Source organism: Urocitellus parryii, chromosome 5 (assembly GCF_045843805.1).
Source record: "Urocitellus parryii isolate mUroPar1 chromosome 5, mUroPar1.hap1, whole genome shotgun sequence".
Taxonomy (NCBI): domain Eukaryota; kingdom Metazoa; phylum Chordata; class Mammalia; order Rodentia; family Sciuridae; genus Urocitellus; species Urocitellus parryii.
Window position 1 is genome coordinate 74,301,818 of NC_135535.1, and position 72,089 is coordinate 74,373,906.

The following is a 72,089-nucleotide window of genomic DNA, read 5'->3' on the forward strand; positions in this document are numbered from 1 at the left end:
GAAGTGACAATGGAAAATAACTACTGATACATAGAAGATACATAATATATATATATATATATATATATGAATATTTTTCAGATTTTTGCTTTAAATATATTCCATATACATACTTGTATACCTGCATTAAAAATTAAAAATATAAAGTGAATTTCTTATAATTGTATAGTGTATCATCATTGTCTCTAGTAGACAACAAAATAATTTTTATAAATTAACAATTTTTCATAAAAGGTATAAAGACACCTCATTCCAAAAAAAAAAGACACCTCATGCCCATTAGGATGGCTACTATTAGGATAAAAGAAAGGAAAGGAGGGAGGAAGGAAGGAAGGGAGGGAGGCAGGGAAAGAAGAAAGCAAGTGTTCGTGAGCATGTGTGTGGGGAAATTAGAATCTTTTTTTGACTGTTAGTGTAAACTTAAGATGATATAGCTATTGTGCAAAAAGAAAGGTAAGCCAAGGTAAATCACCCAAAAAATTAAAAATAGAATTACCATATGATCCAGCAATTCCACTTCTGGGCACATATCCACAAGAATTGAAAACCAGGCACTTGTACACACACACACACTCTCTCTCTCTCTCCACACACACACACACACACACACACACACACACATATATATATATATATACACACACACACACACATATATATATATACACACACACACACACACACATATATATATACACACACACACACACACATATATATGAAAAGATTGATGTGTGTATATATGCTTTATTCCACTTAGGTTACTGTAACAAAATAGTATTGACAGAGTGGCTTACAAACAACAGAAATTTATTTCTCATCGTTCTGATAATTAAGAGAACTAGGAGAGGTGCTGGTGCAAATTTTATCAGTCCTCAAACCAGAAAAGTCTAAAAGAAAGTTGATGTTTCACTTCAAGACCAGTGCCCAGCTTCAAAGGAGTCAGAGAGGCAAAGTCCAGTCTTACTCATGGCAAGGTCAGCCTGTTGGTTCTATTCAGGCCTTCAACTAATTGGCCAGGGGTCCCCACAATACTCATTATACTGACTCAAATGTTAAATCTCATTCAAAAAAACACTCTCATAGACACACTCAGAATAATGTTTTACCAAATATCTGGGTACTCTATGGCCCAATCAAATTGATTAATCTTCACATTCAGCAAAAGAATTGTCATGGAATATTACAGGTCTTCACTCTGTAAACATTTTAGTTAAATGATGGTTTTGGAAGAAGAGGGAGAGGAAGAATGTGGAGATTTGGGAGTTATATCTTCATCCTTTGATTTTTAGATGTATAGAAAATAACATGTAGATGATAAATGATTTGTAGAATATATTAAATTTATAATTTTTATGACAAATACCAGAAAATAATAACAAAGTTGCTTCGGGGAAACAGAAATTGAGGGAGGAAAGATATTATATGGGGGAAATTACCTTATATTTTGAAGTATTAATGAATTTAAAAATTTTTATTGACTGCTAGGAAATTCTTTCTGACATGTTGGAATATTTGAGGAGCTGATTTATGAACTCTTTACTGAAAAGCAAGCAACTGTTACTCATGCTGACACTGGGTGTTCATGGACCCAAATCTTTGTGAGACTTCTTCATTTATTTGCACAGACAAAATAATATAGAACATAGATGTTATAAACGTAGGATTTATGTATACTTCCAAGAAGGAAAAAATACAAAGATGCACATCTGATGTTTAAGAAATGGATTTATATTAAAAATTAAGAAAAGGGTAATCACGGTTAAAACAGATTCCCAACAAGGAGAGACAGACAGTAGAATCAGTATATCACTTTAGCAGAGAATATTATAACCTCTGGAAATGCTTAGATAAAATTATAATTTGAAACGTTTTCAATTTCATGATTTTTATTTGATTTGAAATACATATTTAATTTATTCTAAAAATCAGTGAAGCATATTTAAGCTTCTTATAAATACATCTGAATAATACATTTTTTTAAAAGCTACTGTTATAAAATAGCTGACAGCAACAAATATTATCTGGCCCAGAAGCACTAAATAATAGTGGCAAAAATTGCTCAAGTCAACAGTCTTAAAAATTGATAATTAAATAAAAATGCATAAAATACCTTTTGTAATGTATAGAGCACCACTAAAACATGGGGGTGGGAGGCATGGGCCATCCAAATATTTAGGAGAGACTTTCAGAAAAAAAGAAAAACAATAAATATACAATGAATCTACAGCTCATTCAGTATTTGTCTTTTTTAAACATGCCTTGTCTTGAAAATACTTTATTATTGTTAATTAGTTAAGTCAAAACTTTCAAAGAGTATAAGACATAGCAGAAGCCAAACAAGTTGGAATAAAGAAACAATGGGTTCTCAGATTCAGCTGGTCTATTTGGAGAGCAGCCATGTGCCAGGCTCCTTCAGAGGCAGGATTCCATCACAAATCTTCAAGACGGGTATCCTTTTCCTCATTATTACAAATGAGGAACATGTAACTCAGAGAAAGCAAAAAAACTTCCCCATGCTTATAAATCTATGGGTGTCATGGTTGTAGTTTTACATCCAGATATTTGACTCCAATTCCACTATTCTCTCAATAACTTCATGCTGCTTCTGGAAGGATTGCTCAGTGCAATAGTGCTAAGGTCAGCAAGTCAACAACTGCTTTTATTTTCCTCCTTTGTTGTGCTAACTTTCCCAACCTCATCATTTCAGCGAAGAATCAAATCAACACAATAACATGTGCACTGAGCTTAAGTAAACCAGATGCATGCACTTACAAGATGGAGTAGCACAGATTTTGTGCTATCAAGCCTTGGGCATCAATCTTAACAAATCTGAAAAGGAGAGCAACAATAACTACTCCTAAATTTCCCTTACATTCTAGGAATAGTGCCAAGTGAAATTTTGCAGCCTACACTAAAAAAAAAAAAAAGAATAAATAAAGTTCATTTTTTATTTAATTTAGTAAACACACAAACTATTCCATTATGTATAACTCATACTAATAATAGCCAATAAATTTCCTATTTTATTACAAAAATTCTATATACAAAAAGTTTGTATTATTTCTCAAACTACGAGAATGTAAGACAAAAATATTCGCTTCCCTGAAGACACAAAAAGAACTGCCAAATTTTCTGTATGTGCAGGTTTCTCTAGGTATTCACATTTGTGCATCCACATGGTGGTAATGGGACTAAAAAAAGATGCCTCTTGTAGTACATTCACCCATCTGGTCTGCACCCCATCCAACTACTCATCCTAAACAGGAGGTTAGGATATTTGACAAAACAGGTCCTTGAAGAATTGAGGTGTACAGTTTATCAGGTAAGAACCTTAATCCTCACATACACTGGGAATTTAGACCAAAAGTTGTATATCAAATACTTATTATATTAAAGAAGAAATCCAAAATATTTACCAAAATCTAAAAAGGAAGATAGCTATCTTGACGTGCTGTCAAGTATTTATACAAAATATCAGAGCAGACTAACAGCAGTGAGGTGGTATCCTGTTTCATTAATGCTTTTCCATTTATGTGCAAATGTGCCTATGTCTCCAGAAAACATAGGTATCCCAAGTCAAATTTTTTTTAACCTAATAGATAGCTAATGCAAATGGATTTTTGTGTGTATGCAGTAAGAAAAATATAGATTAAAATGACTTAGGTGAATACATCTACAAACCATATACAAACGTATATGCCTTCATCACTTTATGCCCTGGCTAAGAAGATCCAAACTGATGGCTAATAGCTGCTCTCAGACCAGTGGGGTAAATGCTATTTCCACAATATTGTTCCCTTTTAAGTTTTCCCTAGTATTAGTAATTATCGAGTGAAAGAAGCCATGAAAATAATTTTACACAGGCCAAATTTCAGTTTTTCTGTGGCAAAAGATGCTTCCATATGAGTTATGTGTTTTGTGAGAAATATATTTAAAAATATAATATATCCAGAATCCTGGGTATCTGCCTCCATTTGGACCCTAAGCCATCAGTCCACCACACAGCCATAAGTAGCAAGGATGATAATGTTTACAACATAAATAGATTATGTTATCATAGCTTGAACATTTCCTAATAACATTCTAGCTCTATGAAGGAAAAATTAGTTTCTGACATGGCTTAGAAGATGCTGTATTATCTTTCCCCTGCCTATCTCCAAATTAACTCAAAGATGCCTGTGACCAGAAATAAAGTGTAAGCTTTGAAACACTCTCAGAAACATGCCCGTGAAAGAAATGGAGGGGTAGTTTTGATACTGTTTGATTCTCTAAGAATAGGAAATGGGCATAATAGGTTAAGAAAAAAAAGAAGAAAGTGGAAAGAAAGAAGAAAGGGAATTTTTCTAAGCAGAATTCAAACCCCTTTGCAAAAACACAACTGAAATTAAGGCATTTGCACATGTTGGTTAAAGAAAAACTAATTTTTTTTTCCAATTTGGAAATGACTTGTATTTGCATAATTTCAATGTAAACTTGCTTTGTTATGCCAAGCTTAAAGAAAAAAAAATATTCACTTGGCTTTCAGTGAAAGAATTGAAAAGACTACCGGCTTCTATCTCTCATTCACATTTTTTGTGGGTTTGTTTTTCAATAAAAGAGAAGGAAATTATCCTAGAGGATTACAGATGAAAATATTGAAATGGAAATGTTCATCAAGCAATTTTTTAAATTTACATACATTTGTCCAACTTAAAAAGGCTAAAACTTCTTTATAGTACAAGAATGCTGTCCTCAATAACTTTGAACACAAGGGCATAATTTCAGTTAAAATTTTCCAATGATAACGGTTTTTTTTTCATTGTAAGATTTTTCCCATCACAGTTTTGATGAATGAAAAGTCTGTACATTGAGGTGAGCGCCTCATTTTCATTTTCATTTTTATTTTGTTGATTCTAGATTTGTGTTCTGGGCCAAGGTAGAACACACCAAACTTCTCATGTACCCACCATTGCTCTGTGTTATCTGAGAACAACTGCATACCTCTCGCATGTGCTGTCATCCATAGACTCACCATTCCTGGGTCCCCCAGTGCTCCCTCTCATTAGATGGTCTCCATCCTTTTCATCGTATCACTTTAATTCCTCTAGATGACATAGTTTGCAGATATTTATACTAAAACATGACATTAAGTACTGACATAATATCCCAGATGTATCATGAACACCACCAATTAAAGTTATTTGCCTTTCTCAGTCTATAGAATATCTTTAGTAGTATCCAATAAACATTGCTTTAGGGACATTCCTCAACAATATCGTGAGATGTTTTATTAAAATTTCTATGGAAGTGATGAACAGTAATTATATATAATTCTCTTGATGTAACAGTCTATTTATCTGAACCCCCTAAAATGAGCATAATTTAGGTTAATTTACACTTAGTGGATCCATTACCAAAGTAAATTAACACTTTTCCTTCTAAATTCTCAGAAAACAATTGTCCTGAATTTCATTTTCTTTTACTTGATGTTTTGCTCCATTATTAGCAGAAGAGTGCTTATGAATGTGTGTGTATGTGTGTGTGTGCACACTCGTGTGTGTAAAAGACAGTTGTTTTGATCTGTCCTCACCATTTTAAACAATATGCCTCAAAACTGAAAGCTTGAATACACCTCCAGGTTTAAGAAACTACTTCAAAATCAAAGACATACTTGTCCCCTCATTCCTGTGGGTGAAAGGTAAAAAAGATCCCCATAAAAGATCTATTAGGTGGTTGAATGGATGAAGCCAGGCAGATGACTCAGAAGACCCAGCATTATTATAGCAAGTTTGGACACCATGCAGACCACAATCAAAAGGGTCATTGCTATGTTTAAGCAATTTAAAAGCATGCACAGATCTCTGTGTGAGAAATTTTAAAAGATTTCAAGGTTTTTAGTTTTGCATAGAAAAAAAATACTAATGAATATATTTTTAAAGAAGGTATTGACATCATCTACTCCTATATTTAGTATGTGATTTTAAGCAACAACAAAAGAGGGGTCCTTTGTTTTAAGTTGCTTAGTAAAAAGGCTTTAAAAACTTCCAAGTCATGATTGATCTCATAATTGACTAACATTCAGTTCAAAACGGAGAACTCTTTTTTTCAGCCATACCCACTTCCAGGCCATAGGAGCAACATCCTTAAACTAAAGGAGTTGCATACCCTAAGGAGACCATGGCTTCACACAGGGAGAAGTCAGGGTGGATCCTGGGGATGGGGACTGCACCAGGAGATGCAGAAGCAGTTGGTAGAATAGCTGAGCCTTACACTCAGGTAACAGTTACTGGGCATCATCTAGAATCAGAAGACTCTCCTGCAGTCTTAGAATAGGACATTGGAGAACCATTTCAACACCAAGAAATTTGGATACAATTATGTGACCCTGGTTCCATATTCCTAAGAATATGCCAAACTCCCACCAAGGCAACTCTCTCAAGGCAGAGATTTTTGTCTCCTTTGTTTCCCACTGTATCGTACGTAGAGCCCTGCACAGCACAGAGGAAGAGTTTCATGAATGTTTATTAAATGTATTAATGGGGATAGCTTCATGAGGAGATGACATATGAATAGTCCTATCCCGTATTTATAATCTTTCTTATTCTTTTCTATGCTTAATTTACTTTAAAAATTAAACACTACCACTAATAATAGCTAGCATACATTGAATGGTATGTGCCACACACTGTTCTAAGCTCTTGACATACATTAGCTCATTTACTTAAGCAAATTAAGTATGAGTTCCTAGCTCCTCTCATTGCATATTTCACAATCTTAGCTCATTCTCTGACTTTGCTACTTTGACCACAAAATTTCCTTCACTAAAAATCACTTCAATATGCTCAATTTCACCTTCAGTCCCCATAACAGTTACTCCGAGTCCTGGCAGATCCAATAGCTCTAGCAACTATCTTCATTATTGTGTCAAAATAGAGGGACTTATAAAATGTCAGTATTGGTCTAAAGAGAGAGAGAGAGAGAGAGAGAGAGAGAGAGAGAGAGAGAGAGAGAGAGAATTCCAAAAGGATAGATTTTGTTTGTAAGTATGTTGTTGATACATTTCAGCTTTTGAGTATTTAAGATAGTCATCTAAAACAATCACTCACTATGGGGTAAATTACATACCAGGCATTTCATAATCTAGTTTCTGTTCTCTGCCTTCTATTCTCTGGTACTTCCATATGCCTGCATATATTTTTTTCTCTCTGAAAAAGATGATCTCTTGATAAACATACTTCTTGACAAATTTATTCATCTTTAAAAAATCCAGCTGTTATTGCCTCTGTGGGATGCTTTTCCTGATGGACCAACAGTATTTTCCACATGTTACCTCTATACCTGTTGACCTTGACCTGTTGTACCACTAATTATACTCTGGGCTGGAGTCTTTGTGTTTCCTGAGATTTTGGCACGGTAATATGCTTGGTGCTCATTAAAGCTTTATTAGATAAATGAGGGAATTAATTAAGATTCATTTGCAGATAATAATGAACTTTTTCTGCTCCTCTTAGACTGAATTCTAATAGCATATTTTCCCAGATACAGTGTGATGAAAAACTTCCTTCAGCTCCAACATTGTTTTTCCAAAAGCATTCTCTGGAGGCAGCTTTCAATTCCATCTTTCTGACACTTTCTTTCCTCTCCAAACTCTAGATTGCTTAAAATGTTTGACATAAAAAAGGCTTGGAAAGAAACTAAGTAAAAGCAAATGTCCTCCAAAATCCTTTGTGAATGCCTTCTATGTCCTCTGCCAGAGCCCAGGCATGGCTAGTTGTATGTTTTCTGACAATCCTAATAGATGCTCTGCTGCGTACATTCATCAAACATACATAGGATGCAATGAAAGATGTAAAGGGTATATTTCTCTTTCCCACACTTTGAAGCATTTATTTTATTATTGCCATATATTTGTAAGTACAAGAAAAGCTAGGAAGAAACTTTAGTAAACACTGTGAAACATCTGTTATAATTTTAGCTTAATAACTTCAGCAAGCCTGGATAAACACTAAGTATGGACTCTTAAAGGTCAAAATATTTTGCCTCATGTGAAATGCATTAATAATATCCATATGACGATTTCAAGAACCAGATTTCAGTAGGTCAAAATATTTCCAGACTTTTTTCTTTGCCTGTCCTAATTTTACCTTCTACACACCAACAGATTGACTTCCTAAATCACAACTCTGATCATGTCCCTCATCCCTTGGTTCAAAAGCTTTTTATTAAAACCTCATTATTATGAAACAATGGACCAGTATATTCATGTGGTACTCAAGGGCCTCCAAATTCAGCTCACCTGATGTTCTCTGTTTTATATATTTATATTTCACCTTTCATTTGTGTGTTCTCTATTTTACAAACCAATTATTTCAAATCAATTATTCCACTTGCTATTCTTAATTCTTTGTTCTCTCTCTGAGATGGCTGAATTTGGAACTTACTAGAAATTTTCTACTTTTCTTTATTGTATGTAACACATGTTATCTTATTTAGCAGTCCTGTGTCCATCTGTAAGTGTGTGCATACACACAATGTTGATAAAATAATCATTTTTTGCAAGAATGATTTCCTATTTCTGTCTTCTATGACTCAGAATTTTACAGTGAAGAACTCAGTATATACACATTGAAAAATGAGGAAAGAATCATATTTCCTAATAAAACCATTGTTCTGATTAGACAAAAAGAATTTTAACCTCAAAAGTCATCATCCAAAATCAGTTGTCTTTCTACCTGTTGCTTTACCAATCAGGCAGCAGAGGCTGCAGAAACCTTGACCAAAGAATCCCTTCTGTCTTAGAGAGTGGCGCCACCTTCTGACATTGCAATTTTTTTTTTTTTTTTTTTTTTTGCTATTTTTTCAATTAAATGTGGTTATTCTCAAATTCTCAAAGAGGAGAGAATTATTTGCACCTATTTCTATAATTATGTCAATATAAAATTGTTACAAACTATGTTGACAGTTTGCAAACATACACTCTGATAATTCACTTTCTGCTCCAGAAACTTTGAAATCATGACAGTTTTAGAAACTGTCTATAGAAGGGATCATGAGTTTAACTGGGACCATCACTCCCTAAATTCACAGTGATAAATATGCATATTTAAAGATGGGATTACTGTTAGAGATTAACAGAGATGTATTCATGAAAATAAAACATTATATTCTACTCTCTTGCATTCACAGAAAGGCCCAAGTTTTGTATTTTGATTTTCAAAAATGATTCATAATCTAAAAACATATTTGCTGACTTGTGCTATTACTGAGATAAACAACTTCTTTGCATGTTGCTTGTGAAATGGAGACAGAATAGATCTTTTTAAGAAGAATGTGTGTATCATACATGCATATGTGTGTGGATTTGGAGTGGGTAAACCATTTATGAGGGCATTTTTAGTATGCAAATGTAAAGTCAATCCTACTCTGGAAAGGAAACTGTTCCCATATACTAAAATACTAAATGCTCTAATAATGTCTTTTAAGTGTAGGCTACTGGTTTCTAAGTAGGAAGGTTCTAATGCAAAAATATGTGGCCCTGGAGGAGAAATGGGTCCTTGCAAGGAGTGGCAAGTCGGGGGCTTAGGAGAGTGATGGCTGACCTTTGGACACAGAATGTGGCATGTAGATTCTGGAAATCATTGATTCTACTACTTCTGGGAAAGGAGAGAAATTGTAGGATCTCCATGTCTTGCTTCCCAAGTCTATTGTAACTTTTTTGTTGTTGTTGTTCTAAGGGATTTGGCTCAAATTATGCTAGACTGTAAGCTTTAAGGAACTATTGTATGAATGTGTTTATATATTTAGGATTGCTCCAATATCCTAGAGGAGTAATATTGACCCAGTGAGCAGTGATCTGCTCAGAAGTACAGAGAAGCAGTTGAACTGAAAGATGCCCAGTGACAGGAAAAATAGTATCTGGGAAAGAAGGAATTAGTCCCAAGTATCAAGAAAGAGATATTTGGAGAGAGGAACATTATTTAATATAGGCATTTCCTATAAATCAAGGAGGATAGGAAATACAAACTATCTTCACTTGGGTTTTTAAGAGCAAAAAGATTGTAGAAAATTTGAGGGTATTAAGTTCTTAATGATTCACAAAATGTAAGAATTCATGATTAGTAAGACTTTATCATTAATGTTAATTTTCAGCAGTTCCTCATTATTCAGAGAAATTCTATTTAGCTTCCAGGATTCAGCCATGGATAATTAATGCTGTGTCTTTTTCTTTTCTTTTCTTTTTCTTTCTTTTTTTTTTCTCTCTTTATTGGATAGAAACAGTGTGTTCAGAGGAAAGCAAATACGATCAGCCAATAAGCCCAAACCCACTCTCTTTCTTCTCTACTAAAGATGCCTTTTCCTTCTACACTGGAAGAGAAGCATCCCTTAATTAACTGTAGAAGGTAATATTTAAAAATAAAACCAGTCAAATAGAAAAAGTAAAAAGTAGAAACAGGCAAAGATAATGTGAGTATAATTAATTCCACAGAAAATATATACAGATATTTCTATAATTATAACATAAAAATTGGTCTACAGATAAATGGAATTAGAGTGTGTGCTTTATTTTCATTTTAAAGCAATTCAACAATTTGTATTTTCATTAAGCTTTCTGAGGATGCATAACTTGACATTTCTCTGACAACTGAAGTCTAACTAGTTTTAAATTAGTATTCTGTGTCGGAGAGCAACTTTTTTCCCTGCCACTCATGTACAAGACAATAAAAAAAGGTGGTAGAAAATTCATCTATCTTTTAATTTGACATTGCTCAATTGTTGCTTTTTTACTGATACATATACTGAGGAAAAATACATATCACCATGACATTCTATCCATTCCCCACTAGTATGTTTATCACATCTATATGTTCCTCATACACAGAATTCATTTGTTTTCACACACTTAAAAGCTTCTCCTATGTCAAAACTGTCCTTCTATATTTTACTGCCCATATAGAAGACATAGTTTTCTTGTTTGTGTGTTTTTAGTATGTTTGTTTGTTTGTTTTTGCCAACCCAAGTTCCCTTCTTATTATTCTGTAATGAAATCCCTCTTTCCATTGGGGAACCCGCTCTTTGTGGTTTATGTGAATCTGGTCAGTCCCCAGGAAACACAGGAGAATAGACATGATCCAGATCTGACTAAAATTCCACCATCTTCCTATACATTGTGACTGGTGGCAGAATATGCACATAACACAAAACAGGTTAAGCAGAATCTTCTCTGGAACATTTCTTCTAGGTCAAACAAAAAAGACCTCCTCTGTTGAGGTTGATATGCTACTAAGATATGAACTGAGCTGTGGAGCCATTTGGTCTACCTTGTAGCATGAGTCTACTCAAGAGATGACGGGTAAGACTGAGTACTAATATTCTCAAGTGAGGCCTTGGATCTAGCTATAACCTAAATATTGTTACATGAAACAATATATTCCTTTTTTTTTTTTTTTTGAGAAAGCTGTTTTGAGTCAACTTTCTGTCATTTACATAGGATGACTCCTGACTAATAGATCATTTCCTGAATTGGATGGTCTATGTCCTTCCTGTTCATGTGCCAGGATGCCCTGTTACTTTGTTTGAAAACATTATTCCCTATAAGATTTACTTGCCCAGATTATCTACCTACTGATTTTTATCCTATGCTATATTTTCTTTTTGGACCTATACTTGAGGGCTACCCTAATAAATGGTCCAGTAAATCTCTAGAGCCTGGCCCTGCTCACGGGTGTTAAACCGTGAAAAATGCCAGAATACTATTCCCCACAGAACAGAATAACAGGCAAAGCTCACTAAATTCCTGTTGACTACTGTGCTGATTTGACTGAGATGAATTATGCTGGATTTAGAATACAGAATTGGGCAATTGTAATAAATGCTATGTTTAGCATTAAATATTTATTAAATAGTAATAAATGATAAAAAGCCATGCTTTTTATCCTCCAAGAACTGGGGCAGAACACAGAAGCCTTAATGAAGGAGATTTTCTCAGTAGCAATGTGGTATTGTCTTACTCTTTCTTTCAGCTGATGCTCTTATAACATTCAACAACAAAGACTCTAAATGGCATTGTTTTTTTTCTTTAGGGCATTTCTTTTTGCTTTATTCCACATATTCTCTAAAAATAATAGATTACTACTTACTAAAGTTTAGTATTTTTCTGTATCTTTAGTGGTAATTTCTTACTATTCTTGATGTCAATCATTTTCAGGATTGCTGCAAACACATTGTGATATTCCCAAGAAGCATTGCTAAAGATATTTGAAGTGTGACCTCAAGTGCTACTAAAAGTTGGATGAAATTCCTCTTTCTATTCCTCTTCCTCCTATCTTGGAATTATACTTTAAATAGATCTAGATGAGTTTGCAAATGTTTACTCTTAATATTAACATCTTAGAAGAAAAAGTGTTCCAGCTTGCTAAACAACAACAATAACAACAACAACAAAAAGCTGGGAAAATAATTTTTGTTTTATCTCAGCTTTACTGTGTCTTAAAGTCTGGAGTAATATTTGGTTGCTCACAAAGTGTAGAGAAAATGATATATGTCATGAAATTGTGTGAAAGATGCATGGATAATTATAAAAATATAAATTACTATCATTATTCATTTTCCTATTCCTCCTCAGACTAGGAGAGATATGTGCTGCTCTCATCTACTGCTAAATTAGATTCTCAGAGATATGCCAGTAATTGTACTCAGGAACCACCCGCACTTCCTTTAATCTGAAAAATATGGGTTGCTGAAATTATATGAGCAAAGTCCCTGTACATGTCCAGGTCCAATCAGAAAACATAAAATACTCTGAGTTTGTAAAAGAGAAAAAAATTAAAACAGGAAATGATCACACAATGAGAAAAGAGATGAAAAGTTAAGGTTATCAGTAGCATGAATCTCTACCAGTCTTAGGCTGAAGCAGCCAGGGAGAGTAATATATCACATCCTGGAGGTGGGGTCAATTAGAAAAAGCTAGAAACTGGAAGGGCTTGAGGAATATAAAATGGATCCCCAGACAAACATCACTGTTCTCTTAAGATTCAAGAGGATAGAGAGAAATATTCACCATTCTCTTTTGTCTTCCCTCTGATTCAATGCTGCCCTTTGTCCAAACCCAGACAGAAGACAGCTATCTAGTGAACCTGGGAAAATCAGCCTGTGACAATGGACTAACAGGCTGACAACTAACAAGCAAGCTCCCATCATTTCTCAGACTCCCAAATTCCTAGTCTATAAAAGGGTGACAATACTTATCTCTCAGTATTGTTGCATTAAATAAAATAATACAAAAAAAAAGTATTTGAAATAGAAGTCATTTGAAAATCCTGCTTCTTTCTTCTAAGTTTTGATTTAGACATCTGAGTGGTTCCTGAATACAATTATTGGCATATCTCTGAGAAACTAATTTAGCAATAGATGAAATCAACACATATCTCTCCTAGTCTGAGGAGGAATAGGAAAAAGAATAATGATAGTAATTTATGTTTTTATAATTCTCTAGGCATCTTCAAGCAATTGCATGACATATATCATTTTCACTACATTTTGTGAGCAACCAAAGATTACTCCAAGTATTACTTTAAGACCGAGTAAAGCTGAGATAAAAAAAAATATATTTTCCCATCTTTTTGTTGTTGTTGTTGTTTAGTAATTTGTTAATAACTTCCTTAAGAGAATTCTGTTTATAATGGTCAGAGGGTATTAGTAACAAGACACAGTGATGGAATACGGGGAAGACAGACAATGAAAAGCAAATGAACTCGGTAATTGTTAAGTGCTGGGAGAAAATGAACATGGCCTTGTGGTGAAGTTGTATGGGGAAAGGTCAGAAGAAATCCAAGGTCCTCCTATGGATATTCTGAGGGAGGAACTAGAACTGGAGGATGAAAAGTTTTTTTTTACTGAGCTGAGAAAGTTAAAGGGTTTGTGGGAAAGTCCAAATCAAGAAAGAGTTTTTGTGTGTGGCAGAAACTTTTTAGAAAGGCAGGATTCATTAGAGATTCAAGTGAAGAGGGATAGTATGATCTAGGAGCTAAGTAAGGTGTTCCATGAAGGAAGGAGAGGAGATATGGATAGGGTGAAGGTGAGGTGCAGAACATCAAGGGGGCAGGGGTTTTGTGCTGAGAATAAGGTAAGAAGGAGATGAAAGGAAGCTCTACCATGTAATTCACTACAAGTGATTGGCAAGTGTCTATGTTAGCAGGGAAGAATAGTCATTCCCTGAAAATCCTTTAATTCTTAAAAAAATGGATTGTTGGAAACTCAAAAGCCACAAATTAAATCTTTCATATGTTTCTTGTATCTTGTGTTCTTGTTTCTCTTTCCTGAAGCCTGAGATGGGAATGGCCATGATTTGAAAGAGAAAAAGACAAAAGAATGTAAATAATGGGAACTTGTTCATTTTTTCTCTCTTGCCATATATACATTTACTACCCCCTCTATTTCTTCCAGTGAGACATAGGTAAGTTCCAAAAAGGTAAATAAATGTCTGCTGTGCCAATGCCATCATGTCTTCATGTCAACTAAAATTTCAATCAAGCCAAATTCAAGTGAAATGGTGAAATTTTTTGTCTTCAGCAACTCTTGAAGGACCTTTGACACAGTTATTCTCAGGCCCCACCATCTTTGTATTCACTCATTTTGTTAGTCAGTTTTTCTTTACTGTGACAAAAATACCTGACAAGAATAACTTAGAGAAGGAAAAGTTTATTTGAGCTCACAGTTTCAGAGGTTCAGTCCATGGTTGGTTTGTTCCATTGCTTTGAGCCCAAGAGGAAGCAGCACATCATGGTGGAAGGATGTGGCAGAGGAAAGCAGTACAGGACGTGGCAAACTGAAACAGAGCTTGAGTGCAAAGAGCAAGGGATAATATCATCCCCAAGCACATTCTCCACTGGCCTACTTCCTCCAGCCACACTCCACCCAGGAATCCATTCCAATTATTAATTCATCAACTGGATTAATCCACTGATTGGATTTCAGCTCTCATAATCTAATCATTTCACCTCTTAAAATTCCTGCGTTAACACATATGGTTTTGGAGGGACATTTCATATCTAAACCACAACACTCCCCCAAACGCACACACAAAAGAGTAAAATGTATGCTTTCTACCTCATATTAATACTAACACTCAGTTCTACCTCTTCGGGAAATCCTCAAGGCATGATAACAGCACCAGGGCCTTTCCTAGTTGTCTCCCTTTCCAGCTTCTTTCCTGGCTAGTGAACACCTAACTGGAATTTAATTCAGCCTTGGAAACTGGTATTACTTTTGAACAATGAAGGTTATTTCATGGTTCTGCAAATCTCTCTGCAGTGACTGTCACTTTCTTCCCCTGTGATTAGGGCTCTCAATGCCAGCTAAAACAGACAAAATTGAGGATGCAGAGTAGAAAGCTCAGACATTTCAATGCATAAACATGACATGTTATCTATACCAATTAAAAGGTCCACATGTCAAAACTAAATGTCAAAAAGTTGAAAGCATTATTTTCATGCATATGAAATACGCATTTAACTCATTCATGTGGGCACTAACCAGGTTTTCAGTTGATTCAAAAGAAGTTTAAAAAGACTGGTTAGGGAAATGTGAATAGAAATAAAGTCAGGTGAAAAACAGAATGTGGAAAGGATGGAACACTGAGGAACAAAATTCAAAGGACTAAAAAATTATAATTGTTGATATATTTCTACTGAATTAAAATTTATCTGTTCTACTGTTGGACAAAACAATGCTTGTATTACATCATCCTTTTCTAAATTTATATTATGGTCAAAATTTATAGAATCTGGATTCTACCAAAAATAAATGCAAAGTCTAACAAAAGTTGTATTTCCCTAGAGCCGTACCAACTAACACATAAGCCACTAGCCACATGTGACTATTGAGCATTTGAAATGTGGCTAGTCCACTGGAGATGTTCTGTAAGCGTACACTGTACACTAGGGTTTTAAAGATTTTGTATGAAAAAAAGGATGTAAATAGTTTAATTTTCATACTGATTACATGTCAAAATAATATTTCCATATGTTGGGTTAAATATAAATATATTATTCAGATTAATTCCACCAATTTTTAAAAAAAATATTTTACTAGGGCAACTAGAAAATGTAAATTGCATAGAAGACTCTCATTGCAATTCTATTGGACAGATCTGGTGGACTGGTAAGATAATGCTCTTATATAACATAAAATAAACACGGAGTACATTTTACCTTGTTTTGTTAAATTTTGGGTAGCTTTTATTATAAAAAAATAAGGAAATCCAATCATTAATTTTATAAAAATATATTTAAATAGAATAGAAAATTTAAAGCTCTGCCCTTAGTTACATATCCTTGAACAAAACTTGAAAAATATGTGCCAGGAGAAAAATTGGGCCCAGAGGTCTGTGAGCACCCTTTCAAGGCAACCTCACATAGAACTCTGCCTCTAGACTGTGAGCATAGGCCAAACTACAGTGTCAGACACTGGGATTAAAAACAAAAGTCCAGCTACCACCTAGCCATAGACAGATAAAGTTTTATTCCTTATGACCTAATAAAATTACCAGAAACCTTATATTATTTTATATATATCTATATTGTTTTTAATTTTTATTTTATTTTTCTGCCTATGACTTTTAATATATTTGTATAGCTTATTGTTCATTCTAAGAAAATACCTCCTCACCAAACAAGAGAGAGTAATATCATTATGATGCAATTTAATCATTCAACAATGTTGACTTCAATTTATTGAGATGGATACTATTTAGGCATGAGGAAACAGGGAAGACCCCTGCCTTCATAGAGAGAAGATAGCCCATAACAGAAAAAAATAAATAAATAAAACTAAACAAATGAAAAAAATGATAGAGCAGGATGCTGGAGAGGGTTGCAAGGTGTTACTGCAACTTATCACCAAGTCATGGAAGCTTTTCACAGGGAAACTAGAGCAAGCTGTGGTATGAAGAAAGTGAGGAATGGAGACATCAGACTACAGAACAGCACTCCAGGTTAAAGCCATGTTTGTAAAACCCCTGAGGCTGGAGCATGTGAGCTTTTCCTCAGAACAGCATCAAGGCTAGTAGGGTTCAGACACAATAAGCATAATACTCAGTGAGAGGTAAGTTAATAGGACACAAGTTTGAAAGGCTGGGAAGAGGAGAAAGGGTTGTATACATAAGGACTTTAGCTGTTATCTGAGTGAGCTGGAAAGTCATTGTATGGTATTGGTCAGAAATGTAATAGGACCCAGCAGTATATTTTAAATATTTCATTGTAGCTGATGTATAAGGAATAGACAGAACATACTGAAACAAGTATAAAGACCAGCAAGCAGCTTACTGCTGTTAATACAAGTAAGATTACAATGGCTTGGGTAGTAGTAATCATGGTACAGATGATGAGAATGGATAGATTCTAGATATTCTGAAGATAGTTGAGGTAAGATGAGTTCATGGGTTGAATGTGAAAGGAAATATTAATGTTCTGGCATAAGCAATGGAAGAATGCAATTGCCATTTATTGAGATGGGTAGCCTGTAGAAGAAAGAGGATGAGCCAGAGATGTGGGAAATTGGTGATTGGTTTGGACATATTGAACTTAAAATCACTGTTACACATTCAAGTATAGTTGGATATATGAGTTTGAAGTTCAGCAAAGATATCTGAGCTAGAGGTATAAAAATGGAATTCATGAGCTAGGTACAGTGGCGCACACCTATAATTCCATTGGCTCAGGAGGCTGGGACAGGAGGATCACAAATTCAAAGCCAGCCTCAGCAAAAAGTGAGGTGCTAAGCAACTCAGTGAGACCATGTCTCTAAATAAAATACAAAATAGGACTGGGGATGTGGTTCAGCAGTCAAGTGCCCCTGAGTTCAATCCCTGATACCCCCCCAAAAAAATTGATGGCATGTTGCAATTCATGAGACTGGTTGATATCACTTAGGGAGCAGGGGAAGGTATCAGAATACCAAGCTATAGGGCCCTTCAATTTAGAGTTAAAAAAGATGAACAGGAATCAGCAAAGGAGACTGTGAAGGGGTAGCTAATTAACAGAGGGAAGGGGGAGAGACTGAAATCCCACAAGTCCAGTGAAGAAAGTGAGAATGAGAAAATAATCACTCTGCTAAACAACAGATGAGGAAGATAACTGACCACTGCACATTAATCATCAGGTGTAAAAAGAGAGAATTGACCATTGTACTTGGCAAAGTACTGATCACTGGAGACTTTGAAAAGAGTTGTTTGAATTTAAAGTCAGATTGGATGGGTTCAGGAGAAGATTAGGAGAGAGAAACAGAGACAGCAAACAGAATTTTAAAAAATTAAGTTACTGGAAAGGGAATTTGAAAATGAGGCAACAGCAATAAAGGCATAGCTTAGATATTTTAGAATATTGGTATGATGTTGGGAAAGATCCAGTAAAGAAGGAAACTTGAGGATGCCAAAGAAAGGAGACAGTTGCTAAATTAATGTTTTTGAATCGGCAGGAAAGTAGCCAGATTGGCAGTAGTCAAATGGAAGGGTTGACCTTAAACTAGGATAGTGAATATTTTATCCACAGAGATGGGGGGGGGGGAAGCAAATTTACCAGTAGTTTTGCAAAGATGGTGTTTGGAGCACCTAGTTTCTCCTATTTTCTATGGAGGGAGAAAAGCCCACTGTTGATATTGGAAAGGGAGGTTCTGGTGGTAGCAGGAGACAAAATGGCATAAAGTAGCTATCTAGGGTGTGTGTGGAGGGGGACAAGTGAATGTTGTGAGAAAACATAGTAGAGAGAGTTCCTGGGCAACAATAAGGGGCCAGTTGAGAATGAGGTTCAGCACAGTGAAAGGCAAAGAGGACAAGAATACATAAGACAATAGTGAAGTCAATGAATTCCAACACTGTCGTTAGGTTGATGTTGTGCACAGTGTCCTAACTTCAGTGAGGCCCCCAGAGATTTAGGCCAAATGCAGAAAAAGGGAACCACTTACGAACCTGGACACTGGTTCAAAAGTATTTTATTTAGGGCACTATGGCCCAATCCAGAAAACACAAAAGAACTTAGGGTAAAAATGGAGCAAGAGGCACACCCAAATAAGTAGCTAAGTAGCCAAGTGGAGTCAATGATGGGAGATACAAGAGACAGAACAGGGATCAGAACAACCTCAGATAAAGGGACATGATTCAGGGAGAAAGTCCAGGTAACAGCTAAGAGTGGAATGTGTGAGGGGGCGCAGCTGGGCTTAGAGAACAAAATTGTGATTCTGTTCACTCACTCTGTGAGTGAGAGCCCAGGGTAGGAGTTGGTGAAAACCTCACAGTGTAAAGTTGTATTCCTGGTCCAGGAATACAGAGGTTAATCATAAAAAGAGTGTTTCCACAATGACATTCTTCCTTCTCAGCAGCTGCACTATTTTTATCTCAAAGCGAGATCATTATGCTTGTTTTCTTGCCTTGGAAAGCAATAGTCATCACAGAAGATTTCCCAATCAGTACTTCTAACAGTTCGATGGATTTGGATGGCTCCTTGGATTGCCTTCCCTAATTTCCACTTTGCAGATTTCATGGTTAAAAAGCACTGTACATGATTTAGAGCCAAAAACCACTGAAGTCTCTTTTCAGAATCAAGTTTTAGAAGGAAAACTGATGATTTCAGGAATTAAACTCACTTCACTGGGCAATGATTAGTCATTTAAATAGATTAATTTTTACGATTTTAAAAAATGAAGTATGATAAGATGGAAAATGAATGAGCTTAAATCATCACAATGAATTGGAATCCTGGCTTTAGATAATTTTCCATGGGTCTTGGTTTCCTTTTCTACATAAATAGGCTCATATATTTATCCAGACTATTAAGTTAAAGTTTAGATCAGGTGACATATACCTATGAGAGTACCTAATGCAGTACCGAAGCTCCATATGTGCTCAGAAAAATGCTAGTTTAGTTTGCTCTGGTTGAAAGAACACATGTGTTTTGTTTTGTTTTTCTTTTCTTTTTATGCTCTTCCCCCCACACACACACTTTCTCTAACGGTTCCTTCCTCTTCTCTCCTTTTAACTTCCTTTTTAGGCACTAAATCTTATTTCTAAGAGGTGTTTATGTTTCATATTTCATATCCAGGAATATTTGATTTAAATATATTCTTTTCCCTTTTTCCTCACCTATAGTAGGAAGTATGAAAAAACGTCTAAATTCATGGAGTGATAGAAAACCTAAGGCTGCTATTTTTCAAAGAATCCCATTACTTTAATTCTGACTTGCATTAGTCTTAATTAATTTAATTCAGTTTTATCTCTGTCCCTGAGATGCATAGTACGATCTTTCAGAATGTTCCCCATTGACTCTGTTTCTGTGAATGTCATTTTGGAGTGAGAGGGTGAAGTGAGAATATATTTTCTACAATATATCAGATATTTTCTTTTAAGGTGGCAGAATTTTGTCGTTGTTGTTTGTCTGAATTCTCTCAAAATATCTCCAATTCGGAACAAAATGGCCATTTTAAATAAGCGGCCGAGAAAGTAAATTCAGTCTGTTCTTCCTGTCACCTAGTCTGTTATTTTTGCTTAGATAAAAGTTATTGAACTCCTATTAGTCACATCAGCTTTCTCAACAGCTTGGCCTTCCATCATCTCAGAAGCATCACAAGGCTGTGGCATTACCTCTCACAGCAGGAGGATTAATGATCTTTGCTGTTGATTCCTGTCTGAAAGGACAATTTTGTTTTGTGAAAAAAATCTTTCAATCATTTTTGCTTAGTTTGATTCAAGAAATTTTATTCAAGATTCTGGACCATCTCAGGTTTAATTAAATATTTTATGATATTATTAGCTATTGTTTAGGTGGTTTATTTTAATTAAAAATGTGAAGATATATCCTAAGTAAATGTCTTTTTCAGGGCATGAGTATAACACAGCTTTACATTTTTACAGGTATCCTGCCCAAAATAATGCATTGCTATTTTGTATAAAAATTCAAAAAATAAAAAAGATATACAAGTATAAAATTATATTAAATTACCTTTTTGTCAAAAGATTATTTTAAAATGATTTTTCTACAGTGAGTCAATTTTACAGCCACATTGCCAAAACATAGCAGTATTTGAGAATGTAAGAAAATAGTTATTGAAAAATACAAAGATCTGTACTCATTTTTATGAGATACCATTAATTTTTCAAGTAGGCTCATGAAGTAATGCAAGGGAAAAATAAGATAAAACATTAAGCTGTGATAATAGAGCTTTTATAATATTGCTTTTAAAAGGTGTAGGCAACTATTATGAAGAAATAAAAATTAACCTCTGTTTTAGGAAATTTTGCTTCAAAATCACATTAGAATTAGCACTAGAGAATGTGAGGTATAGTACAAAAGAATTCGAAAGAGGGACTTGAATGTGAAGAAGCACTGCAGTCTCTTGCAGTCTCCCTAGAAGTATGTATTCAGGGGGCTTGATGTTGAAGAAGGCAAGAAAAAGATGAATGGGAAGAGAAGGGAATAAAATGCCAGAATTCCTCCCTTTTTTGTGAATCACAAAGATGGGTCTAGTCTACCAGCTAGCAATGGTAGACCACTCCAAGAGTACATAGCTGCTCATTCCAGCAAACTGCTTTCTTCTACATGCCATATGGCTAGGTTTAGGTTTTGATCCTGTACAAGACACATTAGCCCTGTCCAGTATGTAGTCACTGATGCCAGTCATTTTTAGAAGTCCATCCTTAGTTCTTTCCTGAACTGAAATGTAAATCAGTCACTTGCTCTTGGAATAATAAAAATATGTTGAAATATGTTGAAATACCTTTTCACACAGAGACATCTTTCCTTTGAGAAAAGAGTAATATTTTTTAAATCCCTCTAATAAATCCTAAGTCTATTTTTCTTCTAAAGTATAGTTTTGTTTTTAATTGAGGCATAGTAATTGTACATACTTGTGGGATATGATGTGACATTTCAATACATTGGTACAATGTGTAATGATCTGATCAGGGTATAAATCCTGAGATTCTCACCTGCTAGGAAACACTACGATTAGCCCCTGAAACAGAAAGATCGAATATGCCATGTTGCTTTCAGTTTAAATCAATGACCTGAAAGCTGAAGTTCATGCCAAGTTTTCAATCTTCAAGCATTTTATTTAATATTACTTTGAAAGAGTAAGAATAACTATTGGACCTTACAGAACGTTTTGACATTCTCTTTCCTGAAAGGGTAAATCTTACCTATAAGCCAAGGGTATTAAATTCGTTGAAGGCTTATAAAATATTAGTTTTTGATGCCAACAGAGTGTGGATTTATTTATCCAGTCAATCCATTTGGGAATTAAAATGGATAAGAAGCCCTCTGGAAGAGAGAGACTGACATCAGGAAGCCTGTCAGTGTTAATTCACTGAAGTCAGTGGAGGGAGCTTGGCAAGAGGATTTGTCTCCTCTGCATGCTCTTCCATGCACAAAGCCTCCTTGGCTCTGCAGTAATCCTCTCTCGCCAGGGAAGACAGCACTGACCACCACAGTAGGTGGTCCTTTTATTTTGGAAAAATATTTGATTGATTCTAGCCCAGGTATATAATCCTAAAATATTTATAAAGCATAATAATACTTGGTTTGCTTTACATGTTCTCTAAAATTAAGAATTTAAAACTTAATTTCCTTTGGAAATTTTGCCAATGTAACCTCATTAAAGGTTCTGTGATTGGGGAGGGGCTGGGGTTGTGGCTCAGCGGTAGAGCGTTCACCTTGCCCATGCAAGACCCTGGGTTTGATCCTCAGCATCACATAAAAAAATAAATAAGTGAAATAAAGGTATTGTTTCCAACTACAACTAAAAAATAAACATTAAAAAAGGTTCCGTGATGGTATAGATATGATTGCATATCTGGGATTGTTTTATTTTTCAACAAAACATTTACAAGAGCAAATAAAAGCATGGTCAGCAGGTGTTAGGAAATATCAAACTGAATTTGGGCAATGAGCCATTTCTTTGTCATTTTTTTTTAAAAAAAATGCCATTAAATTTGTTCTAATGAAAGTATAATTTTGTCCAACATTAGCTTGAATTCTAAGGGTTTTAAGGTTCTTCATTCATAGTTAATTGTCTTTTATACTTTATTGCCAGGTTGAGTAGAGTCTGGTAAAACAGTTTAGTTTGGATACTGCCATTATAAAATTCATCCCTATACATCAAATACTTAATACTAGGAATCCCAGCATCTAGTGAGGTATACATGAGTTTCCTTAGCCAAAGAAGCCATGGTCTTCACTCCTTATCTCCAACACTTGAGTTTTTATTTTTTAGAATACTCTTAAGTATATTTAACTAAGGAATAACTAATTTGTGATAATTTCAGGGGCAACACATTCCCACTTCTAAAGTTCAATGCCTGACATAGCTATCATCTTGTAATCAATCAAAATCTTAAGATATCTTATTAGATGCTTAAAGGCAGCATAGGAGGAATTTGTAACCAATTTCTTGCTAGTGTAGACAGCACTCTACATGCTTTCACATACACATATGGGTATGATCTCCCCACATACATAATAGATGTCTGTCTGTCTCTGTTTATGTATTTATGCAAAATTTTGTGGGAAAAAGGTTTATTCTGATAAAAGAAAATTGAGGGAATCCAGAGACATAAATTAGAATATGAAATCAATGAAGGGGATAGTGAGGACTATTTCTTTCCCCTGGAGTTTGAGATTAGTTTCTAAGACCAAAAGCTTATGGCCCTATTCAAAGGGAAATTGTGAGACTGTCACCAAGGGAGCTACATCAGGGACTCAGGACAAAGGCGAGGCTCAGGGCTGAGTCAAGACTCCACCCTCCAGGAAAACTGTCTCTGCCCAGTGCCCTGCACTGCTAGAACCTGGTTGCTGAGAGCTGTAGGAAGTCTTTTCCAAGGATCTGGGATAGGTGTAAGATGCAGTTTTCATGACACATTCTACCTCTGACCCATTGTTGCCTCCTTCTTCTCTACCCCTTCCTTTTTCTCCTCCTTTTTCCTTCTCTTCTTGTTCTTTAAATAAATTATTTATTTAAAAAAATTTCTGATTGCAGGATACACTGAACAGACTCTGGCTGGATTTGGCCATCAGTCTCTGGGTTCCCAACTCCTGTACTAAAGGGTTAGTGGAGAGTGTCAAATGATCTGGAAAAAGGGTGCTGTATTTTTGTAGAATCACTAAATGCTGTTATAAACAACTGCCAAATGCCATGGCCTAATAAAAGTAATAATTACTTTCTACTCCCATCCTTTTCCAATGTGGAGGTTAATGATAAGGAGGCAGTAGGTTCAGGATTGCTCCGGTCCCCATAGTCATTCAGGAACCTACATCTGCTATCATCTATACCTTCTGAGTATTCCATTGAATGCTTTGCATCTGGATAACAGGGATGGGAGAACAAAAGAGGATATCTTTGATATACCTAGCCTAATTATCTCATTAGATTAGAAGCCAGCTTGTCACAAGTTATGAAGGATTCATTTCTGTTTTCTGTGAAAATATCAGGATGTCTGTATGGCCTGGCCATTAGTTGATGTTGTAAAGCTGATTGGAATGCCTGCCCGTGCCCTGAACTCACCCAAGTCCGGTTTTCCCTGACCATATAACAACCCTTTCCTAAACTTTAGTGACGCCTCATAAATTCTGGCCCTCCCTGGCCAGACAACGACCCTCTCTGAGTCTCTAAGATCTCCATAAATTCTGATGCCGGGGCCAGCAAAAATGTAAACTTGTGTTATGCTCTTCAGAATGTTGTTATCTGTAACCCCCCCCCCCCATTTTGTGTAACTTTTTGGGCTATAAAACTGGGCCACAAAGAAGCCTCGGGGCTGTCCTTGGCTCCCACGATTTTGAGGGGCAAGGCAGCCCGGCCGGTCGAAATAATAAGCTTGCTTTAATTTGATTTTAATTGGAGTCAGTGGTCTTTTCTTGCGTCGTGGTCTAACATTTTGTAAAAGATGATAGCAGCTAGGCTTGTAAAATCCAGCCAGGGTCTGTTCAGTGTATCTTGCAACCTAGGTGCCCTTCAATAGATAATAGATAAAGAAAAGGTGGCATATACATCCAATGAAGTATGACTCAGCCATAAAGAAGAATGACTTTTGCCAGCAAATGGATGTATCTGGAGACTATCTTGCTAAATGAATAAGCCAGTTGCAAAGAAAAAAAAAAAAAGGTCAAATGTTTTCTCTGATATGAGGAGGGGTGGGGAAGGGAAATAACAGAAGTACAGGAGATTAGACAATGAGGAGTAGAGGGAAGGGAGGTGGGACAAAAAAAGGAAAGACAGTGGAATGAATCTGATGTAATTTTCCCATGTACATATATAAAAACACACATTGAATCCCACCATCATGTAACATCCATAAGAATGGGGTCCTAATTAGAAAAATTATATCAAAACAATATCAGATATAATACAATATAATATCAGAATAATATTGTATAGTCATATCAAAATGGAGTCTGTTGTCATGTATGATTAAAAAGAACCAATAAATTTTTTATAATGTTGTGCATCACTGAACTCAGTCTCCTTGTTCCATTTAACTGAGAAAGGGCCCAGAAAGTGTAGTGTGGCAGTGTCTGGGGGAAACAGGCAAATGGATGTTAGAGATGAAAGCAATCTCCTCAAAACTGACAGCAACAGTATGCAGGTCTCTACAGACATCTGAGATGGGAGAAGAAGCAGGAAAACTACAGAAAGAGAGAAGGGAAGACAAATTTCTACCTACTTATGAGCAATCTTGGGTGTTGCCTGGTGTATGTTTCATATGCAGGGATGTAATTTCCATTTGGAATTTGGAATCCCAGACAGATAGCTAGACATATATAGGTACAGACAATAAAATTATATGCACATTAAAGTCAAAATGTTAGAAGGTAATATTTTCCAACTTGACATTTTCCATCAACCAATTTTTTCTAATGCAGAATAAGAGTTAGGGGCAGGTTGAGATAAACAATCTCCAATATTACTTTATTTTGACCAGGGTATTAATTGAAGTTTAATTATTTTTCTAGTATCAAAAGCATATTGCTATATCCAGTAATCATTTTCCCCAATGGATAAAATATTCTGTTTACACTGTATGTATATTGCACAGGGGTATTTTAATTTTACCTTATCTTCTCAGTCAAACAGAAATGACCTTTGTTTGACCTTGTTAATTTTGTTGTGAATTGTACTCAGTTGACTTTCATTAATATCTCTTGGGAATTTCAGCAACTATAGCAAAAATTGAAACAGCACTATAGTTTAAGCAGAATATTCTGTGTAAGCATTTGCTAGTTGTAGCGGCCCATAAATCAGCACAATTATCTACAATGCACCGATTCTTTCAAAGTAAAAAAAAAAAAGGTTTATCACCCAACATTTTCACTGTGTCCTTACATAGATATATCTATGAAATGGATATATATATATATATATATATATATCCCCTAAGATATGTTATAGGTATAGATATATCTAGACATATCTATGTAATGACACAGATATAAGTCATAGACTTTGACATTTAAGAGCTTGGAATATCTTTCAAAATAAAAAAAAATCAGTTAACTTTAGAAGATATATTTACTGATTATTTTCTGTAAGTCACTGTCACCATGTGAATTATAAATGTTTCAAGAGTATCAACTTTGTTGTACATTTCATGAGAAAAAATGGCAAAACTCCACATCTGTAGCCCACAGATTTTTTTTCAATATGTGGACCTTGGACATTTATGTACTTTATGCTAGGTTCAATGGCCACCTATAAACACCTTGGAAGAGCAGTTCTACAGAGCTCCATAAAACAAGTAACTAATGTTTAAAATGTCTGGCTGGGAACCATAAACTACATCTGACAACTAAAATTTACAGGGAATCAAAATAAAATGGAAAATGCATACTTCATTTTATGGTTAGTTATTACTAATTTCAGTATTTTAAAACTATTTATGTGTTTCTGTTATTTCACTTAATTCCTGAGTATGTTTTTCTTCTCAGAAAGCTGGTTCAGATACACCAAGTTCAACCTCTATAAATATGTGTCCTGGAGCCACTATTAAAGTATAATTTCCTGTTTATTTCCACAAACTCTTATTTCTGGCTTTGAAGTTTCATAGATGATCCTATATCTAATTATGGGGGATAGTAATAAAGATTTTTGAGGTTTCTACTGAGACTTTAGACTATGTGTGGAGATTGTATTATTTTCATAAGATTCCACTGTCCCTGATTGTGAAAGAATTATTTCCTTTCCCATTGGCATCAGAATTGAAACTTTAGTGGTTTTTGTCCTACTGCAGAACACAGAAATGGCAAGACAAACTTGGAAAAGAGTCATGTAACATGATGCTAATTTCATTCTTTAAGATGAGTTTTGGAAGATGTTCTAGAAATTTCTGAAATGCTCTGCTTATTCACAGCTGCCTAAAAAAGGCTTATGAGGAACTCTGCTGTGAACCTCTTCATGGCAAACATAATGTCAATTCTTCCTAATTTGATTTAATAGATTTAATGCTACTATAATTAAATTATCAGCAATTTTGTGTAGGTGTCCATGTGGAAGTTAATAAACTGATTCTAAAATGTACATGAAAATGCAAAAGAAGTTAAAACACAAGACAATCTTGAAAAACATAAGTAGAAGTCTCCCAATTCCAAATATACTGACTTTTTATAAAGCTATGGTAATTATGACAATGTGGCCTTGCATGGGAACAGTAAATAGAGCAATAAAATGGAATAAAAATTCAGAAGCAGACACATAAACATAAAGTTAACCTAATATATAATAAAAGTGCCCCAACAATCAGTAGGAAACTATTTTTTTCAATAAATGGTGCTGTATTAAGTAAATATTCATATAAAAACAAATATTGACATCATATACAAAAAATAATTCATAGATGTAATTGTGAAATATAAACAAATTGTTTTGAAGGGAACATAGGTAAATAATTTTATGACCTAAAGCATGCAAATATTTCTGATTGGAAGAAATAGTATCAGCTAAAAAGAGGAAGATCAATACATTGTTTTTCATTAGATTGAGATATTCTGTCCTCTAAAAACACTATTGAGAGAATGAAATGTCAAGTTAGGGCTGGAAGTGTCACTTTACTTGCTTATGTGAGGCTCTGGGTTCAATCCCAGCAGTGGGGAGTGGGGGGGAAGAAAAGGTATCTATCCAGTCTGCCCTATTGAGCTCAAACTTACTAGCCACTAGGTATCAAAGCATTCACTGGATATTTTGCAGTTTGTTCTGTTTTTTTCTCCAATATTGATTTTTATTTTGTGATGTCTTTTTGCATTTATATCTATTCCTTTGCTACTTCTGCCTCTCGCTTTGGATCCTCATTTTGAATTCTCACCTCTGTTTTCCCACTATTATTTCATATCTTCTTGAAGCAGGTATCTTCTAACAATTTTTAATGTTTTACTTGTTTCTAATGGACAAAGAATGTTCATAGTTATATCTACCTCTCAGTGATTTGGATTTTAAGCATACCTGTAATCTATTTTTCTCTTTAATAATTTGGAATATAGAACAATCAAACCAGGCCTGGAATTTGCCAAAAGACAAAAATAGAATCTTTCATGTACCATTTACTATCCTCATGGGTGCTAATAGATTTTTTTTTTGTCCAAATGGAAGGAAAACTTGATGTGCTCAATTATAATATATATATATATATATATATATATATATATATATATATATATATAACCATAATTCAATATGGCTTTATGGAGTTAAAGTCAAACTTATATCCTTCCTACCCAAGATTTCAGATCAAAACATACTGTCAAAACGTCATTCCTATTTTCTATTGAGAAAAATAAGCATTTCTTCAGGCAACCCAATATCCCAGAATGCACTTAGCCTTTGCTCCTCCTTCCTGGCATGTTGCCAACTAGGAGCTATGGTCTCTGAATGAGATGTTGACATTAGTTGGGACCAGACAGTTTTCAGCTACAGGAAATGGAAACCATCTAGATATATTTTAAGCACAATTTGGCTTAGTGCAGATTATGGAGTGTTTACAAAAAAATATCACCGGAGCAGTAGAAGAACAGGTACAGGCCTGGGCTTCCTCCAGGAATGAATCCATGATCAATACAATTGAACTAACAACCCACAAGGGAAATACAGTCTTTACCACAAACAAGAAAATTTGAAAACAAAGAGGCCTTCTCTGAGAGACTGTGATCCAAAGAACAGCTGTGATCCAGAGAATAAGTAGCCAACATCTGAACAAACACCTCCTCACACCCATGAAGTTAGGGACTAGAGAGTAAAATGCTGAGTTGACCATCATTGCTGCCTGTATCTGCCTCCCAAAGCTGTGCTCTAGAAAGCTTGGTGAACAATGTTCCACAGGCCAAATCCATGCCATGAACACAGACCCATTCCACACACATGCAGTCTGTGAATACTTTCCCTACAATGGCAGAGTAGCAGTGACAGAGCTTGTATGTGGCCTTTTATTCCATGAAACCCAACATTTATACTCTCTGACCCTTTACAGAAACAGTAAGCCAACATCTACCCTAGAAGTCAGAGTTTTGAAACAAAAATCTCTATGAAATATACCATGATGCCTGCCAGAAATCACACCCAAAGTGACAGAGAGACTTCTGCCTTGCATACCTCATGTTTTAGTCAGCCTTTTTCACTGCTTTGACTAAAGGACCCTACCAGAACAACTATAGAGGAAGAAAAGTTTATTTGAGGGCTCATGGTTTCAGAGGACTTAGTCCATAGAAGGCTGGCTCCATACCTTGGGTCTCAGGGTAAGGCAGAAAAGTGTGGCAGAGGGAAGCTACTCACGTGATGATCAGAAAGCAGAGAGAGGTCTCCACTTGCTAGATACAAATATATACCCCATAGCAATGCCCCTAATGAACCACTTTCTCCAGCCACACCTCACTTGCCTCCAGTTACCACTCAGTTAATACCATCAGGGATAAATCCACTGATTAGGCTAAGGCTATAACCCAATCATTTCTCCTCCAAACTTTGTTGCATTTTCTTACACGTGAGCTTTTGGGGGACATTCACATCTAAACCATAACACCTCATGTGCTGCCATCTGATAGAAGAACCTAATTCTTGCCCTCAACCTCAGCCTCAAGGTTAGCTTTCCAACCTTTGTTTTGCTATGGTTTGGGTAAGTGGGCCCCAAAGGCACCTGTGTTAAAGGCTTGGTCTCTAGCTTGGCACTTATTTGGATGGGGGAGAATTTTAAGTGGGGACTAGTGGGAACTCTTTAGGTCACTGGAGGCATGACCTTGAATAGGATTGTGGAAAACTGGCCCTTCTTCTTCTCTTTTGCTTCTTGACCTTGTGATGAGTGGTTTTGCTCTGCATTTGCTACCACCATAATGTGCTTATTCCCTAATCAAAGGCCTGAAAGAAACAGAACAACTGATTATGGACTGAAACCTCTAAAATTGTGGGCCAAAATAAGCTTTTTTTTTTTCATTGGTCGTTCATAACATTACATAGTTCTTAATACATCATATTACATGGTTTGATTCAAGTGGATTATGAACTCCCGCTTTTACCCCGTATACAAATTGCTGTATCACATCAGTTACCCTTCCATTGATTGACATATTGCCTTTCTAGTGTCTGATGTATTCTGCTGTCCGTCCTATTGTCTACTATCCCCCCTCCCCTCCCCTCCCCTCCCCTTTTCTCTCTCTACCCCTTCTACTGTAAATCATGTCTTCCATTTGTATTCTCTTGACTTACCCCTCCTTACCTCTTATATGACATTTTGTATAACCCTGAGGATCGCCTTCCATTTCCATGCAATTTCCCTTCTCACTCCCTTTCCCTCCCACCTCTCATCCCTGTTTACTGTAAATATTCTTCTCAAGCTCTTCGTCCCTACCCTGTCCTTGTTTACACCCCTTATATCAAAGGAGTCATTTGGTATTTGTTTTTTAAAGATTGACTAGCTTCACTTAGCATAATCTGCTCTAATGCCATCCATTTCCCTCCAAATTCTATAATTTTGTCATTTTTTAATGCAGAGTAATACTCCATAGTGTATAAATGCCACATTTTTTTTATCCATTCATCTATTGAAGGGCATCTAGGCTGGTTCCACAGTCTTGCTATCGTGAATTGAGCTGCTATGAACATCGATGTAGCAGTGTCCCTGTAGCATGCTCTTGTTAGGGCTTTAGGGAATAGACAGAGAAGGGGAATAGCTGGGTCAAATGGTGGTTCCATTCCCAGCTTTCCGAGAAATCTCCATACTGCTTTCCAAATTGGCTGCACCAATTTGCAGTCCCACCAGCAATGAACAAGAGTGCCCTTTTCCCCGCATCCTCTCCAGCACTTATTGTTGTTTGACTTCCTAATGGCTGCCAGTCTTACTGGAGTGAGATGGTATTTTAGGGTAGTTTTGATTTGCATTTCTCTGACTGCTAGCGATGGTGAGCATTTTTTCATGTACTTGTTGATTGATTGTATGTCCTCCTCTGAGAAGTGTCTGTTCAGGTCCTTGGCCCATTTATTGATTGGGTTATTTGTTATCTTATTGTCTAATTTTTTGAGTTCTTTGTATATTCTGGTTATTAGGGCTCTATCTGAAGTGTGTGGAGTAAAGATTTGTTCCCAGGATGTAGGCTCCCTATTTATCTCTCTTATTGTTTCTTTTGCTGAGAAAAAACTTTTTAGTTTGAGTAAGTTGCATTTGTTGATTCTATTTGTTAACTCTTGCGCTATGGGTGTCCTATTGAGGAATTTGGGGCCCGATCCCACAGTATGTAGATCATAACCAACTTTTTCTTCTATCAGATGCCGTGTCTCTGATTTAATATCAAGCTCCTTGATCCATTTTGAGTTAACTTTTGTGCACGGCGAGAGATAGGGATTCAGATTCATTTTGGTGCAAATGGATTTCCAGTTTTCCCAGCACCATTTGTTGAAGATGCTATCCTTCCTCCATTGCATGCTTTTAGCCCCTTTATCAAAAATAAGATAGTTGTAGTTTTGTGGATTGGTTACTGTGTCCTCAATTCTGTACCATTGGTCCACCCACCTGTTTTGGTACCAGTACCATGCTGTTTTTGTTACTATTGCTCTGTAGTATAGTTTGAAGTCTGGTATCGCTATACCGCCTGATTCACACTTCCTGCTTAGTATTGTTTTTGCTATTCTGGGTCTTTTATTATTCCATATGAATTTCATGATTCTTTTATCTATTTCTACAAGATATGCTGTTGGGATTTTGATTGGCATTGCATTGAACTTATAGAGAACTTTTGGTAATATCGCCATTTTGATGATGTTAGTTCTGCCTATCCATGAGCAGGGTATGTTTTTCCATCTTCTAAGGTCTTCTTCTATGTCTTTCTTTAGGGTTCTGTAATTTTCATTGTATAAATCTTTCACCTCTTTTGTTAGGTTGATTCCCAAGTATTTTATTTTTTGGGGGGATATTGTGAATGGAGTAGTTGTCCTCATTTCCGTTTCAGAGGATTTGTCGCTGATATACAGGAATGCCTTTGATTTATGCGTGTTGATTTTATATCCTGCCACTTTGCTGAATTCATTTATTAGCTCTAATAGCTTCTTTGTAGACCCTTTTGGGTCTGCTAGGTATAGAATCATATCATCTGCAAATAGTGATAATTTAAGTTCTTCTTTTCCTATTTTTATGCCTTTAATTTCTTTTGACTGTCTAATTGCTCTGGCCAGTGTTTCGAGGACTATGTTGAACAGAAGTGGTGAGAGAGGGCATCCCTGTCTTGTACCAGATCTTACAGGGAATGCCTTCAATTTTTCTCCATTCAGAATGATGCTGGCCTGTGGCTTATCATAGATTGCTTTTACAATGTTGAGGTATGATCCTGTTATCCCTAATTTTTCTAGCGTTTTGAACATAAAGGGATGCTGTACTTTGTCGAATGCTTTTTCTGCATCTATTGAGATGATCATATGGTTCTTATTTTTAAGTCTATTGATGTGGTGAATAACGTTTATTGATTTCCGTATATTAAACCAGCCTTGCATCCAAGGAATGAATCCTACTTGATCATGATGTATAATTTTTTTGATATGTATTTGAATCTGATTCGCCAGAATTTTATTGAGGATTTTTGCGTCAAGGTTCATTAGAGATATTGGTCTGTAGTTTTCCTTCTTTGATGTGTCTTTGTCTGGTTTCGGAATCAGGGTGATGTTGGCCTCGTAGAATGAATTTGGAAGTTCTCCCTCTTTTTCTATTTCCTGAAATAGCTTGAAAAGTATTGGTGTTAGTTCCTCTTTAAAGGTTTTGTAAAACTCTGCTGTATACCCATCCGGTCCTGGGCTTTTCTTAGTTGGTAGTCTTTTGATGGTTTCTTCTATTTCCTCTATTGTTATTGGTCTGTTTAGGTTGTCTATATCCTCCTGGCTCAATCTGGGCAGATCATAGGACTCAAGGAATTTATCAATGCCTTCACTATCTTCTATTTTATTGGAGTATAAGGATTCAAAGTAATTTCTGATTATCTTCTGTATTTCTGAAGTGTCTGTTGTGATATTGCCTTTTTCATCCCGTATGCTAGTAATTTGGGTTCTCTCTCTTCTTCTCTTCGTTAGCATGGCTAAGGGTCTGTCAATTTTATTTATTTTTTCAAAGAACCAGCTTTTAGTTTTGTCAATTTTTTCAATTGTTTCTTTTGTTTCAATTTCATTAATTTCAGCTCTGATTTTAATTATTTCTTGCCTTCTACTTCTTTTGCTGTTGTTTTGCTCTTCTTTTTCTAGGATTTTGAGATGAAGTATGAGATCATTTATTTGTTGGTTTTTTCTTTTTTTGAGGAATGAACTCCAAGCAATGAATTTTCCTCTTAGAACTGCTTTCAATGTGTCCCATAGATTCCGATATGTTGTGTCTGTGTTTTCATTTAACTCTAGGAATTTTTTAATTTCCTCCTTGATGTCTTCTAAAACCCATTGATCACTCAGCAACCTATTGTTCATTCTCCAGGTGATGCTTGCTTTTTCCTTTCTTCTTTTATCATTGATTTTCAGTTTCATTCCATTATGATCAGATAAGATGCATGGTATTATCTCTACCCCTTTGTATTGTCTAAGAGTTGCCCTGTGACATAGTATATGGTCTATTTTTGAGAAGGTTCCATGTGCTGCTGAGAAAAAAGTGTAGCTACTTGATGTTGGGTGGTATAGTCTATATATGTCAATTAAGTCTAGGTTGTTAATTGTGTTATTGAGTTCTATAGTTTCCTTATTTAACTTTTGTTTGGAAGATCTGTCCAGTGGTGAGAGAGGTGTGTTGAAGTCTCCCATGATTACTGTATGGTGGTCTATTAGACTCTTGAACTTGAGAAGAGTTTGCTTGATGAATACAGCTGCACCATTATTTGGGGCATATATATTTATGATTGTTATGTCTTGTTGGTGTATGGTTCCCTTGAGCATTATGAAGTGTCCTTCTATATCCCTTTTGATTAGCTTTGGCTTGAAATCTATTTCATTAGATATGAGTATGGACACTCCTGCTTGTTTCCGCGGTCCATATGAGTGATATGATTTTTCCCAACCTTTCACCTTCAGTCTATGTATATCTTTTCCTATCAAATGCGTCTCCTGTAGACAGCATATTGTTGGGTCTTGTTTTCTGATCCATTCTACTAGCCTGTGTCTCTTAATTGGTGAGTTTAAGCCATTAACATTTAGGGTTATTATTGAGATATGGTTTGTTCTTCTATCCGTATTTGTTTATTGATGTTACTAAACCTGATTTGTTATCCTCTTTGACTACTTTCCCCCCTTTACTGTCCTACCTCCCATTGTTGGTTTTCAATGTTGTTTTCCATTTCCTCTTCCTGTAATGTTTTGCCAAGGATTTTTTGAAGAGATGGTTTTCTAGCTGCGAATTCTTTTAACTTTTGTTTATTGTGGAAGGTTTTAATTTCATCTTCTAACCTGAAGCTTAATTTCGCCGGATACACGATTCTTGGTTGGAGCCCATTGTCTTTCAGTGTTTGAAATATGTTATTCCAGGATCTTCTAGCTTTCAGAGTCTGTGTTGAGAGATCAGCTGTTATCCTGATTGGTTTACCCCTAAATGTAATCTGCTTTCTTTCTCTTGCAGCTTTTAAAATTCTCTCCTTATTCTGTATGTTGGACATCTTCATTATAATGTGTCTAGGTGTGGATCTCTTATGATTTTGCACATTCGGCGTCCTGTAGGCTTCTAGGATTTGGGATTCTGTCTCAATCTTCAATTCTGGGAAGTTTTCTCTTATTATTTCACTGAATAGACTGTTTATTCCTTTGGAATGGAGCTCTGTGCCTTCCTGTATCCCAATGACTCTTAAATTTGGTCTTTTGATATTGTCCCATAATTCTTGGATGTTCTGCTCATGGTTTCTTAGCAGACTTGCTGAGCTGTCTATGTTCTTTTCCAGTTGAAATACTTTGTCTTCATTGTCTGATGTTCTCTCTTCTAAGTGATCTACTCTGCTGGTAGTATTCTCAATTGAGTTTTTAAGTTGGTTTATTGTTTCCTGCATTTCTAGAATTTCTATTTGTTTGTTTTTTATTACCTCTATCTCCCTGTGAAATTGATCTTTTACTTCCTGGATTTGTTTGTCAATGTGATCTTTCATTGTCTGATTTTGCTGTCTCATGTCTTCCTTGAGACTCCAGATCATCTGAAGCATATATATCCTGAACTCTTTATCTGATATTCCATCTGTTGCAGCTATTACCTCTTCTAAAGTTGAGTTGACCTGCATTGCTTGTGGTCCTTTCTTTCCTTGTCTTTTCATACTGCTCGCGTTTCTTTCTGCTTGGTGCAACTGTTGTGTTTTGAAATTTACCCCCTATTTATTTATGTTGCTCTTGTATACTTGAAAAGTCTCCCTTGCAGGTGCGGGCGGCGGCTGTGCCCCTACTCCAATTGGGGTGATGTGTCTACCACGCTGGCGGCTCTCTGGGCCTGTTCCGGGAGTGGAAGGCGGCTCTGCTCTGTCCCTATTCCAATTGGGGTGTCGTGACTACAATGCTGGCAGGTCGCTGGGCCTGTTCCGGGCGTGGGCGGTGGGCTTGGCTGGCGGGATTCCACCTAATGGCAGTCCCTAACCTCCCTGCTTGCTAATTAATGGCTTCTCTGAGGCACCACGCCTTCTGTAGCTGCGGGGCAGGCCGCGCGAATCAGTTGGCCTGGATCTCCGGGGTCCTGCTGCTGGCTCTTTTGATGTTGCACGCTGTTAGAGAGTGGTGGTGTATTCTTCAGCTTTCCCGGATGGTGGCCGCTGACTGCCTGGATGGAGTGTCCGCTGTTTTGATGTTGCACTCTGAAGGAGAGTGGCGGTGTATCCTTCAGCTTTCCCGGATGGTGGCCGCTGACTGCCTCGGTGGAGTGTCCGCTGTGGGGGATGGGACTGTACCGCTTCCTTCCCCTTCTGAGATCCCGTGCTCGGCCCAAGGGACCGTGTGGGCTTGGCTGGTGGGATTCCACCTAATGGCCTTCCCTAACCTCCCTGCTTGCCAATTAATGGCTTCACTGAGGCGCCACGCCTTCTGTAGCCGCAGGGCAGGCCACGCGAATCAGTTGGCCTGGATCTCTGGGGCCCTGCTGCAGGCTGCTGGGATCCCTGGCACTCTATCACTTTGATTTTTTCTGCTTGCCCCTCCCCCAGCGCTGGCTAGCCAGGTTTCCTTTTGGCTGCTACTGGGAGGAGGAGTTGGAGGTCAGGTGTCTCTGGTTTCCCCCTAGTCTGTATGGAGGCTCAGCTTGATACTCCCTCTCCCGGCAAGCCTAGGAGAGATTTTATGCGAATTCCCGCTGTCTGGGGGGTGAGCTGAATGACACCGACCTGTTTTGATGTTGCACTCTGAAGGAGAGTGGCGGTGTATCCTTCAGCTTTCCCGGATGGTGGCCGCTGACTGCCTCGGCGGAGTGTCCGCTGTGGTGGATGGGACTGTACCGCTTCCTTCCCCTTCTGAGAACCCGTGCTCGGCCCAAGGGTCCCTGTGGGCTTGGCTGGTGGGATTCCACCTAATGGCCTTCCCTAACCTCCCTGCTTGCCAATTAATGGCTTCACTGAGGTGCCACGCCTTCTGTAGCCGCAGGGCAGGCCACGCGAATCAGTTGGCCTGGATCTCCGGGGCCCTGCTGCAGGCTGCTGGGATCCCTGGCACTCTATCACTTTGATTTTTTCTGCTTGCCCCTCCCCCAGCGCTGGCTAGCCAGGTTTCCTCCAAAATAAGCTTTTTATCTTTAAAAAGTGGATTATCTCAGGTATTTGAAATAGTAACATGAAGTTAACTAACATTGTACTCTATGAAGCCATGTTAGGAGAAAGTCTGTGTGATGTGAGTGCTATTTTAGTATATTCAACAGATTCAAACTTTTGGGTATGGAACAAGCATACACACATGTCTCCCTACACTTAAATGTCCAGTAACCATCATGACAACCTAAAATGCCCTTTGCCACACAGATATAAGGGTATTCACCCTCTTTGCAATAGGAGAGAACAACATCTCATCAGTCACTGTGTTCATCATTTGGTGATATTCATTCCTCTTCTGGTTGAGCTAAAATGCCACCTTATACATTTTTTCCTTTCCTCTTTCCCACAGGCTGAAATATGTATGTGGGCTCAAACTATCTTTGATAGTACAAGAAAGGACAACATTCTAGGAATGTGGGAACAGGCAATGGAAAGGACTTGAATTCCCCAGTGGTGGTTCAAATCACCATCTGGCCCTAGAGTGCAACCCAGATTACATACAAAAGTGAAATAGACTTATCTTAAGCCACTGGATTTTGGACTTTCTTATTGTAGCTTAAGTTCTTCTCTTATTAATTAGCTAATAAATTAGTTTAGAAGTTGCCATCAATGATACATCCTACAGAAAATAGTAAAAAGAGGAGAATAGACTAGTATGTATACATCTATACAGAGAAAGAAATTACACACCCTCACTTTTGCAAGTAAGCATGAGAATTATGCCACCTTGTCTTTTCTTCTACCCAATACCTGAGACTGTTGGTTTTGTTGTTTCACTTAATGGGTGGTTTGTTTGGTCTGTAGGTTGATCCAAACTTTATTCTGAGATGTCTGATTCCTACATAGTATCTCCTGAAAGAAAATTTGGTCAATACCATCTTCCCCAGATCAGCCAGTATTAGGTGACAACTAAGTTCACTTGGCTCTGAACCTGTGTCTTTTGTTCCTATTGTTAATCACTAGCTCTGTTTCATTTTGGAAATTAAATTAGTCACTGAAAAACATAGTTATTCTCCTCACAACTCCACTTGCTTCTCTTCTGTTTTGTTTTGTTCATTTGTAAGAAGAGACTAAAATGCAATCACCACTGTGTCCCTGTGGAAGCATTTTCCCCTTCAGTAACTTGAGAAAAATATTGTCCCAAATCTGGGCTGGTATATATTTTGCAACCTCTCTCTGAGAAAAATATTGTCATTCTTAATGAAATTACTTAGCACCATTATATATTTGCCAGATGAACTTTAATAAGCCTAAGATCTTTTCTGTAAAACTAGTCATCCACACACACCATCTAATTATCAGCCAACAGACAGTTAGAAATTTAATGATCTTTAATCAAAAAGACTTTTCTTGATTATCTACAACTGTCTTTTTTATAAATGTCACTGGAAGAAGATAAATCTTTGAATTGGTCTGTTTACATCCCTTTTCTTGGACAATCTTGAAATAAACTTTGACAAGTCCACACAATTAAGTTATAAGAACAAGTTTATTTTTTTAAAAAAATAAAAACAGTAACATAAGAGTCCAAAATGGCAGGGACTTTGCAAAGGTGACATTGGGACAAGAGGTAGAGCATCACTTCTCTTTCTATTCCTTCCTTCCCTAACTTACATTATGGCTACAAATCATTGTTTATTTTATAATTTTTTTCACTTCCTTACTTGTAAATAAAATAAGGGTGCTCCTTGCAATCCAAGTCAACTTAAATTTGATGAATCAGGGTATGAATCATTCTTTACTATTATATAATGCATTTTCCAAGACAGCTCTTAACCTCACAAGGAGCTATCTTCCAAAAAGTGCTATTACTGAGTCTTGAATATGCTCTTTCCTCATTGTTTAAGGATAACTCTTAGAGGACACTAGGAAACATGGCACAACTGGGGAATTCCTTAGGGTTCATCACACTGCAACACTTTTTTCCCTTATAAGACAAGTTTATTGGTTAGAAACAATATTGTGTGGACTCCTGATATTGTGAATGAAGCATGGTTGTTTATGCCAGCAGTGCAGACAGGAAAGGCCAAACCAAATCTAGTCCATTTCAAGAAGAACAAATTAATCTGATAGATATGGTTCAAAGTAACCGCACTTGCTCCAAATGCTTTCTTCTTCTGTGTGCAGCATTAGTCTGTTTTGGCAAGTGAAATGTTAGCAATACTGTTAGCCAGTTTAACCTTGGTGAAGGGGACCATGTATATAATTGACACCCAGTCACCATAGTGATTTTGTTCCTGAGGCCCTGGTGCAAACACCAGGCTGCCTGGAGATAGAGACTAGCTGCCTGCATTGAGTCCTGTTCATTTGAATTTTAAGTCTTCACATTGGTAATTTTATCAAATCAGTGGTGTTATAAAATATCACAGATGTCACAATATAATACCAATTTACCAATCTGTAGTTAACTGCTGCCATTTGCTGAGCATGTTTTACAAGGAACGTGACATGCCAAGTCTCTCACAGTAGGGAAAGTCCAGATCTCTAAGACAGTGGTTCCATTGCAGCCTTGGAGACAAAGAAGATGTTGTTTCTCAGACACTGAAACTGTGCTGCTGAAACAGGAAAATAATTTCTCTCCCACATCTGAAGATCTGCTTCAGAAGGATTATTCTAGTAAATATGGATCACACTTTGTATGCTCTCCAGAGATTTTATAAGCTGTGACACCCTGTTCTTGGGCTTTGAAATTAGCGTTTTGATCTTTTCATTTTTAAGTATCAAATGTATGGACTTTTTTGTTTCCGTATCTTCACTCTGAAATAAACAGCCGACTTCACAATTTCTTTTTAAAATTCTAACACAGTACTTCCAGCCAAACACATTTAATACTGAACACACACCATATGCCCTATTGCAAACTGGTTTCTGGTTTTCTTAGCAAGCTGCAAAATAATTCAAGGAGCTATGGTTAAAGCTATCTTTCTGAGTGGTATTGATAAATGCAACACATTTTTTTTTTTTAATGAGAACTTGCTTTCAATTTTCTGGCTCTTTACTGTGTAATAGGCTAGGATTAGACATTATTAGAAATTTCTCATTATGATTTAGTAAAATTTTGTTTTACTAATTAAAACCTATGGCAACAAGATTCAAGTTTTCTTCATTTTATTAATAACTAATTGGAATTTTAAAAAATCAACATTTTGGGGGAGATTAAATTTGGAGCAGCTGAGAGGAAAAGCAAAGCTGAATGTTGAAGAAATGAAGACTTTCTTTCAATAAGACAGAAAAGAGTGGCTGTACCTTTAGGAGTTGTCCTTGGCAGTTACTTGTGCTCCCATCCTTTGTCACATTCTAAGGAATATAGCCACACTTAAGTGTTAACTACTAAATAATCTTTCCTTAGATTTACATAACACAAAACTTTTAAGACCTTAAGATAACATCAGGATGTGTATTATCCCTTATTCTTTGTGTGTATCAATCAACACAAAGCATATAAATTGTTGTAATGTTTAACTTGCAGAAAAGTAATATGTTTGTAAATAAGCCCAGGAGGTCAAGGTTAATTGCAATGTTCTGGCCAGAGAGGAAAGAAAAAGAAGACATACACTGCAAATGATGAAGACCACCCCACAACATTGTCCCTTGCTCCTCCTTTCCTTCCCTATAAAAGCCTTTTTATGCACCTGAGTCTCCCAAGATAGAGCTTTGAGAAAAACAGACCCTTCATCTTCCCAGGGCTAGTCCTTGATAAAACCTATTTCCTTACCACCCACCAACTATTGGCTTCATGTGGTGAGAAGCTGGACTTAGGTCCTATAACAAAAATAGACAGAAGTAGTTAAGATGTCAAAAAAGCTAATTTATGTTCTCTATCCCAATCATCATAACCTGGGATGACCATTCATGAAGGACTTATCTTCACTTTCTAGAATATTTATTTCTTCTTTTTGATTTTGTTTTGCTTCTCTTATTATTGTTTTTTGCTACATTTCATTGGCAATAAATATTTTTTCTTACTCAAGTCATTACAATTCATTGAAATGAATGTATCTTGATAAATGCTTCCCCCAAAAAATTTATGATAAATTGATTTTATGTCCTAAAATCTTATTTAATAATTTTCCAAACTGTACAATTGCTGAAGATATAACTCAGTTGGTAGAGTGCATGCCTAGCAGGCATAAGGCACTAAGTTTAATCCCCAGCACCACCAAACAACAAACAAACAAAAGTTTGAAGTATGTACTTTGATTTTTTTCCTATACTCAGTATTCTCTATTGTACCCACTTTATCCATCAATAATTGTCTTTAATGGACACTTCATTCCAGATCAAAAGTGATCATTTTAGAATGTCTTTGCCACTATATGTCATATATTACCAGTGTCCACTTGCCTTTAAACCCACACTTAATTAAAAAAAAAAAAAGCAATCCCAGATGTCCATCCATGAGGGACTATTGACTACAATACTTTCCTGTATGTGGCAATATTTATGCTATTATTCAAGTTTCATTTGCAAGACCCGAGAGGACCAATCTAGCAATCTTAAACATAAAGGAGCCAAAAACCTCATGGGAATCAGTACTTACAAAGCCATTTAATCTCTTTTGTTGTTGTTATTGGGGATTGGGAGTTGCATTGAGATGTGGGAAAAGTGAACTTTCTTTTTATTTCTTATCAATTGAATTAATCTTAGTTCCTCAAACCTCCATTTTCTTTTGTTTTACTAAAGACAGAAATCTTAATTTTGCCAGTGTAAATTAAATTCAGTTTCTATTGAATTAAAAATATAATTTAAATTCTGTAATTAAGAATGCTTGTTCCCACTTTCTCTTCTTTCTCCCTAGGGAGAAAGTGCTTACATCTCATTATGGATCAAGGAAAACTTGGTATCTAGCCATGAGTGCTTTTTGTTCTAGTTTGCCTTCACCATATATAATACATACTGACCTTGAATTATAAACATCCACCCCTTTACTATCTACTGCCTGGATCACCATATACAGGAAAGGATTACAGTCAATGGTCCCTCGTGAATGGACATCTGGGATTGGTTTCCTCATTAAGTTTGGGTTTAAAGGCAAGAGGGACACTGGTAACATATGACACATAGTGCTACTGCCTGAATCTCCAGTTGACTAGTTGATAGGAAAACATTCCACATATTCTTCAGTTCAGCTTCAAGGCCTATCCAGTGTGGGAGACCAGAATAGTCTGCCCAAAATAGTCCTCTTTCACTGAATTGAAAACAAGAAGAAAGTTTATTTGCCTAAAAGCAGGACACAGAATTACACAAAGAAAAGGTATCCTGACTTCCATCCACCAGGCAGGACAAAGGATAAGTATTAAAGACAACTTTAGATTCATATTAGCCTAGAGATAACACCTGATGGAACTACATCATAAAGCTTTACTAACTGACCTTTGTCTGCCATTTGTTTTCCCATAAGTTGCCACCTTTAGAGACTTAAAAAATCCCTTTCCTTTGTTTTGTAACTTATCTTAAAATATCTTAAGCTGGGCACAGTGATGCTCGCCTATACATTAATGCAGTGGCTGAGGAGGCTGAGACAGAAGAATTGTAAGTTCAAAGCCAGCCTCAACAACTTAGCAAGACCCTGTCTCAAAATAAAAATAAAAACAGGCCTGGGATGTGGCTAAGTGGTTGAGTGCCCTGGGTTCAATCCCTGGTAGAGAAAAAAAACAGTATATGGTCCATTGTTGAAGATACTATATAAACTATAATTCAAAATCACCTTGAAAATTACTAATTTTCTAGGTAGCTCCCATGTACAGATGAATTTATACATATTTGTTTGTTTTACTGTTTTTCTCCTCCTAATATTCTCTCTCTCTCTCTCTCTCTCTTCTTTTTAACAGAGGTCCATCCCAAATAAGTATTTGCAAAGATTGAAGAAATAATTATTTTTCCTTCTCAATACAAATACTACATATACTTTCTCAATATTTATTAATATCACTTTTAAGTAAGCATGAAATTTATCAGATGCTTATCTACAGTGTGGACCCCATCAGAAGCTGGAAGATTGAGGTAAAAGACTCCCTCCCCAACAACTGCTTTTGCATACAGTTTTACCCCATTGTGATTAAATCGCTCTTTATAACTTCCCTTACCCAGCAATCCAAATAAGGAGTAGGGCAGAGGGCATCTCTGCTCTCTGTAGCTGTAGAAGTGTGTGATACCTTTTCTCACCCACCATAAGAATCATGGCCAATGCTTCTGTCACAAAAGAAAGATAAACAAGGAGAAGCATAACAAATTTATTTAATCGAGAGTTTTATGTGACATAAGAGACTTCAGAAACAAAGATACAAGACCCCATGCAAATCTTTATTTTTATGTTTAGATTGAAAGAAGAATGAGCACTTGTGATTTGACAAAAATGGCTACAACCTAACAGTAACAGAAATTTCAGTAAGACCTGTGTTTTGGTCAGCTTTTTTGCTGCTGTGACTAAAAGACCCAACCAGCACCATCATAGGGAAGAAAAGTTTATTAGTGGGCTCACAGTTTCAGAGGTCTTAGTCCACAGAATGCCTGCCCTGTTTCTCAGGGTGCAAGATGAGGCTGAACATCATGGTGGAAGAGTGTGGCAGAGGGAAGCAGCTCATATTGTGATCAGAAAGCAGAGAGAGTTCTCCACATGCCAGATACAAATATGTACCCCAAAGCCACATCCCAATTCCCACCTCCTGCAGCCACATCCTACCAGTTCAATTACACTCAATTAATGCCAGTTCAATTACACTGATTGGGTGAAGACTCTTACAACTCCATCACTTCTCCTCTGAACCTTCTTGCATTATCTCACACCTGAGCTTTTGGGGGACATCTCACATGCAAATCTGTTCAGATTCTTCTTGGCCTCTCTGTGCAGCATTATTTCTTCCTCACCCCTTCTGAACTGAGGGTCTTTTGATCCACCACCAAACAAAGTGGGTCAGAGAATTTCTTTAGGCCAGTTTTTTCATGCAAAAGCAGGGAGGGTTGATGCTGGTTAATACATATGCCAAACCCAGGTTTTGACCTCGAGAAACAAAATCAGGCTACCTTTCCCAGGTGTGCGTGGGGTAACAGTTTTGCTGTTTTCTCGCTATATTCAAGCTTTCCCCACAGACCATACAATATTTTATTTATCTCTTTTGTATCACTCAGGGAGAAGATTCCTATGGTAGAGAAAATCAGAAATCAGCCCCTCATCTACTCACTTCCCCTGTTCAACACCAGAGGAAAGTTGGGTATGAGGAGGCTGCATCAGAAGCTGCTTGTCACTTTTAAGACTAGGAATTTTTTTTTTTTTTTAGAGCAAATTTCAATCCCTGTAACTTGTTTCTTCATGAAAGCTAAAATTGTGAAAACAAAGCACCAGTCTGAAATAACAGTACTGAGGTAAGCTTCATTCCAACTTTTCTTATTATAGTCAAAGCCTGTATTTTTATGTTAATTTATTTACTTTAGATATTCAAAATATTTTTTTATTCTCTTGTATTTTGAGACCATTCTTCTTGGCATGTTTTTCCTTAGAATTCATTCAGATTTCCTCCCCTTGGATTTTTAGGGCCCTACCTCTTCAGAGGCAATTGAAAGGCTGCTAATGTAAGAAGAACCAGGTGCTTCAGTGGGTAGATAGGAAGGTAGATGAATCAGAAATTACATTTGTGTGAAAAAATTAGGGGAAATCCTTCTTTTATACCAATCCCCAAACATTTCTCTCATTGGATCTTTTAATGAGGTGGAAATACTCTCCTGCCTGGTTTTCTCACATTATGAATTGATAAAGTACATGCAATTACAGATTTGAATGATGGGTGTTGAGAGAAAGGCTGAAAATGTAACTTTTGATCACTCAAAAGCAACATGAACATCCTAAAGGAGTGATTTTCTTTTTATCTGATTGATGGGAACCCTTGACTTTTTGCCCCCATTTTTCACTAGTGCATTTAAATTATACAGAGGAATGGGTTTCAGCATGGCCTATTCACACATGCAAATAGCATACTTTGATCATGTTTGACCCTCTCTCCCTGATTTCTTCTTCTTATCTAATAATATCCATGTTACTTTCTTGTTATTGCTTTCCCCTACATTCCACACTAGGGAAAGCATACAGGACTGCTTATTTTTTACTTATTTCACTTAATATGATGATCTCCAGTTCCATCCATTTTCCTGCAAATGACATGGTTTCTTTCTTCTGTATGGCTGAATTAATAGTGCATTGTGTGTATATACCACGTTTTCTTAACCCATTGTCTATTGATAAGCATGTAGGCTGATCCCATGGCTTGGTTATTGTGAATTGTGCTGTGATATCTCCTACATAGAGAAAATTGATTCTCCTACTACCTTTTGATAACTAAGCTATCTTTGCTCCAAAGAATGTGTTAGGCAACTTTGTCAAGATTCATATGGCTGTAGCTGCATGAGTTTATCCCTGTGTTCTGTATTCTATTCCATTGGATGAGCTTGTTTCATGGTTTCATGCAAGTACCATGCTGTTTGTGTTACTACAGCTCTGTAGTATGTTTCTATATTAAGTTTTGTGTTGGTTCCAACATTACTCTTTTTGATCAGGATTGTTTAGGCCATTCAGGGTCTTTTTTGTCTCTATATGAATTTTAAGACTTTTTTTTTCTAGTTCTGTAAAGAATGTCATTGATTTTTTTATGGGGGGATTGCATTAAATCTATAGATCATTCTCAGTAATATAGCCATTTTAACAATATTAATTGTGCCAACCCATAAACCCAAGGAGTCTTTCCATCTTCCAGTGTCTTCTTCATTTCTATATTCAAGCTTCTGTAATTTGCATTGTAGAGGATTTTTTTACCTCCTTGGTTAAACTCATTCCTATTTATATATTTATTTATTAATTTATTTATAATTTTGAAGCAATTGTAAATGGAATTGTTTTTCTGATTTCTTTTTCATCAGGTCTTGGTACCAGAACTACTAATAAAGAGATACTGGGGAAACAATGAGAAATCTTGCAAACTTCTTCCAAATGGATGGATTTACTCACTTTCCCTTAAAAGCAGGGGAGGTGTACAAATCATTATTTTTTTCCCTCTGTCTAAATACCATCAAACATAAATTAAAAGAAATTTCTAATGTTCCTGGAAGAAATTTATCTGGTAGGCAGTAGATTGCTGCTGGTCTTTTCTGGATCTTTTCAGAAATCTAAGTGGAAAATTGGGTGTGAGGAGGCTGCATTACAAACTGCTTTCCATTTTTTAAGACTAGGAATTATTATTTTTTTTAAAGCAGATTTTACTCAGTGTAATTTGTTCCTTGAGGACGTTAAAATTCTGAAAGCAAAACACCAATGCAGACAGCCTGAAATAACATTACCGAGGTAAGGTTTTGTTTTGTTTTTTTTTTTTTTTTTTTTTTTTTTTTGGCCTTCTCTAATGATCGCCTTTGTGCTCTCTAAATGGTAATCATCTCACCCTGTCTCTGCACCTGGAAGTAAAAGAATTCAGCATTATGTGAGGGAGAAGCCTCGCCATGACCCAGTTCTCATCCTCCACTGCATTGCTTTCTCTCCTGAAAGCGCTGATTGATTTCAAAGAGAGTGCTGCAAACAGATCCTCTGAGATGTGCAGAGAATGAGAATTGGACCCAAAGGTGCAAGTGGAACTGGTGCTAAAAATAGCTCACACTTTAGAAAGTTGATTAAAGCAAAGAAAAGAAGTTATTAAAATGTTCAATTAGAAAATCTGCGGCTTGGAGATTCTATTTTTAATTTTTAAGGCATTACGTATGTTAAATACAAGAGGGTGTGAAGCTTAGTAGGAAAATGGAGAGGAATGTGAAAAAGCTCTCTTGAAATGCAGCCAAGGACAGGGTTTGGTAGCAGCAGGATTTATTATTACTGCCACTGCCCCAGTCTAATATTTCTCTTCATTTTCATAACAAAATTTTTATGACTCACATTTCTTTGGAATCACACAAATTCTTTAAATATTAAATTTTAGAAATCATAACCTTCATTTAAAATTTCAGTATGTTTGTTTTTATTGTATACTTCTTGATCACATGAAACAATTGATCAGTAACCTGATTCTAAATACTAATTGGTAATATAAAAATCTAATCAAACCCCAGTAATAGTACAGTCTGGACAGAAATCCAACAGCTTAACCTGGAAACCATAGAATCCTCTTTGATTCCTTCTTCTCCTTCTTAGCCACTCTCCATGTCCTGTCCATTTTGCCTCTTAAATAACATTCAAATCATTCTACCTCGCCATGGTCACAGCCCTACTCTAATTCATCAAATTCTTGCCTCAATGGTTTCTCCATATCTTTGTCAACTCACTTGTGCTCTTCTTCAATCCCTTCTCCATTTTACAAATGCATCTTAAAACTTCTCCCTGCTGTTGGTAAGTCCCAGTATCCTTCATAAGACTCTAAGGACCTTGTGCAAACCCTCCACTACCTAACTCTGCAGCTTCATCTGAATGTCATTCTTTCTGTCTCCACTCCAGCCCACTGGACATCAGGTGATTCCTTGTACTAATATGCATATCATCTTCTAACTGAGTGACTTTCACATCCTCTTTCCTCTGTCTGAAATGTTGGTCTCTCCTGTTTGCATATCTGATTTCTATTCGGTCTTCAGATCTCAGCTTCATTCCCTAGCAAACCCTCTGCTCTGTATAAAGGGTGTATTTCCATAACTCTTCATAGTACTCATAGTACAACTCTTCATGTAATGTCTTCACCTTCCTGTAGCCTATGAGGACAACAGTATGATTATTTCAGTTACTAGTCACATGGTGTTAGTGCATAGCTAATTAAATGATAATTATTAATTAGATGAATTATCAAATGAAGAACCATACATGTAAAGAATTAAAGAAACTAAAAGGTATTTTTGCCTGAACAGAAGTGAAGGGCAGAAAAGTTTTCAGGAGGAGTAATGTTTCAGATGAGTCTCAAAAAATAAGTGGAAGCTTACCAGGTAGAAAAACCTACTGAAATATTCTCAAATATGGGTCTAGTATGAGCAAAAATGCTGAAGCAAATGAGTGTTTGGTGAATGAGTTCTTCATGACTAGAGTGGATGATGGATGGGGAAGTGACTGCAGTGACTATGGGTAAAGCTAATTAAGGTTCAGAATATTAAAGGCTTTTATGCAGCCTAAGTAGTTCAGTTCTAACAGGGGAACAGACAATCATGATGATTAAGAAAATGACACAGGTATTACTACATTACTATTGAGAGACCCTGATATAGTAACATACCTTTTCTGAGTCAGAATGGTGTCAAATGAATTAATTCTGTTTCAAATATATGTCTTCCTCATTACTTATTTACCTTACTGTAAGATTCTAAGGTTAAAATTAATATCTTTTTAGGAAAGAAAAACCTTTTTTTTTTTTTTTTTGACAATACTGAGGATTGCACCCAGGGCCTCATGCATACTAGGCAAGTGCTCTATCACTGAGATACATCCCATGCCCTACCTATTATTTTTACTTACATAAATTTGCAACTTTTTTCCCAAAGATATCCCATTATTATTATTTATTTCTAAAGGGAAGGATTTGTTCAAACGAGAAGAGACAATACTCCTGCAGGATGAGAGGGCACCCACTAGGGTCCCATTATTGAGTGGAACTTTCATGCTGAATTTATAAACTTGAAGTGTTTCCAATAAATATAAATACCAAATGGAAAAATCCAATGATGCCTTAAGTACATCTGGAAAATAATCATTGTTTAATATATTTAAATGGGGGCAAAATTAAAAGGGACTCATGCAAGAAGAAACAACTCTTTGCTGCCATCTGGTGACAACCCATTTTGTCACCAGACCATTTCTTTGGGTTCTTACTTCCAAAACCCTATGAGGTAATTGGCCCACAAAAGTAAGTGAATCCATGAGAGTCTTATCCAACTGGTAAAAAGATTCTTAGACTGCTAAAGTATTTAAAATTTTCAGTGGTTCTACTACCCATTTAATAACTAGCAGAATTATAGTCAGATTAATAAGATAAGAAAGACAGAAGGAACTCCTATTCCTGATTGTTTAAACCCAGAACTCCTTAGAAACTGCCCTTGGTCCATTTTCTCAAAGTATTCCCCTATACAAATAAATTAGACTCTTGAACAATTAATCAACTATCCCATTTTAATAAATGGCTGAGATAAAGTAACAAACATAAGAGACATGGGAACTTAACATCATAGTAGAGTAACAGAGATGAAAAAAGAAAATGAGACAAACAACACTTGAATATTTTAATAGTTGTAGAGGAAGCAAGGGTTGGGAAGAATATTAGTATGCCTGCTTTATCAGGCGTGGCCAGGAAAGGGCTCATGAGGACATAGCACTGATGTTGAAATCTAAATCAAGATAATGTGCTAGTCATGTAGACATTTGGGATGAGTGTATTCTAAAGACAAACATAACAGGTGCAAAAGCAGTAAAATAGGACAGAATATGGAGCATTCAGTACATAGAGGACTTTAGAGAGCTGAGGCTGGAGTGTTTTGGGGCAAGAGAATAAAAGATGAAATTAGGCTGAGATAATGCAGAGCCTTCACATCACTGAAAGGACTTTGATTCTGTTCTGAGCTCAATGAATAAACATTGGAAATATTTAATCAAACGAATAACAATGCAATTTACATTTTAAGTTTACTAAGTGCTGCCAAACAATGTTATGAGGCAATAGGAACGAAAGTTTAAGAAAAGCATGTGTTAGCAAATAAGCACTGTACTATAGAAAATAGTGTTGGTACCTTGTACATTGTGATGGCAGTGGCTTTCCAAAGAAATGAGCAGACTCAAGAAATAATTTAGAAATAAAAAGCAAATAATATGCCCCACAACCCTGTGGCCAGGCAACCCAGAGAGAGGCCTATGTGGAGAAGCATCCCACACCCGCCTCGTGCTAGGGGTTCCTTATTCACCAAAGTGTGGCTCCACAGTCCAACATCAGGGTATATATAGGCTTGAGGCTGCCGCCTCCATGAAACTGGGATTTTGCTGCTTATATCAAGGGACAAGAATAAGGACCTGGTAAGATGTCAGCAAGGTCCCTGTGGGCCTGGCTGCACCCGAGTTATCTCTACTAAGGGTGCTAACAGTTATCCTGTTGCTGAGGTAATAGGGAGTCTTGCATGGAGTTGCCTCCCTCTTGTTTCTCCTACTAACAGCCAACTTCTTATGATTACCCTTTCATTAGTCATATAATCTAATACCTCCATATTCTCAATCCTAACTCATAAATATCCCAGCAAACCCCCTTCTACCATTGGAAACTGTAAACTAGTATGCAAACCTATTGACTATATGGTAGAAGATAACAGAACTCATCATTTCTGATTATAGTGACAAAACTGTAAATGTAAAAATAGGAGCTAATTGATCTATGGCTGCACATTGGATACATTGATTGCTGTAATATTCACCTCCCCCTTAAAGACGAGGTATTGGTAACCTGCAGGGACACTATAACACAATAGGGCAGAAGATGTAATACCTTGGATCTATACTGCAAGAAAGGAAGGCACATAGACATCATGAAAAAACAAGGGAAAAAAGTGCCCCAAACAAACCAAGATACTGCAAAAATAGAAGCCATACATAGTGAAGTAGATGAAATGTCAGAAAAGGAGTTCAGAATATACATAAATAAAATGATCTGGAAATTTAATAATGAACTAAGTGAGCAGATACAGGCACAAATCTATCACTCCAACAAAGAGATAAGAGAACAAATTCAGGCAACCATTGATAACACCAACAAAGAGATAAGAGAGCAAATACAGGTAGCAAGAGATAACTTCAAGAAAGAGATAAAGATTCTGAAAACCAACACACAGAAATCCTTGAAATTAAGGAAACAATAAGCCAAATAAAAAACTCAATAGAAAGCATCACCTATTAGATGCAGAGTCTCTGGTTTAATTCCTAGATCCTTAATCCACTTTGAGTTGAGTTTTGTGCGTGGTGAGAGATAAGGGTATAATTTCATTTTGTTGCATATGGATTTCTAGTTTTACCAGCACCATTTATTGAAGAGGCTCTCTTTTCTCCAATGCATGTTTTTGACACCTTTGTCTAATAAAAGACAATTGTAACTTTGTGGGTTTATCATCTCTAGCAATTAGAGAAATGCAAATCAAAACTACTCTAAGATACCATCTCACTCCTGTCAGAATGGCAGCTATTATGAAGACAAACAACAATAAATGCTGTCGAGGATGTGGAGAAAAAGGTACACTCATATATTGCTGGTGGAACTTCAAATTGCTGCAGTCAATATGGAAAGCAGTATGGAGATTTCTTGGAAAATTGGGAATGGAACCACCATTTGACCCAGCTATCCCCCTCTCAGTCTACACCCAAAGATTGTAAAAACATGATACTACAGGGACACAGCCACGTTATTGTTTATAGCAGCACAATTCACAATAGCTAAACTGTGGAACCAATCTAGATGCCCTTCAGTAGATGAATGGATAAAAAAAATGTGGCATATATACACAATCAAATATTGCTTAGAAATTTAAGAGAATAAAATCATGGCATTTGCATGTAAATGGATGGCATTGGAGAAGATAATGCTAAGTGAAGTTTGCCAATCCCAAAAACCCAAATGCCAAATGTTTTCTCTGATATAAGGAGGCTGATTCATAGTGGGGTAGGGAGGGGGAGCATGGGAGGAATTGACAAACTCTAGATAGGACAGAGGGATGGGAGGGGAAGGGAGAGGGTGGGGGTTAGCAAGGATGGTGGAATGTGATGGACATCATTATCCAAAGTACATGTATGAAGACACAAAATGGTGTGAACATACTTTGTAACCAGAGATATGAAAAATATGCTATATATGTGTAATAAGAATTGTAATGCATTCTGCTGTCATTTGTTTTTTTAAAATATCAATTTAAAAAGTTAAAAAAATATATGGGTAAATTTAAAAAAAAGCAATAGAAAGCATAACCAACAGACTAGATCACATAGAAGACAGTACCTCAGACAATGAAGACAAAATATGCAATCTTGAAAATAAAGTTGACCTCACCATGAAGATGGTAAGAAACCATTAATAGAATATCCAAGAATTATGAGATACCATCAAAAGACTAAATTTAAGATTTATTGGGATAGAAGAAGGTTCAGAGATTCAAACCAAAGAAATGCACAATATCTTCAATGAAATAATATCAGAAAAATTCTCAAGCATGAAAAATGAATTGAAAAAATCAAATACAAGAGGCCTATAGGACACCAAATGTACAAAGTTACAACAGATCTACACCAAGACACATTATAAAGAAAATGCCTAGCATAAAGAATAAGGATAGAATTTTAAAGGCTGCAAGAGAAAAAAATGAGATTACATATAAGGGAAGACCAATTTGGATCTCAGCAGATTTTTCAACCCAGAATCTCAAAGCCAGGAGATCCGGGAAAAACATATACTAAGCTGTGAAAGTTAATGGATGCCAACAAAGAATCTTATATCCAGAAAAATTAAGCTTAATATTTGATGATAAAATAAAAACCTTCCATGATAAACAAAAGCTAATAGAATTTACAGCAAGAAAGCCTGTACTACAGAACATTCCTGGCAAAATATTCCAAGAGGAGGAAATGAAAAACAACAATGAAAATCTGAAAAGCAAAGAACTATAATAAAGGAAAAGCCAACCAAAGGAGAAATCAAGTCAAGTTAAATACCAAAAATAAACACAAATGACCAGAAATACAAATCATGTCTCAATAAAAATGCTGAATGTTAATGGTTTAAACTCACCAATTAAAAAACATAGACTGGCAGATTGTGTTTAAAAAAAAAAAAGACTCAACAATATGCTGCCTTGAAGAGACTCATCTCATAGAAAAAGACATCCACAGACTGAAAGTGAAAGTTTGGGATAAAATATACCATTCACATAGTCTGTGCAAACAAGCAGGTGTTTTCATCCCCATATCAAATAAAGTAGACTTCAAGCCAAAGTTAATCAAAAGGGATAAAGATGGACATTTCATACTGTTTAGGGGAACCATATATCAACAAGACATAACAGTTATAAATATATATGCTCCAAACAATGGAGTATGTACATTCATCAATCAAACTCTTCTCAAGTTCAAGAGTCAAATAGACCACAACAGAATAATTCAGGGTGACTTTAACATACCTCTTTCACCACTGGAAGATCTTCCAAACAAAATCTAAACAAAGAAACTATATAACACAATAATAAAATCAATAATATTTAACTGACATTTATAGAATATATTATGCATCAACAAGTGACTACACTTTCTTCTCAGAAGCACATGAATCCTTCTCTAAAATAGACCATATACTATGCCACAAAGCAACTCTTAGTAAATACAAAAAAGTAGAGATACTACATTGCATTCTGTCAGACCACAGTGGAATGAAATTGGAAATTAATGATAAAATAAAAAAATAAAAGCTTCTCCAATACCTGGAGACTAAATAATATGCTACAGAGTGATCAATAGGTTGCCAAAGATATCAAGGAGGAAATTAAAAAATTCTTAGAGGTAAATGAGAACACTTATGCAACATGTCAAAATCTCTGGGATGTCAAATTCTCTGGGACAGTATGAAGGCAGTTCTAAGAGGGAAGTTCCTTGCATACAGTTCATTCCTTCAAAGAAGGAAAAGCCAACAAATAAATGACTTAACATTACATCTCAAAGCTCTAGAATAAGAACAACAAGTCAACCCTCAAAGCAGTAAAAACTGGAAATAATAAAAATCAGAGCTGAAATCAATAATATTGAAACAAAAGAAATAATTGAAAAGGATCGACAAAACACAAATTGGTTCTTTGAGAACTCAAAAAGTTAAACACACAAACACACACACACACACACACACAAAACAAATAGCATAATCAATAAATGGCCAAGGAACTGAACAGACACTTTTCAGAAGAGGATATACAATCAATCAACAAATATATGAAAAAAATATTCATCACTAGCAATTAAGAGAAATTCAAATCAAAACCACTCTAAGATTTTATCATACTCCAGCCAGAATGGCAGTTATTATGAAGACAAACAATAATAAGTGTTGGTGAGAATGTGGGAGAAAGGGTACAATCATACACTGCTGGTGGGACTGCAAATTGGTGCAGCCAATATGAAAAGCAGTATGGAGATTTCTTGGAAAATTGGCAATGGAACAAGAACCACCATTTGACCCAGCTATCCCTCTCCTCAGTCTACACCCAAGGTATGTAAAAACATTATACTACAGGGATACAGCCACATTATTGTTTATAGCAGCACAATGCAATAGCTAAACTGTAGAACCAATCTAGATACCTTCAATAGATGAATGAATAAAAAAAATGTGGCATATATACAGAGTGGACTATTACTCAGCAATAAAAATGAATAAAATCATGGTATTTGCAGGTAAGTGGATGGAGTTAGAGAAGATAATGCTAAGTGAAGTTTGCCAATCCCAAAAACCCAAATGCCAAATTTTTTCTCTGATATGAGGAGGCTGATTCATAGTGGGGTAGGTATAAGGAGAATGGAAGGAATAGACAAACTCTAGATAGGGCAGAAGGGTTAGAGGGGAAGGAAGGTGGCATGGAGAAGGAAATTATGGTCGAGTATGATGGACATTATTATCCAAAGTAAATGTATGAAGACTCAAATTGTTGTGAATATAATTTGTACACAGATATGAAAAATTGTGTTCTATATGTGTAATAGAATTATAATGCATTCTTCTGTCATATATAAATAAAAAATTAAAAGTTGGTTCTTTGAAAAAATGAATAAAATTGATAAAACATTAGCCATGCTAATGTAGGGAAGGAGAGAGAAAATGCAAATTACTAACATCCATGATGAAAAAGGAAATATCTTGATGGACACTACACAAATAAAGAAGATAATTAGAAATTATTTTGAAAATTTGCACTCCAATAAAATAAAAAATATTGAAGGCATTGGCAAATTTCTAGAGGCATATTATATGCCCAAACTAAATCAGGATGATATACACAATTTAAATATATCAATTTCAAGCAAGGAAATAGAGGATGCCATCAGAAGCCTACAAACAAAGAAGAGTCCAGGTCTGGATGGATACACAACTGAGTTCTACAAGACCTTTAAAGAAGAAATAACAGCAATACTCCTCAAACTATTTCAGAAAATAGAAAAAGAGGGAACACTTCCAAACACATTCTATGAGGCCAATGTCACCTTGATTCCAAAACCAGGCAAAGACACATCAAAGAAAGAAAACTTCAGGCCAATATCCCCAATAAATATAGATGCAAAAATTCTCAATAAAATCCTGGTCAATCAAATACAAAAACATTTCAAAAAGATAGTGAACCATGATGAAGTAGGGTTCATCCCAGTGATGCAAGGTTGGTTCAACATATGAAAATCAATAAATGTAATTCACCACATCAATAGACTGAAAGATAAAAATCATATGATTATTTTAATAGATGCAGAGAAAGAACTTGACAAAACACAGCACCCCTTCATGTTCAAAATACTAGAAAAACTAGGGATATCAGGAACATATGTCAACATTTTAAAAGCTATCTATGCTAAGCCCATGGCCAACATTATTCTAAATGGGAAAAAAATTGAAAGTATTCCCTCTAAAAATTAGAACAAGACAGGGATGCCTCTTTCACCACTTCTATTTAACATAGTTCTTAAAACTCTAGCCAGAGCAATTAAACAGACAAAAGAAATTAAAAGGATACAGATGGAAAAAGAAGAGGTTAAATTATCACTATTTGCCAACAATATGATTCTGTACTTAGAAAACTCAGGAAATTCCACAAGAAATCTTCTAGAACTAATAAATAAATTCATCAAAGTAGCAGGATATAAAATCAATACCCATAAATCAAAGGCCTTTCTGTACATCAGTGACAAATACTCAGAAATGGAAATTAGGAAAAACACCCCATTTATAATAGCCACAACAGAAAAATAAATTACTTGGTAATCAACTTAATGAAAGAGGTGAAAGGCCTATGCAATGAAAGCTACATAACACTAAACAAAGAAATTAAAGAAGACCTTAGAAGGTGGAAAGATCTACCTTGTTCTTGGATAGGCAGAATTAATATTGTCAAAATGACCATACTACCAAAAGCACTATACAGATCCAATGCAATCCCAATCAAAATCCCAGTAACATTCCTCATAGAAATAGAAAAAGCAGTCATGAAATTCATCTTCAGATAGGAACTTTATTTTTTTTTATTACTAGTTGTTCAAAACATTACAAAGCTCTTGACATATCATATTTCATACATTTGATTCAAGCAGATTATGAACTCCCATTTTTACCCCGTATACATATTGCAGATTCACATCGGTTAGACAGATGAAAGAAATTAAAGGCATAAAAATAGGAAAAGAAGAACTTAAATTATCACTATATGCAGACGACATGATTCTATACCTAGAAGATCCAAAAGGATCTACAAAGAAACTACTAGAGCTAATAAATGAATTCAGCAAAGTGGCAGGATATAAAATCAACACGCATAAATCAAAGGCATTCCTGCATATCATCGACAAATCTTCTGAAATGGAAATGAGGAAAAACACCCCATTCACAATATCCTCAAAAAAATAAAATACTTGGGAATCAACCTAACAAAAGAGGTGAAAGATTTATACAATGAAAACTACAGAACCCTAAAGAGAAAAATAGAAGAAGATCTTAGAAGATGGGAGGGGAGGGGAGGGGAGGGGAGGGGAGGGAAGGGGAGCGGGGATAGTAGAGGATAGGAAGGGCAGCAGAATACAACAGACACTAGTATGGTACTATGTAAATAAGTGGATGTGTAACCAATGTGAATCTGCAATATGTATACGGGGTAAAAATGGGAGTTCATAATCTGCTTGAATCAGATAGGAACTTTAGATAGGACAAAGGGGAGGGAGGGGAACGGAGGTTATTCTGAGATCCAGAATGAGAGTAAGAATGATGGTGGAATGAGTTTAGACATCATTACCCTAAGTACATGTATAAAGACTTGAATGGGGTGCAAATACTTTGTGTATAACCAGTGAGTTGAAAAATTGTGCTCTATATGTGTAATATGAAATAAATTGTATTCTGCTATCATATATAACAAATTAGAATAAATAAATAATTTAATTTTTGAAAAAAAGTCATCTTAAACATCTAACAAAAATAGTTAAAACCAAAACACAGGCATTCCTGGGCATTTAAAAAATATAATTAAATGTAACTTAAGATAAACATTTGTGTTCGCCCCCAAAGTAAATAAAACTAGAGGCTACAAAAGAGAGTTTCTTAGGAAGGAATGCCTAATAACTATCAAGTGAAACTGCCTAGTCAGAAGTTTTTAGTCAGTTTAAGGCCTACAGATCTTCCTAACCTCATACACAAGTAGGATTGATATTTGCTAACATGATTATCTGTTCCTAAGTAACAGAAATAAAGGGTTTTCTACTTGACACAGAGGTCATACCAGGAGAAAGGTTTTACAAGATCAGAGGGCATTAACAGCTTACCTACATTTTATGGGGATGAACATCTGTACCATTAAAAGTTAAATGTTGTGTTTATATTCTTTATAACTCTGGGGATGTTAAAGATTTACATTCCCAAATAAAGGCCTTGTACATTCCAGTCTTATTATGGGGACAAATTCTCAGCCCTCACACCTCCTGGTGAGAGATAATATATTGACTTGTATCATCTTTATGGTATACACTTTCATGTTACAGATGCTGCAATATTTATTTTGTAATCATGCATTTTTGTTTTTCTCTCATAGAAGCACCCATACCCAGATGACTTTACAACCTGTTCTTCCCCAACCAGACTTCAATCCTACCTGACTTCTAAAAGGGAACTCCAAACTGCTTGCCCTGCCTCACTTTGCCCCTTCTGTGCTCCAAAGCAACCAGCGTGGTTGTTGCCTCTTTCCTTACAGCAGTAAGGAGTTCCTCAAATTTGAGAGGGAGGGAAATGAAGCCAGAATTAGACAGGCAGTCAGTACAGATTGATAAATTGAGTCAGGTGGGATCAAGGAGGCCAGTTTTGAGTGAGTCTGAGAAGTTGGAGACTGCCCCCTGAGGAATTGAAATGTTAATTCCCTCAGAGCCCTTCCTCCACCCTTATCAAGAACCTGCCCCTGCTCCATCCTGTCACTAAGGTAACCATCCCAGGAATTGCCCCTCCCTACAGGGAACTACAAGTTTGTTAATTAATGTGTCCTAGGTTGCTCCATCCTGACCTTCCCCCTTTAGCTCACCTGTTTCCCACCTTTTGGCCATCCCACTGAGCATTTCCAAGGCCCTGTCATATAGGCAGGAAGGAGAGAGATAAGGGGAGGAGGGCAGGAGAACAAAGGAAGCTAGAACATATCAAAAAGGCAGAACACTTTGCTTCTTGGGTACCAGGATACCAGTTATGGCCCCCTTCTCCCTCCCAGGAGAAGTCTATGCTATCCCCTTTTAAATAAAACATGATTTATATGCTGTTTTTTTTTAATCTGAATTTTTAAATTTATATATGACAGCAGAATGTGTTACAATTCTTATTACATATATAGAGCACAATTTTTCATATCTCTTGTGTACACAGTATATTCACACCAATTTGTGTGTTCATACATGTACGTTGGATAGGAATGATCATCACAATCCACCATCATTAATTATCCCAATGTCCCCTCCCTTCCCCTCAATCCCTCTGAACTATCTAGAGTTCACCTATTCCTCCCATGCTCCCACTCCCTATCCCACTATGAATCAGCCTCCTTATATCAAAGAAAACATTCAGCTTTTGGTTTTGGGGGATTGGCTAACTTCCCTTAGCATTATCCAAATAGTAAAGAACTTACTTATGTGAGCAAAAGGAAGATGTTTTCATATAGAATAGCTTTGCCACCTACTGAGGTGAAGGAGAAAGATGAGTTGGAAAATGCAAGATTTTGGTTTTGAAGTCTGTATCTTTAAGGCACTCTAGTGGAGATGCCAGGTAGGCCGAAACCAGTTAGTTTGCTATTTAGATGGGACATCTGAACATGAAACATAAATTTAGTAATGATCTATAGAAAGATGTTATTTTAATCCAATATAATTAAAATAAATAAATAAATAATGGTGTGTATACAGCAAAACAAGACAAAGCAAAAAAGGCTGGCTATAGTTATCATATCCAGTTAGATGTTCTTCACAGTTGTTTTCCTTGTCTCCCACCCATATAGCATTCCAGCCACGTTCTTCCTAAAGTTCCCAGCCCTCTATCAAACTGCAATTTCTATCCCAGCTTGCAGGTTCAACCTTTGGCCTACTGTAGTCAGGAAATTATTAGTAGACATTTCAAGTGAACTGGATTTACTTTTGCAACCAGAGTCTTGAACCTAAGCATTCTGGCTTCTGACTGGGAGCAACAAAGCTTAAGTCTGCTTCACCAGCTTGAGTGGCCTGAGATTTCCATGAAAGAAGTTCCATGAAAAATTAAACTTCCCAGGTCCCATTCTTTGAAGTTGGTTTTCATTTGTTTGTTTGGTTTTCTTTTGTGGTGTTGGGATTGAACCCAGGGCTTTGGCATGCTAGGCAAGCACTCCACCTCAGAGCCACATTCCCAGCCCAAAAGTATTCATTTTAGCAAGTAGGAATTTGTTAACAAAAATAAATTAGTGGCATGAAATCTGTGTACTAATTTTAATTTATACCAGTTTACTAATATTTTTTCTAAAAATTAATATCTCCATTACTCTGAAAACAAATACAATTTCTAATTTTATGTTTTTGTATTAGAGATTGAATCCAGGATCACTTTACCTCTGAGCTACATCCCCAGCCCTTTTTATTTTTCATTTTGAGACAGGGTCTTGCTACGTTGCTGAAACTGGCCTTGAACTTGTGATTATCCTGCCTTAGCTTCCCAAGTTGCTCTAATTACAGGCATGCACCACTGCACCCAATTTCTACACCTTAAACTAGAATGATATGGAATAGAGAAGCTTATTGTTGCAGAGATCACATAGAAAAGAATGGTGGTCTTTTTTTTTTTTTTTCATTGTCCTCAGTCTGCTTTAGGAAATGATTTCTCAAATTAATTTTGAGTTTTGAAACATTTAGTTGGTGCTGTCAACTGGAGAAATTGATACTAGAAATTGTAAGTTGTCCTGCTGTGTTACTCTAAGAAGTTCTGATTCAAACAACAATTAAGATGAGAGGGGTTAAGTTTAAATGTACATTGAGTTTGTGATACAAAATCCTCATGGACTGTGATTTTTAAACGAAGTGGACCTGACTTCTAAAGCCCTTTGTTCTCTAGCTGGGATAGTGGCACATCTTAGTCTCCTTCTTTTCTGACCAAAACTTAAGTGAAAGAAAAAGTAATTTTAACTAGAAAATATTTTTTTCAGTACCAAGGGCTACACTAAATTTCCCAAACCGATCTTGAACTTAGGATCCTCCTGCCTCAGCCTCCTGAATTATAGGTTTGTACCACCACTCCCAGTTTATCTTTCCTTTCTAATGACATTTATTTATATGCTAGTGAAGTTTCTCTTCTGCTCAAATGAATACTGATAAGTTGGTTTAAAACATTTTGTTTTCAAGTAACTAAACAATTATTTGCAACTGAGAAAGCTGAAAGTCACAATGACAGACATGAACAAAAGAAAAATTCATGGAAATCTTTCAAGGACTCTTCCTTTATGGCTTTGGAAGATATGAGAGTGAAAAGGTATTGTTTTCTTTGGTTTAACACAAAGCTTGTTTATGATTTCAGGAAAATAAAATAAAATCCTACTAATTTCCACAGTGTGAGCAAATGGCCACAATATAACCAAATGGCACATAAACAGAAAGAATGACACAGTAAGCCAGAACTAGGTGGAGGAGAGCAGGTGTGTGGAGGCCATGGTACCCAAACAGGTTTGACTTCAACATGCACTCCTGCTAAGTCACACAACTTTGGCATTTCACTTAATTTTTTTTGAGCTTGGGAGCACATCTGTTGGGTGTTACATCTGGTTCTTGAGTATTATTATGATGAATATAAACTATTTGTCATGTATGTAATAGATATTCCATAAATGGTATTAGGCGAATGATTTCCTACTCAGCCTATGTGGGTAAAATGAGCTAAGGATCACTGCAAAGATGTGTCTTTCTACCTTTCAAAGGCAGTCTTTTCATGATTGTGTTTTGTTCTTCTACATAAGAAAGATTTACTACCAGTTCACTCTGAACCACTAAGCCATGACCCAGTTTCCTAAAGGCAGATGGCAAAGCCACTTCCGGTGGGCAGATGGGCCTATTGATTATCAGTCCCATGAAAACATCAGGCTTGAAAGATATTCTGAGATCCAGCAAATGCACCCAAAAGATAGAAGAATGTCTTTGATATTGGTCTGGGTATTAGGGAAGCAAAAAGCTGTCAGAAAGACATGTGTAGCTTATACACTCACACAGTATTGAGGGCATGAAATAGAGCATTCAGAGGAAGCCAAGTTGCCTTCATTTGCACTAGGGATATTCAAGAAGCTTCATCAACTAACCCTTTTTTTGTGTGAGATTGCAGCAGTGCTTCTGAGTACCAGATGTGCTTGCCCTGAAAGGAAATGGAAAAACTGGACACATTCATATTCATTAATTAGGTAATATCAAAGTTAATTTATAAAAGCAACTATTTTTTTGAGTCACACTGGCAGCAAACATTCAAGAGAAACATTACCGCTATGGGAAAAATTTCAGGGATTATTTTCCCTTTGAAATAAATATTAATTACATTGAAAATTATAATGACCCCTAAATCTAACACCATGAATAGAAAAGCATATCTATTTCTCAAACCTTGCATTTAAATTTCAAGAGAAGATCTAACTTTAAAAGCTGTGGCTACGAAATAGAAGTCAATAAAGCAAAGAAATCTTTGATAGTCATATATCCTAGAAATAGAACTAATTACCTCAGAAGTTGTGATCTCCCTACCTCTGGAACCTAAATGTATCTAACACAACATAGAGGGTATTAGAATTAGCTCTCTATGGGTGGCTAATAAGCCCTCTAATAAGGCAATCCTTGATTTATCTTTCTGTAGGTTGCACTTCATAGTCTTTATTCTTTTTAGGCATCATAAAAATATAGGTATTACTTCCAGTCTGAAGAATAGGAAACAAGAGTTACAGAGATGTTATTAGAATCCAGGTCGAAATCCAAGCTTGTTAAATCTAAAACATTATGATTTTCTGAACTCTTTGAGATACAAACTAGCACATAACTATTAGGAATAAACCACTATATAGAGGGCATTATTTTAGGCAAACTACAACTTGTTTCAATGAGTAAACTACAATTTATTTCAATGAGTAAACATTAAATTCAAAGCTCAACACATAATTAATCTATGTGGACATTACCGTTTACCTACTCAATATATATTTCTATTTAAAACCAAAGTCCCCATTTTATCTAGGGGAGAAATACTTCCCCATTTTCCCTGGTATTTATGAAAAACCAGATAACCCAATTACAACCACAGATTTATAAATGGAAGTGTACTTGAATCATTGGGTGAAGGAAAATTCACCCAATAAAAATGATAACTTTAAAAAAATTATTTGTGCTTTTTAGATATATGTGACAGTAGAGTATATTTTGACATGTTATACATACATGGAATATAACTTCCCATTCTTGAAGCTGTACATGATGTGGAGTTACACTGTTTGAGTACCCATATATGGACATAGGAAAGTTATATCTGATTCATTCAACTGTCTTTCCTATTAAAAATGATAACTTTTAATTTAGATTTATATTATAAAAACAAGTCATACTATTTGAAAAAGTAGAGGTATACAAAAATAAAACTAAATTAATCTGAAGTCCTATTAACAGGTAACCATTGGTTGTCTCTTAGTGTATAATTTGTTAGTGTTGTGTACATATTCACAAAAACTCTTTAAAAATAACTTTATAAAAAAGATACAAAGAATATATACTTCTCGGCTATTGCTTTTTCCCGTTAATACAAACATTTTATGCCACTGACGGTTCTTGTATGAGATTACATAAATGGCTCCAATATATGCCTTTGTATAATCATAGGCACTCATAACTCTAAGAATGGGAATTTCATGGGAAGGGCAGTAAAGCAGACAGCTGGAAGGGTCCTAGGTCCTTAATGAGTACCCTCATCTCCTGTATCAATCACGGATTACTGAATTTTGGACACTTTTTTACATGAGAAAAATATGCTATTAATTTTAGGATGTTATTACCTATCTGTACATTATACTGAACTCTATCCCTAAGATGAGTAAGAAATAAGTTGTTGAAGCTAACAAAGAGGAGTTGATGTTCCAATGATGCAGAAAATTTGTTTATATCACATCACTCAGTAGATGTGATAATGCAAATAGAAATTATAATTTCTATTACACTCTCAATGCTTGATTTGACAATCAATTTTGCTGAAAGGTAGTCTGTTATACGTCTCCAGCACAATGTCTTTCCTTCTAAATAAAAATAATACAGTGAAAAATCATAGATTTTGAAAAACAATGTTTGAGTATATACTAGGAATATCTTTAGGCCAAAGAAACTCATCAATATACATAAAAATCATTAACTATGATATATTATCAGTAAGAAAGGGTTACTTTTGGTTTGGTAGCATCTGTTTAGAAAGTAAGGAAAGATACAAACCAGTTTAGAAAGGTATTTCTTGCAAAACATCAACTCAACTTGTAATTTTCTATTAAAAACTGTCTCTTTTTTTCTATTAAAAACATGTAGAGTTTTGCTAAAATGGCGAGAATGAGTTAGATACTGAAAGCAGACTCTGAAGACATGTCATTAGAATGATGAGAGATGTGGTGAGCTCAATTGAAATAATAAAAACAGTGTAGAATTCAATCAATTAGTTAATAGATTAATTAAATCATACTAAGTAAAGATAAGTTTTCATACATGAGCGAATTAGGCAAGTCGCCACTTGAACATAGTGGATACATGTTTGCAAAACTAATCATATCTAAAAGCTATGGATGTGGACTGGCATTGCAAAGAATCATAAAAAGGGCCCATTGATTCTTGAAAACAAGCAGTCTCCATTCATGTCTTTGTCTTAATTCACAGACGGATAGGCAATTATGTCAGTAAAATTAATCTTCTTGAGACTGAAAAGAAATATATAACCAATTGTGTGAGAGACCATATTTTCCAACTCTGGAAGGATTTACAGTTAAGAAATGGTTGAAATTAATAAAGTGATAAAATTAATGTAAGTCATATGAACATTTTAAGGTTAAATATGGAAAAAACTTGAAGTTTTATTAATCTTAGTGACTTTAAACTGAAAAGTTTAAAGAATTGGATTTAGTTGTTATCAGAATTGTAATGATTATAAAAACCTGATTTAATATATCTCTAATTTAACTTTTTTTTAGATGTATTAGAGTTTTTTTTTAAGACCTTTATTATTAAGGTTGTCCATTTGTTCTCTTGGGCATTTGAAATTCTTAAAGAAGATATTTTTTCTCAGATTTACTGAGTGTAAGAGGCAGAATAATGCCCTCCAAAAACATCTACTTCCTCATCCCTCGAACTTTTAAGAATATTATCATATATGTCAAAAGGGATTTTAAAGATGTGTTTAATCTTCAGATGGGGAGATTATCTTGCATTATCTGCATGCATCCAATATTATTACAAATGAGAGAAGGAAGCAGCAGTCAGAGAAGGAATTGTGGTATTGGAAGTAAACATGAGAGTGCTTTAGGGCAATGAGCCAAATATTTCAGGAAGCCTCTAGAAGCTGGAAAAGACAAGAAAAGTTATTCTCTCCTGGAGGCTCTATAAGTAATACAACCTGCTGACACTAGTTTGATCCTAGTTCAGCAATCCTCATTCTGGACAGGAAACTAATACATTGAGGTATAATTTACCAATCATAATATTTACTAATTTTAAGTTTATAATGAAATTATTTTACTAAAATTACAGTGTCACACAATCATAACCCAAATAAAATAAAACTGCAATCTATAATATTTCTTGGACATTTACAGTCTTTCTTTCTATCAGTTTTTCATTGTGAGTTTAGAGTGGTTTAGAGACACTTATTAATCTTCATTTCTTACAATCAGAAGTCTAAAATGAGTCTTTGAAGACTAAATTCAAGATGTTGACAGGGTTGTTTCCTCTCTGAAAACTCTAAGGGAACAAATGTTACTTTTATAATAAAAAAAGAGAGAATATAAAAAAAAGCAACCCATTAGAAAGCTCCCACTGTTTTGCCCTATTTTAATACAAGTTCAGTATATTAGACAAAGGGGAATGAAGGGAAGGGAGGAGGAAAGGAATAGGAAAGACAGTAAAATAAATGAGACATAACTCTCCTACATTCATATGTGGCTACACCAACAGTGAAACTCCACATTATCTGCAACCACAAGAATGGGATCCTAATTAGAATAAATTATGCTCTATGTATTTATGTTATAATACACCCTACTGTCATGTATATCTAAAAAGAACAAATACAAATATTTTAAAAATATTAGCCCATTTTAATTTTAACTTTTATAATTTGAATATTGATTTAAATTCTGATGATAACTAAGTAATCTTTTCTATGTGGAAAAAGCTCCACTCAAATATTAAAAACAGACAACCCATTAATGCTGTTAATCAAACATCTTGGTTTTAGACTTACATTTGAGAGTTTAGCATATTTTGGGGTAATGACACCTGTTGAATAAAAAGTGGGTTTAGTACCTTCGCCTAGAGTATTGAGATTGAGACCACATTGACGAAGTGGCATTGGAACAGCAAACCCCCAACAGAAACCCTCCTGGCACAGGGTACCAATGTCCTTTCATCAATCACCTTTACTATTTCCACTAATTTTCTTCATTTCTACCTCCCAGCACACATTCCAATAGTCATATCTTAATGTGGGTACACCTCTGCAGTGGACCTCTCTTCTCTTGCAAAAAGGACTTTTTAAAGCCCTCCTATCTTAGACCTAAAGAAACATGTTCAAAAAGAGAAAAAAGTTCACAGTGGCAAGGGTCGGTGACAGGCCTAAGGCTATTCTGAAAAGCAGGGCAGACGTCTCTGAGAGAACTATTCCTTTCATTGTGGAGACTTTTTTGGCAAAACTAATTTTATAAACTTACATGAAAATTGATATGCTATGCTTGATATGCTGAGAATCAGAAAAACGTGTTCAAATGCTAAGAAATAATAATAATATGCTGAAAAGGAAGCAATTACATAAAATTCAATGTGGGATTCTGGGAGATCTTAAGCTACTACTTTACCCTTAGAAGCAAGAATTTAGATATGAATCTAAAAAAACAGTAGTGTTTACTAATGGAATTTATATATATGAAATTCTTCAGAATCAGAATATTATGTAAGTGTAGGATACAATGTGCTTGCACTATTTAAGGTACCTGGTCAACTCTATATGCTTTCTATGGAGTAAGAGCATTTTAATTGTAGCACTTCTCCCAGCAGCTACAATTCCTCCAGGAATCCAAGATTAATTTAGGTGATTATTTTTCTCCATTTTGTCATTTTCCTGTTGAACTTCCTGTGCAAAAATTCCCTAGCAATCTCAAAGCCCCCAAATACATGCATCATTTAGACAAATGATGATACTTCCTTGTATATTCAGTATTTCTTTTTGTCAGTGATCAATTGTAAGCTTCTGTAAAAAACACAGTTATATTTGTGATTGTCTGCTTAGGACACAAAACTTAGATATAAATATTCAATAGTTATAATTAAAGGAACACAATATCTCACACTTGAATATCATAACTATACTATTAAGGGATAATACATATAGATATATATGTTTTATATTTATACATACATATATATTCATATATATACATATACACACACACACACACACACACACACACACACACATGGATAGTGTCTATTTTTCTTCTAAAAAAATTTGCCAAAATTTGACCCCAAAAATTTTCAACTCTAACCTGAACTTTTCCAGAGTTTAGTTTGGTAGTCCAAACTGTAATTTCCAAGTCAAAATTAATTATATTAGGGTTGAGAGTATAGATTAATGTTAGAATTTCAGCTTAGCATTCTTAAACCCCCTGCTCAATATCCATCATAAAAATAATTTTAATAATAATACAGTTGTTTACCTGACTTGGAATATGAGGAGGTGGTGGGCAATATTGGAAAGTAAACTGTGTACTCATAAAAATAATCATGACAGTTACTCTTTTACTTCAGTTTCCTCTCCTATCAATTCTAGGGCATTATTCATCTTTGAATCCCTGTCACACAGCAGAAAACCAGCATATAACTGTAGAATGAAAATGAAATAAAATTTTAGTACTTTATCATGAACACACTGTGATTTTTGGATAAATTACCTAATATTTCTTTACCTGTATATTACCAGAAAATTTGACAAGATTGTTCCCATAAGGTCCCTTTCAGACCAAGAATTCTATAAATACAAGTGCTTATATATTCAAATTCCATGCCCTATTACAGACTTTTCATGATGATATTATTCTTATTTCACAAGAATTCTAACTTTTTTTTTTTAACGGATTGTGCCAGAGATAACATTAGAACAGCCATCTGTCCCTGGAACTGATTTACTTTGAAATGACAAGGCCATTGTGTCAGCCTCTCAGGAGTGATTGCCTATGTGATATAGTTGAGGCCTGCCACTTTTCTTTAATGTAATAGCATTTTATTAAAAGCTCTTTGAAAACCAGCAAAAAACAGTATTATAGGTTTCTGAATATTAGTAGGATAAAAGATCGTCATAGGGATATCTCTAAAACCCCATGGTTGAATAATCAAAATGATTTTGATAAAGAGAGGACATAAAAGAGTGATCAAAAACCTACATAATTCATCCCCTATTTTGATATGAACAATTTTAATGAAATTGTTTTCACTAATATGCTATCAGGCTGTCCAGGGAAATCCATAAATCCATAAAACTAAATTTAATTTATATTAGAAACCCCCTAATTGGATTTCAAATTTTAAAAATATTTGTCTTGTCAGATAGTGATACTGGGGAAATATTATCCAGATTTAGAAAAATTTGACCACCCCATGTTGCCCCTGATCTAGTACCCACCCTTTCCTTAATTCTCCCATTTTCTACTTTGTTTTAGTCATCTTTTTTTCAGCTTTGACCAAAAGACCTGACAAGAACAATTTTGGAGGGGAAAAAGTTTATTTGGCGCTCATGGTTTCAGAGATCTCAACTCATAGACAACCAGCTCCACAACATGCACCAGGAAGCAGAAAGAGACTAAACTCTGCTCATGAAATATACACCCAAAAAGCATGCTGCCAATGACCCCTCTCCTCCAGCCACATCCTACCTGCCTACAGTTACCACCCAGTTGATCCCTACCAGAGAATTAATACACTGATGAGGTTAAAGCTCTCTCGTAATCTGATCATTTCACCTCTATTTTTTTTCACTGTCTCTCCCATGAGTGTACACTTCATATCCAAACCATGATGTACATTAAGCATGTTTATATGTGTAAATACCTGAGAACTGTTCAGAGACTACCATGTTATCTCAACTCAGCAATAATCAAGTAAATAACTAGCTGTGTAGTCCCTGAAACACCCACTGAACATGGCAGGAGAGTCTGGTTATTGAAGGAATTGAACATTTAAGAACCATTAGAACTAATGATCAGTTAGTAATCAAGAGCTACAGATTTCCTTATTAGCTTTGTGCACTATATTCTTTTTATCTTTTAAATTTCCAATAAGTTAAGGAGAAATAAAGATAAAAAGAAATGATCTACATCTGATGTAGGGTGTGTTGGCACAAACCTATAATACCAGTGACTCCAGAGGTTGGGACAAGAGGATCAAAAGTTCAGCAATTTAGAGAGGCTCTTTTTATTTGTAAAATAAAATAAAAGAACTGATAATATAGCTCAGTGGTAAAGTGCTCTTTGCATTCAATCCCCAGTACCTTAGGGAAAAAAATGAAATTTAAAACTAACAATAAAAAATGAGATGGATATAATTTAAATGATTACCCCAATTTGAGACTAGTGAAAAGTAGGCATTTCTGCTTTGGAGATACACATATGAAATAGATTTGAGGTCTTCTACAGTAAGTAATGTGCCTTTTAACAAAGCAGATTAATTCTAATCATATTCTAATGTCGGCATTTCTTTTCCAAAAGTGGAAATAATATAGTGGCAGAGAGTTCAATCTAGGACAACACAAAATAGAGGGAGAGTTACAGTTTTTCATCAAAGTATTTTTTTCTTTTTTTGATTCTAAAAACTTTGACACATTTTAATGCTAATTTTTAGAATATCTTGAACCAAAAAGTTGTCTAGAGAACAAAGATTCCAAAGAGAGATATATTCACATAGTTAAGATGATTTTAAACTACCTGTATTTTAATCAAGAAAAATATTATAATTACATGTCTATGCTACTAAAATAAATGTTACACCTGGAATGTACCAACTCAATTTGACATTATGTAATTAAAAACCAAAGCATTCACCTGCGATCATCCAGAGTGAATGAACCAAACCTAATTTTATATTTCATTTTGCTTTGCCTTGCAACATTTATATGAGTTGTGAGTAGAAATCATGAATTCTAGCTTGACATCTTATGCTCAGCAAGCTATTTTTCTAGACAGGATAGCCATCTTCCATCAGCAAGAAGTTTTTGACCATTATCAATAACTATGGCATCAAAGCCTACAGTGAGATATATTATAATTGGACATGAAAGTGGAAAGCAACTAGAAGAAAACATAGGGAAAGGAGCTCTTTGACTCTGGTCTGGTCAGTGATTTTTTTTTAGGCTATGATCCCTACAGTGTTGGAAACAAAAGCAAAAGCAGACAAATAGGATTGCATGAAACTGAAAACCTCCTGCACAGCAAAGGAAACCATCAGCAGGTGAAGAGACTGCCTATAGAACTAACAAAATATTTGCAAACCATGCATCTGATGAGAAATTGACATCCAAAATATATAAGGAAATCAAATAATACAATAGCAAGAAAATAAACAATCTACCTAAAAATTGGACAAAAGACTTGAATAAACATTTATCAAAAGAAGGCATAGTAACCACCCATTGGTATGTGAAAGTATGTTCAGAGCACTAATCATCAGGGAAATGCAAATCAGAAACACAATGAGGCATCATCTCACACCTGTTAGAATGACTGTCCTCAAGACAAGCAGTGTTGACAAGGACAGGGCTGGTGGAAATGCAAATTGGTATAGAAATGATTTAAAACAGCATAGAGGGTGCTCAAAACTTTAAAATAGTACCACTTTCATGTCTAATTATAATGCAGCAATCCTATTTCTGGCTATATATCCAAGTAATTGAAAGCAAGATCTCAAAGATATCTGCACTCTCATGTTCACTGCAATAGCCAGCTATGGAAATGACCTGAAAGTTCATCAATGGGTAAATGGATGAAGAAATCATGATACACATATGCAAAATACTCTCACTCTGCTATAGCTAGACTCAATCCATAGGTGATCTCATCCACTACCATAGATCCAGATTACCTTAATTCATGAATGATTCACTAATGTGCATTTCCAGTACTAACTTGTGTCCTAAAATTCAGACTCATTATGACATCTTCATTTGGTTGTTAAATAGGCAACTTAAAATTAATATATGCAATCTTTACCACAGCCTTAAAAAAGGAAATACTGTCATTTGTGACAACATGGATGAAGCTGGAGGACATAATGCTAAATGAAATAAGTCAGGCACAGAAAGATAAAAACTGTATGATCTCACATATAGAATACAAAAATCAAACAGAGTAGCAGAGAGTAGATGGTGGTTGCCTGGAGCTGGGAAAGGGTCAAGAGGGGAAGTGAGGAAATGTTGGTCAAAGGATACCCTCATTGTTATACAAAATTACACATAAGAGGTTGTGAGGGGAATGGGAAAAAATAAGGAGAGAAATGAATTACAGTAGATGGGGTAGAGAGAGAAGATGGGAGGGGAGGGGAGGGGGGATAGTAGAAGATAGGAAAGGTAGCAGAATACAACAGTTACTATTATGGCATTATGTAAAAATGTGGATGTGTAACCAATGTGATTCTGCAATCTTTGTAATGTTTTGAATAACCAATAAAAAAAGGATGCAAATTTGCATGTGGATAGGAGGAATAAGGTCTGGAGTTCTATTGTATAGCATGCTGTCCACAATTAATAATGATGTTTCACATGCTTGAAAATTGCTAAGAGAATAGATCTTAAAGTTATTCACCACCAAAAAAGAAGGATGCAAGGCAATGGATATACTCATTAGCGTGATTTAATCATTTCACAACATAGTTACACACCAAAATTTTAGTATTCACCATAAAGATATCTCTTTTTTTCTCAATGTTATCTTAATGTACTAGGAAGGGGTTTTAAACCAACTTGTTAAGCTCACTTCCCACCAAAAGAAAAATAAGGAGAATTAAAGGAAGGATTAAGGTATTAAAAATTTTATCATATTTAATATTCTTTCTACCCTGTATTTTCATATTTCTCTGGGGATACTCTCTTCAAATTAGGTGATTTTAATAAAGCAATTGACATTTTTGTCAGTAAAAGTAATATTTTTATGAATATTGATATAATTTCCAGGGGAACCCACTGTTCATTTTAAGAGGTTTAATGGCCCTTATGACTAATTAATTTCTTTCTCAAAATCTTCCTTTTGTTAAAAAAATCAGTTTTCTCTAAAGGACTAAATTAGTTTAATTTTTTTATCTCTTCAAGGGAGGTTTGATAAAACAATATTTTTAAAAGTAATTACCCTCAATGTTTAGTATATGTTTAACCTCTTAAAATCTCTTTT